A 71,317-nucleotide genomic window follows, 5' to 3' on the forward strand; every position below is an offset into this window, starting at 1 on the left:
GTGTGGGTTGGCTGTCCATTATTATATGGTCCACCAACAGTCACGATGCTATTTGGAAGGTAATTTTCAGATGAGATTAAATCAGTAGACCTGGAGTGGATAGTCCTTTGTGTATCTCAGCTAGTTGAAGGTTTGTTTTGTTTTGTTTTGAAGCTTTATTTGGATTTCAAAATGCAGACTTACAAAGAGAAGGAGAGACAGATCTTCGATCTGATGGTTCATCCCCCCATATGGCTGCAATGGCCAGAACTGCGATGATCTGAAGCCAAGAGCCAGGAGCTTCTTCTGGGTCTCCTACATGGATGCAGCGTCCCAAGGAGTTAGGCTTTCCCCTGTTGCTTTTCCAGGTTATACAGGGCGCTAGATGGGAAGTGGGGCACCTGGGTAAGATGGTGGCACACAGGCAGCCATTCAACCTACTGCATCACAGCAACAGCCTTAAGCACATTCTTTAAACTAAGTAACCGATTCTTTTCCTATCCACACACACACACTCACCCACCGTATGGGTGATGCTTCCCTGGAGAATCCTAACAGTCCTGTCCTGACCAGCTCACTTACTCCCTTTACATGTGTCTGAATTGCTCTCACTTGCACCCCCGCCCTCCGTCCTACTCCAAATCTGGTCACTTGTTGGTCTGCAGCAGAATACAATAATTGCTTCTAAAGATTGCTCCTCATTCCTGGGATTAGTGCAATGGCTCAACTGGCTAATTCTTGGTCTACAAACATCAACATCCCATGTGGGTGCTGGATCATGTCCCACCTGCTCCACTTCCCATTCAGCTCCCTTTTCTTGCCTGGGAAAACAGCGAAGGATGGCCCAAAGCCTTGTACCCCTGTGGGAGACTCAGGGGAAGCTCCTAGCTCCTGAATGACTCAGCTTCAGCAATTGCAACCATTTGGGAAGTGAACCATTGTTGGAAGATCTTTCTCTCTGTCTCTCCTTCTCTCTGTAAATCTTTCTCTGTAAGAAAACAACACAATTCTGCCTGCTACTCCGGGAAAGAATACATATCCCCCATTCTGCTCACCTTGCACTTGGCCATGTCTTTGGCCAAAAGAATGATGACAGATGTGGCACATCCCATGTCCCTGTGGAAACACTGAGCAGCATTGCATAGATTGCCATTCCCACTCTCCTTGGCCTGGGGCATGTCCTGGAGTGAAGGTGTCATCAAAATTGCAGCAGGTCCACAGTTGTCCCTCGACCACATGGGACGTGAGCTGACCACTGGTTGCCTTGTCTCGGCCACATGGGATGTGAGCTGACCACTGGGCTCTGCTGCTGTGTCCCCTGGGCTTCCAGCTCGAAGTTGAGAGGAAATCTATAGCTAGGCAGCATGGGGGTACTGGGGAACAGCACATGGCATATAAGACACTCAGGAAGGGGACAGGGTCATGCTTGTAAGATGGAACAGTTCTCAGTTACATGAAGAGACTGAAATACAAGACAGGCAGACGGGACAAGGGTCCAAGGCAAGAAGCAGGGTGAAGAATGAGGTGGCTCCTTTTCTTCTCTCCCAATCTATGTGCACCCACAATGGGTAGAACTCAAACGAACTCTCCCCATGGGCCTGGTGCTGTGACATAGCACATTAAGCCTCCAACCGTAGTGCTAACATCCCATATGGGTGCCAGTTTGAATACTGATTGCTCCACTTCCATTCTAGCGCTCCACTAATATAGCTGGGAGAGTAGCAGTGGATGTACCCACATGGTAGACCTGGCTTCGGTCTCATCCAACCCCAGCCCTTGTGCCCATTTGAGGATGAACCAATGGATGAAAGATCTGTCCATCCTTTCTCTCTCTGTCTGCCTTTAAAATAAAGAAATCTTAAATAATAATAATAAAGTGTACTCCCAGCAGCCTCACATTCAGGGAGGTGGAGTTTGAGTGGGGAAGAGAACAAATGTGCCTCTTAGCAACAGATTGGAATAGACCCTTGGGGCCCCAGGCACCATACTGGTGATAGCTCTCCTAGGCCATTGAAAATAACTTTTAAAACATTAGGACCCAGCATAGTAGCCTAGTGGCTAAAGTCCTCACATGTGCCAGGATCCCATATGGGCACTGGTTCATATCCTGGCTGTTCCATTTCCCATCCAGTTCTCTGCTTGTGGCCTGGGAAAGCAGTAGAGGATGGCCCAAAGCCTTGGACCCCTGCACCACATGGGAGAACCAGAAGAGGCTCCTGGCTTCAGATCAGCTCAGCTCTGGCCATTGCAGCCATTTGGGAGTGAACCAGTGGATGGAAGATCTTACTGTCTGTCTCTCCTTCTCTCTGTAAATCTGACTTTCCAATAAAAATTAAATCTTTAAAAAACAAAAACACTGAACCCTAAAATGAGCATCAGGTCCAATAAACTTGCGATCCTTGACCCTCAGGTGTTTCATTTTTTAAAAGGCCAGTTCCAGAAAAGTGTTTCTCTATGCTGGGGCTTTTTTGGAATCTGCTTGGCTGGGCCATCTGGCACAGGGAGAGGGGCATTGGTTGGGGACCCAAGTTGGTGGAGGTGACATATGTGACTGGTGTTGGAAGCACAGCTGCAGTTCCCTGTGCGCCCATGCAGGGGCAGGCGGCTCTGATGACTGTCGCTGTCCAATCAAGTGTAGGCGACAGGGCACAGAGGCCACTGCCTAGTTGAATTCTGAATTGGGATTCAAACCCCGGAGACCTTCTGCTCCTCCAGGCTTGCCTGGCTGAGTGCTTATGGGCACTGAGGGGCTGGGGCATAGCACATTAAGCTGCTGCCTGGGACACCAGCATCACACACTGGGACACCGGTTTGAGTTCTAGTTGCTCCACTTCCAAAGAAGCAGAAGATGACCCAAGAACTTGACCCCTGCCACCCAGACAGGAGAACCAACTGGGATTTCGAGGACTCTGGTTTTGGTCCTGGCTAGATGTGGCACTTGCAGCTATATGGGGAGTGAACAAGTAGATGGAAGACTTTTTTCTCTCTCTTAGTGTTTCTCACACACATTTTCACTTTAGCTTCCAAATAAAATTAATCCTTAAAGAAAAAAATAAATAAAGGACCCTAAACCCAGCACAGCACCCAACCAGAGGCGGGATATCAATGAGGTGAAACCCAGAGCCTCGCTCTGTGGTTAACAGTGACCTGAGCGTGGCATCACTGCATCCAGACTAAATGCGGAATGTGTAACTTCAATAGAGCACCCGCAGCATACAAAACACACTTTGGCAGAAATGTAAATCCTGTCCTCTTCTGAGGACCCAGGAAGTTTGTGCCTGCCAAGTGTCCTGCAACCATTTCTGGGCGGAGGTTGTGGATTCCTGCTATCCGTCTTTGCAGCGTGGTAGGGCTTGGAGCATCTCCATCCTTGCTCACAGAAGAGAGTGGTCTACACAAAGGAAACACGTTCGTATGGAGTGCCTCGCAGGGGCTGGAAAGGACACCCTTGGATTTCGGCCTGTTGAGAACTGGTCGGAGCCTCGGGAAAGTAGTCATTTTGCGGTCAGCTGGTAAAACCCAGCTCTGTGGCTGTGGGGACAGGTCCATCCACTGGTCGTTCCGGTTTTGGGGTCGGCTCTGCAGCTCTTGCTCCGTCTGTATCCCTCTGATTGTCCTGCCGGGAGTCTGGGAGAGGCAGGGAGTGAGGATCGTCCACCTCCTGTGGCACCAGCTCCGGGTGTTCCTGCACCAACAGGGTCCTAACACTGCAGCTGTCCTCGGGATGCTGCCTGCTGCCTTCCAAGTCTTCTGTGATGACACTGAGCTTGTCAAAAACTTCACTCTCGTCTGCCAGTGAGAAGGAGAAGATCAGACGTGTGCTATGATGTGGGTGGCCTAGAAACTGGGAAAGATCCAGAACAAACTGTTGATTATCAGTCTCCCCATTTCTTCTTCCAAATTTACAAGGGATTTTATACAGCACTCCCAGATGGAAAATGCAGTTTTCTTCTTAAACAGCGCCAATGGGGCCTGGTGCAATAGATTGATTGGCTAATCCCACCCCTCACAAGCATTGAGATCCCATAAGGACTCTGGGTTGTGTCCTGGCTGCTCCACTTCCCATCCAGCTCCCTGCTGGTGGCCTGGGAAAGCAGCAGAGGAGAGCCAAAGCCTTGGGACACTGCACCCGCATGGGAGATCCAGAAGGAGCTCCTGGTTCCTGGCTTTGGATCGGCTCAGCTTTGGGTGTTGTGGCCAATTGTGGAGTGAACCAGTGGGTGGAAATCTTTCTGTCTCTTGGTAAATCTGCCTCTCCAATAAAAATAAATAAATCTTAAAAAGAAAAAAGCAACAGTATGATAGTATAATAATCTTCCAAAAAAGCAAACCTGTATCTGCCAGGGTGGACACTGAGCCTGGGCCTGAGCTTGAATCGTGGTTCCACGCCTGATTCTAGCTGCCTGCTAATGCACACCCTTGGAGACTGCAGGTGACAGCTATAGTCACTGCGCTCTTGACACTCCAATAGGAGGCCTGGATTGATTTCTCAGCTCCCGGCCTCAGCCCTGGCCCAATCCTGGCCGATGCACTCATTTGGGGAGTGGACCAGTGGATCGGAGCTCTCTTTCTCACTCTCTCTGTTTACCAAATAAACAAAAATATGGTGGTTGGTGCCCGGGCATAGTAAGTTAAACTTCTACGCAGCACCCCATTTGGGTACAGTTCAAGTCCTGGCTGCTCCACTGCCAATCCAGCTCCCAGCTAATGTGTCTGGGAAAGCAGCAGAGGATGACTCAAGTCCTTGGACCCCTACATTCATATGAGAGACCTAGAGGAAGCTCCAGCATCCTGACCTCAGCCCTGGTCACTGCACCCACTTGGAAGTGAACCAGTTGATGGAAGATCTCTCTTTTTCCATAAATCTTCCTTTCAAATTAGAAAAAAAATATATATGTATATATGACGTATCTATAAAAAAATAAGTTTGGAAGAAAAACTGAATTATTTGCTGTGGCTTAAGGGTTCACATAGTTGAGGCTTGGTCCCACGTGTGACAGGACCTTTAAGAGGAGGAGCCCAGTGAGAGGTCAGGTTATTGGAGTCACTGCCCTTGGAAGGAATGTAGATCATTTTCCTGGAGAGTTTTCCTGGGGCTCTGGAGAGTTCTGGTGCGAGTCAGGAGGAAGAGAGGAGAAGCCTGGCCCCTCGCTGCCTGCTCTGGGTGCCTAAGTGGATGCCCTCTCCCAGGATGTGATGCAGCCCTCACCGGCACCTGCACTATGCATGTGGTCTTGTACCCTCCCCATCTGGGGGGTGTGCAAATCTCTTTTCCTTATAAGCCAGCCAGCCTTAGGTGTTTTGTGATAGTAATGGAAAACAGATTCATACACCACCCCACCCAACAATTCTGCTCCTGAGTATATAGGTAATTGGAAAGGGGGTGTTTATACCCGTCTCTGTAGCAGCATTACTAACAATAGCTGAAAGGTGGAAGGCACTCAAATGTCCAGTGACAGAGCATTGGACAGCAACATGTGGTTTCTAAATAGAAGAGGATGGTATTCAGGCTTTGAGAAAAGGATGTTCTGGTGCACGCTGCATTGTGCCTGGCCCTTGCAGCCTTTATATACTAAGCAAAAGGAGCCAGTCCCAGGAGCACATGTGCTGTGAATAAGACAGTAAGTCTCACATGTATCTCTCTATGATAAAAAGAGTTATGCTCATAAAGCTCCAACTCCTTTTCTAGGGGATCACAGTGAGGGCTATTTCTTTGCATGATCAGGATGCGTCGGTCTGGGTGTCATTCCCATTGTGAAGCAGGGCTATTGCCAGTCCTGGGAAATGCCTCGTAGAATAATGGGGATTTCCAACTGTCCCCAGGCTGCAGACTATGTGAAATGTACCAACACGTGCTAGAAGTGTGTGATTGCATAACCATCTTTTGAAAACTGTGAAAAAAAGAATGTAAGATATCTTAATAACAATAATACTAAATAGTGGTTACATATTGAAATGGTTTGTTATACAAAACAACAAAATACATACTTAATGCTAAGGCTTCTATGAGGCACTGGGGCCTCAGCATGCCTCCCTCACTTGCCACTGTACATCTCGCCCTTTGCAGCTAGGGTTACTGGAAGACGGGGCCAGGACCCCATCATCCTGTGTCTCCAGGGCTTGGGAAGGAATCTGGGAATCTGTGGAATCTGATCTTCTTCCTTGTAGATCCACCAGTGGATCCCCTTCTTTGAGATTGGATGGGGAGACATTCCTTAAAGCTTAGGCCTTTTTATGTCCTGCCCTCCGAATAAAACCCTTTGGGGACAATCTTTAATCAGTTTCGGTCTGTTTCCCTCTCATGTCATTTTCATGCTCATGTGACTCAGTGGAAGTGGAGAGCAGCTAACCTAGTTAGCAAGCTTTTCTTCCGGGTCTGGAGCAGGGCAAGTGAGACTCTGTCCAGCTTCCTGCTAGACACTGAAGGATGTTGGGAAGGAGGGTGTTTCTGTAACCTCAGAAGCTATGGATTCTGAGAACAGGCCCCCAGCTATCTCTGATATTGCTGGGAGAAGGGGGGAGGACGGGAGGGCCAAGGAACAGGCACAAAATCTTACAACAGATCTTGGTTGGATATGGATAGAAACCAACGGCTGAATCACCAATGTTGGCTAAACTTCCTAATTGTATTTCAACTCTGGAGTCTTTCTCTCCAGCCAGCCACCCTCAACCCTAAACACTCTGTGGGCTTGTGGGTAGTGGATGTCTGCCCCTGAGGAGCCCAGCAGCAGGATTTGGTGACAAAGAAGCTGAGATGCTCTGGAGCGGCGTGTCCTGAAGCCTTCTTCACTCTTGTTCCTCAGCTCTTCTACTGCGAGACTGGCTCCCACTTCCCAAGTGCGGCAGGGGTCTCTTGGCTTGGGTAGTGATGGCTCAACCTACCAGGCTCCTAGGTTACACTTATCTCAGCTTTGATTTGAATTCTTGTATGCCCCACCAGTCTCACTCTCTCACACACACACACACACACACACACACTTACACATACACACACAGAATTATTTAGCTTTCTCTTGGTTCTCAGTTAACAATGCACATTTTGCCCAGGGCAGAAAGCCCCATCCTTCTTTGTTCAGCAGTGATCCTGGTTACTCTAAGCTCACAGGGAAATCTTTATTCATTCTAGAAGATTCTCTACTGGGTGTGCTATGCTGCAGTCTCACTGGCACTCTTTCTAGAAGGTTCCAGCCCCTTCTGAAACATCTCTCTTGGGGTATGTACCTGCTTAGATCCTTTTGGAGAAGGTGGTGTTTGTTCTCCACCTTCCAGAAATACTGACAGCTAAACAGGCTCTCACTGGAGTCCCTTTCTGGGAAACACCCTTGACAGATGACAGGTGCCCTGCCCAAAGGGATGTGTATGCATACAAAGGCCAAATGTCAGCAACATTAATGCGCTCACCAAGCAGAGTGCAGGAAGTGGTGAAGTGCCTGCACAGGTGGGGAATCTGCGAAAATTCTGAGACCTGACCTTCTGGGTGAGTGAGGGTGGGGGTTGGTCCCATGGGGTAGGGCATGCTGGGACATCCCCACCAAGAAGGAGTTCTGATGTGTGCAGCAAGACGCCCTCATGCCAGCGTATCAGAACGGTTGCACTACAAGGCCATGGTGTGCTGAGAGAAGGGGTGGAACAGATAGAAATCTTTTTCCCAAATCAGCCCCGCCTCGTTTGTTCCACCATGGGTGATGTCATCCTCCTAATCACACTGCTTTCATTCTCACCATGAATGATCAACCTATTTTACACGGTTCTTACAGGAACTTGATGCACCAGGAGCCACCACCAGGATTGTCACAAAATGACCCACTTCAGCAGGAAGGAGCCAGAAAGAACCTGGTGCCCCATCCCCCTATGTACACACACAGTCAGGATGGATGGAGCAAGGGCATGCTCCTTAGGGCTACTTTTGTCCCTTGCCTAAGTTACAAAAGTCAGATCCAATCCCCTGAGGGACCTCCCAGCCCCTGCACTCATCCTCAAACCAGCTCCATCTTGGCTCAGCCATTTAGCTTGCAAAAAGTTAGCGTCAACCAGCTCAGCCCTGCCTAGCATCCTCCCACTCATGACCCTTGGCTGCCCAAGCCATGTAAGACCTGGCTAGCGTGGGGGTGGGACTCTCTTCCACGTGTTCACCCTTGTGGGTATGACAGGAGTGAACCACCTCTTGGGCTTATACCCTGAATACACCATGGAGTCATATCTTGCTCCTCTTTGTCCTGTTCCTCTGTCCTTACCCATGGCAACACAGGAGACCCAGCAGCTGCTTGATGTGTCTATAGGGGAAAGAGTTCTGTCAACCCCAAGAATAGAGTCCCAAGGTAGACAGTAGAGCTCTGGGTCAGGCCATGCCACCTGCAGCACACAGCCATGACCTCATCCTGTTTCACAGCTGACGGAGAGCAATGGGGACCTGGGAGTGGCCGTGGGACACTTAGGTGACCATGCTGCCCCAAAGTGACCATTTTGACCAGTGTGACTGAGAGGGCTCAGGGTTCAATTATAAAGGGGGTTGAGAGGCTTCACACATGATTCAGCTGATAGCAGGAACCAGACCTATGGCACTTGGAAGGATCTGCCTGGCAACCATGTGCTCAGCGCTGGACTGCCACCACCCTCCTTAAGCCTTGAGGCCAAAGGTTACTGTAAGATGCCTAGGTAACCATCCTCATTTTGTTATTAAAATCCCTGCCCTTGAGGGTGGTACAATAGCTCAACTGGCTAACCGTCTGATTGCAAGCACTGGCATCCCACATGGGTGCCAGTTTGTGTCTTGGCTACTCCACTTCTGAGCCAGCTCCCTACTTGTGGCTTGGGAAAACAGTAGAAGATGGTCCAATTCCTTGGGACCCTGCACTCATATGGCAGTCCTGGCAGAAGCTCCTAGCTCCTGGTTTTGGATTGGCTCAAGTCTGGCCATTGTGGACATTGGGGAGTGAATCAGCAAATGGAAGATCTTTCCTTCTCTGTCTCTCCTTCTCTGCAGAAATCTGCCTCTCCAATAAAAATAAATGAGTTTTTAAAAATTAAAAGCTAAGGGGAAACACACACACACACACACACACACACACACACATTCTCTCTCTCTCTCTCTCTCTCTGTGTCTCTTTTTCTCCCCTGACATGCCTATGGCCACTGAGGCACACATATCCTGGATGTTAAATTCCCTACTCACTCCTAGACTGTCTCTTGTTAGTAAATCTTTCTGCGCTATTTAGGTTGATGGCATCCAGGCCTGATGGGCCCTGAATTGGGGTCAGGGGACCCTTGTCAGGCCCCCATGCATTTCACCTCTGTGGTGCCATCATCTCTGCTTCTGCCCACACTGTAACCAGCCAGGGGCCAGGGGCCCTGGGGACCAGTCTTGGGATGTTGCTTGCAGTGAGCCAAAAGTGGCCTGCAGCTGCCCTCTGACACACCATGCAGACAGTTCTTTGGGCCATGCCTTGGAAATCCCCTGCTGTGAACATCAGGTGGCCCCCAGGCAGGCTAGCCTATGAATCATAGGTGGCAGTCAGCGGCTAACCTGGTGGCCAGGGGCCTAGTGGGAACAGGTTCCCCAACTAAGACATCTGGGAAAGAGGCCTGTGGTGGGGTCATGCACAGTAACTTTCACAGGTAGCATGTGCCATAGAGCACGTGGCACAAGGGGCTCATGCACACAGCAGCTATGGTGCCAGGTATGGGGACTCCATGTGGGCTCAAGCATAGGTAGGGGATCCCCCTCACCAAGGCCAATGTAGCTGATACTGCAGTTGTGCCTGCCACACATTCAAGCTGTCTGCAACAGGAGCAACGCTGAGTCCCTGGGTGCAATTGTTCCCAGGCAGGTGGAAGCCACAGCCTCTTGGCTCCCTGGAGGGGCCAGCAGTGTATCTGGACTGTAGTCACTGCTCGTTTCAGGAATGATCTGGGCCTGTGTGGGCCCCCCAGGGGCGGCCAGAGAGCTTGTGCCGCTGGTACACAGTACAATTTTAAATGACTCCTCAAAACTTCCAACTCCTGATAGCTAAGGCTGTGATTTGATTTGAGAACAGGGTCATTACAAATGTCTTTTGTTAAAGCTACAATGGCACCTTGGTGTAGTAGGTAAGCCTCTGACTGTGGTCGGCCATATGGACATTGGTTTGAATCCCAGCTGCTCCACTTCCCATCCATCTCCCTGCTTATGGCCTGGGAAAGCAGTGGAGGATAGCCTAAGTCCTTGGGACCCTACACCCACATGGGAGACCTGGATTAAGTTTCTGGCTCCTGTCTTTAGACTGACCCAGCTCCAGTCATTGCAGCTATCTGGAGAGTAAATCAGTGGATGGAAGATCGCTTTCTCTCTATATATAACTCTGTCTTTCAAGTAAAAAAGACATTAAATCTTAAAAACAAGAAATAAGAACAAAAAACTAGAATGAAGTCACAGAGGAGGAGCAGAGCAGAGTGGTGCCTTGGGGTCCTTATAAAACCAGGGGGAATGTGACAGACCACACATGGAAGGCCACGTGAAGAAGCGGGCAGGATGGGGATGGTGTGACTTCTATCAAATCCACCTGTGATCCTCAGCGATCAGCACAAGGTGGGGACCAGACCAGGAGCAAAGGTGTCCCCATCACCTTCAGGGGGAACAAGGCCTTGCGCACACCTACCTCCTTCAGGTGCTGTGGCAGGGCATTCCTCGGGGAGAAGATGTGTTTGGTCTTCTTGTAGATGCACCACAATGCAGCAAAGCAGGCCAGCAGGGCAAGGAAGACCACGAAGACCGAGGCGATGAGGATGACAGCCACCATCCAGGAGGGCATAGTGTCTGGCGGGAACAACAGGGTATGTCAGTCACATCCTTGCCACATCTGGGGCCCAGATCAACTGTGATCTCAAGACCTCCGATGGTGAATGCTGCACACGGTAAGCTCATCTTAGAGGGCTTCTCAGAGCCAGAGTGGCTGGGAGAGAACCCAGAGGTTGTCACTGAGTATCGTCCCTTTCCTGGCATTGCTGAAAATGGACAGAAAAAGGAATAAGAAGCAAAGAGGTTGGGACACAGCAGGTAGAGCTGCTGTCCTCAGTACTGACATTCTATAGGAGCATTTGTTAGAGTCTTGGCTGCTCCACTTCTGATCCAGCTCCCTGCTAATATGCCTGGGAAAGCAGCAGAGGATGGCCCAAGTGCTTGGGCCCTTGTACCCACATGGAGACCTGGATAGAATTCCAAGCTCAGCCATCTGAGGAATAAACCAGTGGGTGGAAGCTCTCTCTCTCTTCCCCTTTCTAGTTCTACTGTTCAAATAAAGAAATAAGTCTTACGAAAATAATAATAGCAAGCAAGAGTTGACACACTTTACTTACTTTAAGGGTAGTGATGAGCTTCCTTATTTTGGATAAAGCTCTTGCACCTTGAAGCAGCAAGTGGGACCCCCTTTGCTGACACCTCGTGACACCCAGGCACGCAGCAGAGCATTTGCTAGTGAGGACCACCACAGCTTCCAGCAGGAACGACCCTGCCCAACGCCATGATGAGGCAAGCCTTGGGTTTGGTCAAGGTTCCAGCCTGGCTTTTGGCTGGAGCTGTTCCAGGGATGACCCAGCCGGGAGAAACCCCATGTTGCCCCAAGGAGGTTCCCTTTCTGAGAACGTCTCTTGCTGACAGCTTCACTCCTGAATCATCCCTCCGCTTTTCCAGACATGCAGCTGGCCCTTCCACAAAGTAGTGGGAAATCAGAATGGTCTGTGGATTGTACTGGCCATGAACTCGCTGGAGCCCTAGTCTCCCATGAGACTGCCCACCACACAGCCATGTCTTCTTTCCCAGGACCACATGGCCAATCCTTTAGAACCATCGGGAAGTGCAGCTTCTTTGGGGATGGGGTAGAGGCCTGGCTTTGACAAACCTGTAAAGGCAAAGACACTGACCGGCCCTCCTGCCTGACTTGTATAATTTTCTCTCTGCCTTTAACATACTCAGCTGCTTCTGGGTAAATGGAATTCCAATCTTTCCCATACCACATCTGTGACTGAACAAAATCCATTCTTACTGCTTTAACTAGTATTCCATTTTTTAAAATCTCTGCTGGCATCTGGGATGTCACCTGGGTCACCTGTGCTCCCAGCTCCCTTCATCCAGCACCAGGCCCCTGCCCCGGCTCCCGTGGACACCTGACCTCCCTCCACCCAAGCTGTGCCAACAAGCACCACCCTCATGAGCACAGTCTGTGCACTGCATGTTGAGAGGGACCAAGACAACGAATCTTGATCATTGAGACCAACTTATTTTTTGTCTTAAATATTCATTTATTTAGTTGAAAGGCAGAGGTACAGAAGAGAGAGGCAGAGACAGAAACAGAGAGAGATATTCCATTGGCTGGTACACCCCCCCAAATGGCTGCAATGGCTGGGGCTGGGCCAGGCCAAAACCAGGAGCTCCCTCTGGGTCTCCCACATGGTGGCAGGGGTCCAAGCACGTGGCCCATCTTCTACTGTTACATTAGCAGGGAGCTGGATCAGAAGAGAAGCAACCAGGACTCATATGAGCATCCCTATGGGATGTTGGCATTACAGCTGGCAGCTACACCCACTGTGCCATAACACTGGCCCTGAGAGCAGGCCCTCTGAAGGATTCTTTGTGGTGAAATGCCAGCTGCCACTTGCCCAAGGCATATCGAGAACCCTGAAACCTGGATCCTGGAGCCACACCCACTGCCGTCACCTGCTGCCATCCTTCAGCACCTGTCTTGGTGTGTGATCCATAGTGGATGCTCCTTAAACATCCCTGGGCAGATGTGGCAGCTGCACAGAGGGAAGCAGGCAGGACTGGCTGTATCTTCTGCCTGCTTCCTTCTCTCCCTTGTCCGCGTGTGTTTTCTTTCTCTGTGACATCGACCTTAACTCTTTCTACAACAATCCTCCAGTGAGTTAAGAACGACACTTACTCCAGGTTCCCACAAATGTCTCCCTGTCCTAGGACCAAGGGATGGTTCTTTCTCCCCCATGCATTGAACAAGTCCTTTCTTGGTGCATGCGCTAAGTGAGCCGGCTGGTGCGGCCCCCAGGCTATGCCCTCGCTGACAATATGGGATCCCCCTAGTCCCTGACACCCCAGCTTCTGAGGAAGTTAGGAGCTACTACTCATTCATCCACCTGCCTTTCCTATTTCAGTGCTTCTGTGATTTAGCATGTGTCAGAATCACCCACAAAGCTCTGGGACCTCAGCATCACAGATAAGCTGGTGACTAGATTAGGGTGATCCAGATTTAGGAATGTCTTTCAAGGCTGAATGGGAAGAATTTAGACGAATCTGGTGAGTAACAGCTCTTCAACCTGTATGAGCTCACCTGACCCTACTGCCAGGCAACCACAGGGACATGGTGCCTCAGTTTACCTCTGACATTAATCTTTAGGTAGTCAGTTATAAAAATGTCACCTGGGCACTGACTGCTCTGTGTTGCTTTGTTCCCGTCCTTTGCAAGCTGAGTGCCCTAAGAAGTTACTTAACCTCTCTGAACCTTCTCTTCCTGTGGATACAAAGGGAGAAGCGCCTTAGAACGTTCTCATAGAAAACTTGTGAGATTTCAATGAAACTAATGTATTTTTTTTAGAAGCGCTAGAATTGGCATTAGACAAAAACAGGTTTTCAATGGACTGTGCTTTTCCCTTTTGCGAAAGTCTTGTACTCAGTTAACGGCTGGTCATCGACATTCACAAGCTAGTTGACATACTTTCTTTGGTGATGTAATCGCAGTTCTCATGCTGTTTTAGGTCACAGGCAAGCTGCTACATATTCCTCCTTCCATGGTCTAAGCTTGCTGAGCCAGCTGCTGTCATGTGATTAAAAAAAGTCGGCTTGCTGTCCACCACACCAAGGCCACTACTGTGCTCACTGACCTTGAAATTGCAATGCACCTGTGTTCACTACCCGCCCTGTCTCCTCTCCCCGTCTTCCCTCTATCTCTTTCAAGAAGCACCTGTTTATGGGGCCAGCTCTCTGGCATAGTGGGTTAAGACACTGCCTGTAATGCCGGCATTCCATGTAGGTGCTGGTTCGAGTCCCGGCTGCTCCATTTCTGAATCAGCTCCCTTCAGCAGTGAAGGATGGTCCCTGCACCCATGTGGCTACCCACATGAAGCTCCTGGTTCCTGGCTTCTGCCCCAGTCATTGCAGCAATGTGAGGAATAAACCAGCAGATGAAGATCTTAGTCTCTCTCTCTCTCTCTCCATAATTATTTCAAGTAAATAAATAAATCCTAAAACAAAATGAGCAGGGGCTGGTGCCATGGCATAGGAGGTTAAGCCTCTGCCTATAGTGCTAGTCTCCCATATGAGCATTGGCTCCCATCCTGGATACTTCACTTCCAATCCACCTCTATGCTTATGGCCTGGGAAAGCAACAGAGGCTGGCTTAAGTGCTTGGGTCCCTGCACCCATGTGGGAGACCCAGATGAAGCTCCTGGTTCTTGGTTTCAGCCTGGCCCAGCCCAGCCATTGCAGTCAAGTGGGGAGTGAACTGGTTGAGAGAAGACATCTCTCTGACTCTCCTTCTTTATCTGTAACTCTTTCAATTAATTATAGAAACAAATATTAAAAAGAAAACCAAAACAAAAACACCAACATGGAAGTCCTGGATACTGTGGGTTCCCTGCACGGGGGGAGGGCTGGAGGTTGGGGGTGCCTCTGAAACAAGAGGCAATGACTGAGGGAAAAGGTGAGGCTTCCAGATCCTTCTTTCCCATCCCGTATTTGCAGGGCTGGAGCTGTGCAGCCTGGGAAGGACAGAGGCGCAGGCAGGGGGCGGGGTACACCCCAATCCCTGATAAGGATGAGCTCCGCAAAGGTGGGAGAGCTCAGCTTACCTGAGCTCCCCTCCACCCCTTTGGTATGAGACTGAAAGAGCTGACTCAGAAGGGCATGGCCCTTCCCAGCATGAGGCTGAGTAACCAGGCCTGGGAGGCTGGGAGTAGGAGTGCAGAGCTCCCTTTTTAAAAGATCTTGCAAAACAGAGAGAGAGAGAGAATTTTCTAGAAGCTTTTATTTAGAAATTGATTCCCCAGCTGGGTGCAACAGCCAGGGCTGGGTCAGGCTGAAGCCAGGAGCCAGGGATTTCATCTGGGTTTTCCACATGGAAAGGAGGGGCCTGGCCCAGCTCGATAACGGAGTGGCCAAAGTCCTTGCCTCCCACACGCTGGGATCCCATGTGGGTGCCCATTCTAGTCCTGGTGGTCCTGGTTCCCATTTAGCTCCCAGCTTGTGGCCTGGGAAAGTAGTCGAGGATGGCCCAAAGGCTTGGGACTCTGCACCCGTGTGGGAGACCCGGAAGAGGTACCGGACTCCCGGCTTTGGATTGGCTCAACTCCAGCTGTTGTGGCCGCTTGGGGAGTGAACCAGTGGACAGAAAATCTTCCTCTCTGTCTCTCCTCCTCTCTGTATATCTGACTGCCCTATCAAAATAAATCTTAAAAAAAAAAAAGCAAGCAAGCAAGCAGGGGTCAAAAACTTAGGTCATTGTCCACTGTATTCCCAGGCACGTTGGTCGGCAGCTGAATCAGAAGCAGAACAGCAGGCACTCCAACATGGGAGTTGGTGGTGGTTTCAGCTGTGGTGCCACAGCATCATCCTCAGGTGCACATTTCTGAACTGGGTGGAGATGGAGTTGAATGCTCCGGTACCTACAAAGCCGTCCAGCCCTAATGCTTGCAGGCTGGGCACCCACAAAGTCAAGGGCAGTGCTCAGGGAAGGCAGCGTGACAGGCTGGGCACTGTCTGACTCACCGTCACTGCTTGTCTGCGCACACACTGGTTCGCTCCATTCTCCTGTCCTGTTGCGATCAGGGAGGAACCCTCGCACTTGAACGCAGTACGTGGTCCAGGGCTCCAGGCTCCTGAGGACCCAGAAGTCATACGGCGGGGTGACGTGGACCTTTGGATGGGGACGGAAGTAGGAGCATGCTCAGTGAAAGGAGCGTCTTCTCCCTCTGTCGGCCACTCCCACCAGTCCTGACCTCTGCCTGTGACTTGGAATAGGAGGCAGCTCCCCTCAGCTCTTAACGGGGCGCTGGGCTCCTGTCTAAAGGCTGTCATGCTGAGGGAAAGCGTCTTGTTTCCTAAATCCTCCATCTTAAATGACACACACACACCCCATCTGGCTCCTTTCTGAAAAGTGTAAATCCATCTCAGTGGGTTGAACAGTGTCTGATGAGAACCCCTGGGAAGAGGGTGCTGCGACCCTGCAGTACTTACGAATGTAAGCTTATTCGGAAGTGGGGTCTTTACGAGGCCTGTTGGGGTGGGTCCCTGATCCAGTATGACTGGTGTCCTTACATGCAGTCACACACATAGGGGCAGGCGACTGGGAGACCAAAGTGGGGGCCAAGGTGATGCTGCTATAAGAGGGGTTAGACTCGGCAATGAGCAGGTGCTGTGGGGAAGGCCTGGACCCCTCCTTGAACCTTGAACCTTGGTGCTGAACTGTTACCCCCAGGACTGCCTGCCGCCTGAGCCTCTTCAGCAGCAGTATCCTGCTACTGCCCCCAAGCTGGTAACATAGTTGGCATGCGCAAGAAGACGCCAGGGGCTGATGTCACCATTCCTCCTGGCTTAATCTGACTGCCCAATCTGGCTTAATCTGCACCCAAGATATCACTTAGTGACGCAATTCTGAATCTGAGAAACCGACGTGGTTCCTGGCAACAGAAAGGGAATTAAAAGGGAACAAAAGGGCACGGTGGTGAGGGTTGTCTGCATTCCTTCCCTGGAGAAGCTTACACTGCAGGCCAAGACTGGATGGCATCCACTCTACCCACGGGTGGTTTGGCTCCTCCTAAATAAATTAGAAACGAAACTACACACCCTTAGCTCTCACTTCCAGAAGCCCAACGCCTCTAATGGCTTGCAATGCAATTCAGTTTCTTTTTCACAGACAACACTCAGCGGCAAGCCAGTAAGGAGGCATCACATCTACAAAGAGACTTCGCAGAGCTCCCTGGGGGATGCTTGCATTCCAGAGGCAGTCACGTGACTTGCGAATGGTGACACTGCCGGCTTGGCCCATGTTAGCCTGTGAGGTGTGAAGCCAGAGGATCAAGGAGCAGCCGGGGGGCTGAGCTGTGGGCGAGCTCCAGACAGGAGACTACATTCACTACAAGGTTGCGTCCCCCCTTACGCAGGAGGGTGTGCGAGGCACTGTGTCCAGTGACTGAGGAAGGAATCCTTCACCGAGGGATCTGGTCTTGGCGTGGTTGCCCAGGACTTAGCAGAGACCCCTGCTTCAGATGAGCCTGGGGTACTTGACTGGCACTTCCTAGGGTGTTGTCAGCAAAACTGAGTGTTCCGCGAAGAAGGTAGATTTCCTGTCACTGTGGTCTGAGTCTATGCCTCCTGCTACCACTGTTGAAACTTAGCACCCACAAGACAGTATGAAGAGATGGGGCCCTTAGGCAGTCTGCAGAGGGAGAGCCTGCAGCACTGGGGACTAGCTCTCTGACAAAAGGGGCTTGAGAGCTGCTCCTTCTCTTTGCCTTTGGCCTTGTGCCACATCAGAGGCAACACAGCCTTGCCTGGGAAGCAGAGTTCGACAAACATTGAGGAACCTGGTTGGCACTTGACCTTGGCCTTCCCAGCCTTCTCAACCATGAGAAGTGAATTTCTGCTGTCTCTCAATTTCCTTGAATATGGTCTTTTTTTTTTTTTTTAAGCTTGGAATTTTTCTTGGAGTAACCATGCGTGTATCTATAAATTGAATTGTATCCATTCCTAAAATAAACATAGGTGATCCCTTTCTCCCAAACTCTTGAGAATGAAAAAAATATCGACAATGATTGGGCAGATAACATATCTGCAACTTGGTTCATCGAACATTTTATGGAAGTCAGTTCCAGGCCATGAATGGCATTTTGTTCAAAAGCACTTGAGGCTAGAACAGGACTAGGAAGACAATGCAAACAGCATTAGTCCAAGGGTGGGGCTGCCCTGGCTGTGCCCGAGTAGCCTGCCATAGCCATGGGTCTACTGGGCTGATGCCACCAGACAGTGGTAGTTAGTTAAGTCAGCAGACTCCAAGTTCCCCTGCCAACTGCTGACTCAGCTTCACTCTTCGCCACTTCCTGACACTTTCAAGGAGCCGACTTGACTGTGATCATCTCCCTCCATGCTCTTCCTCGGGAAGTCTCGGCCTGGAAAGCTGCTGCTTTCAGAGGACTAGCCCTGGGAGCTTCTTTAATGTTGCAAGGCCCTGCCTAGACGGCCTTCTGGTTTCCTCTCTCCTTCACCAAGGCTTCAGACAAGGGCAGAGTCTTCATCTGGAATGCCTGTGACCACCCACACTTACCTTCTTATTGGTGCCATTTTTCCAATATTGCACATGATAGGCCCATGAGTTGTAAATATTCTTCATGGTCCATGTTTCAAGTTCATTCTCAATTTGGGGGGCCAAGAAACGCAAATGTAAAGAATCAGCAATTACTTCCACTTGGATGCCAGGAGGTCCAATGATGGCTAGGCATAAGAAACAACAAAATGACGATCAAAAAAAATCACACTTCAAAAACTTGATCAGTATTAATTCTTCACAACTGTGCAGAGCCAGGAGTCTATCAGGTGCATTGCTCTCTGTTACATGGTTGCTATGACACATATTGATGTGCAAGGAGCACAGCTGGCTTTTATTGGAAAAAAGTGATAACTTTAAATTGTTGTTAATGAAGCTTAGCTCATCTATATTTATGGTAATTCTTTGATACATATGGAATCATTCCAATTCCACTACTTTATTTGTTTTAACAGATAACTTTCAACATTTTTAATATGCTTATGATTGGCCTCTTATCCTCTTTTCCTTTTCTGGTTTCTTCTGGCTTGAATTTTCTTCTCATTGCTGGGTTGGAAGCTACAGTTTAACAGCTACCCTTACATGTTTTTTTCCACATTTAAAAATATTTAATTTGTTTTATGATGCAGTCCCATAGGTTGCTCTTAAATGTTTAACATACATAATTAACTGGATTTTTGCCAACACACCTTTCACTTGGCAATCATGTGGCTGACCCCTTCATTTTATGTGGGCCTCTGTTGAAATGCCACCTCCTCTAAGAGATGAAATTTTATCCCCCGTTGCAAAAAGCAGTTCCTGTCTCTGCCCTGCTAGCTTGCTTTAGCTTTCTTGAGAGCCACAGTCTTCACTTGCCACACAACAGCTATCTGTGTATCACAGGTCTCCCATCGGAACACATACTCTCATTTACAGGTGCTGCTTTAACACTAAGAGAGCACCTGGCGCAGGAAGTGCTCGGCACTCTCTGAGGTGTGGAATCCTGCATTTCCCTCTGGCTTGCGACTTTTGGGGGGTCTGCCCCTGTACTATCTATTCTGTTGGTCTGAAAACCAGACATGAGAACTCTGTCAGATATGTTCCCAGAGTATGAGTGGGTACTATATGACATCTTGAAGCACCTTTTGTCACTGCAACACAGAACTTTCGATGTGACTAGTCAACATAGGCTGACAGTTGTTAGGAGTGAGGATACAGGATCCTGTGTGTGCTTTGTCCTGTCCCTTGTTATCTGCACAACTCACAACAAGCTGTGTACCTTCAAAGGGGGCTTCCTTAGAATGGGACTAAAACAGGATTTGGGATCAATCAGGACCTGGAACGCAGTTACAGGAGCGGAAATCGGGATAGTCATCCCTCACACCTGGGGGTGATTCTAAGATGTTCACTTCTGCAGAAAAACACAGTAGGATGTACACATCTCCCATGTACATTCTGCATACAAATTATCTATAACATCTCATACAGTTAGTACTGCATAAATAGCTGTTGCACTGTAAAAATAAACTATACACATTCAGATACCATTTTGTTTTCCAGGCCTTTCCAATCCAGCAGAAACCAGGGGTATGAAACCTGTGCTGTTTGTTGACTACTGTTAAGCTCTATTTCTTTATGTGCTCATTTTTTCTTTACTTTTATAACTGTGCTTTTATAAGTTTTAAAGTTATCTTTAGAAAAGAAAATTTTGATAATTTCTGTCTCCACAAGGAAAATTTCTGCCCAAGCTTGGGACAGAATTGAGAAAGGAAAGAAGGGGTCCCTAGCCTTATCCTAGTCACAAAAGAGGATGGAATTGTTGAGGACAAAGGGTCAGAGCAGGGGACTGGAACAGAAACCCTTCCCACCTAGAGACAACTCTTTGGAGGAGTTTCTCTACCCACTCCCGGGGGCTGCACCTGACTCCTGTTAATCAGGCTCTCAGAACCTCTGGTTCTCCTTACTTCCCAAGGAAGTAAGGTGGTTCAAAGAGCTTTGAAATAAACAGGCTCACCTACTGACCTCTGACCTTTCCAATCTGACCTGGGGACATTCTTTGTTTACCAACCAGTGTGAACCAACCATCAGCTGCAACCCACCTTCATCTTGGATTCACATCTGCCATGAGATCTTTGTTTCCACACCTGCCTATATTCTACTGCCTTTTATTTCCTATTCCACTAAGTCACAACTTCAAACTAACTTCCCTTCAGAAAATCCACAAGCTCAATCTCGTTCTTAAGAACAGCACTGGCTCAACTCCTTTACTCCCTGATGGCCCTGAAAAGTTAGCCATTTATTTATTATGTTCCTTCGATGGGCTTCTTCAAGGCTACAGGCCTCTGGACAATATATTCCCAAGCTCATTGCACAAGGCTGTTGTCCGTTTTGCAAGCGCTCAAAGTATTCTAGCTGGTGGACTAACCAACCAAGGGCAAGGGGAGGACATTACAACACAAAGAACCAAATGGCTTACTGTCATCCACAGGGCAGAAATGGAGGTACACCCAGTCTGATTTCTCATTCCCAAATTCAGCTCTGACTCTCAAAGTGTGGTCGCCGTACTTGGACAGACTTGAGAAATTGCATTCCGTCAATGTCGTCCTCTGGCACATGTCTTGGAACTTCCTGTAACTTCATGACCAGGAAGACAGAAGCACATGAGTTCTAACTACAGTGTCTCTCAGGCCTTCTGTTACTAAAGATTCACAGAGGATAGGAGTGGAAACTGAACTGTATTCTTGGTGGCCAGTTCTGATCAGCATGATGAAAGCTTTTTTTATAGTATTTTCCACACTGTGCTCCATGGGACCTTAGTGATGCCTGAGATAACATGAGACATGCTATGGCTCAGGTATTGTTTGCATGTGCCCCCAGAGGTTCCCTTGCTGGAAGCCTTGTCCCCCAGTGTGCTGTTTTTAAGATTTAGTTATTTTTATTGGAAAAGTAGTTTACAGAGAGAAGAAGGAAAGATCTTCGATCCGTTGGTTTACTTTCCAAATTGTGTACTAGCCAGAGCGGAGTCAACCCGAAGCCAGGACCTTTTTTGATCTCCAGGTGCGTACATGGTATCAAGGCTTCGGGCCATCCTCTGCTACTTCTCCAAGCCACAGACAGGGAGCTGGATGAGAAGTGGAGCAGCTGGGACATGAACTGACAACCCATACAGGATGCTGGTATTTGTAAGCGGAGGAATAGCCAGTTGAGCTATCACACTGGCCTTCTGGTGGAACCTTTTAAAAGAGGTGGGGGCTGGTTCATGGAAGTATCACTTTGGAAAGGATTAATGCCAGCCTCATGGAATGAGTTAGCTCTCAAGAGCATAAGTTGTTAGGAGTGAGGCCAGGCCTTCCATCAGTTCCCTTTCCGCTGCTTTGCTATGTTGGAATGCATCCCAGGAGCTGGTCTGAGCATAATGGTGCCATGCTGCTGGGACCCTCCAGCCACCAGAATCTTGGGCCAAATAATTGCTTGCTATAGTACTCAGCCTGGGATGTTACATCATAGCAACAGCCAGACAGTGACGGGCATTCTAAGAGTCCTTTCAGAAGGCAGATAGGGACAACGGGGATGAACCTGTTTCACAATTGATTCTTTTTGGTAAATCTGTCACACACATTCTACCCACACATCACTCTCCAAGGCTGCCCAACACCCCATTATTTGAATACCCAAGGGCCATTTCATTCAGGGAGCTTTCTCACACAGGGGAGCTTCTTTCCTCAAATGATTGTGTCAATGCATCCAAAGCTGTTGTGCCTTCTTTTGTTTTTATTTCACTTACAAATATTTTCCTCCCCATGGAATAGGAAACATGGCCTACTCACTATACTTACATCTCATTGAAGGAGGGAGCATGTGTCTATGCTAAAATGACCAACAGCCCCTCTGAAGCAAGGGCTGCCTTGTTCTGGTCCCCCCGCCCCATCCTACTGTAACTGCTGCACACATACAACAGAGCTCTACAGAACCACACAAGTATCATCAGATCGTTCGAGGTCAAATCTCTCAGGGACAGGCTTCGCGTTTGTCTAATTTTCCACAACACCTACCTTAGTGGGTCTGTCTTTTTGCAGTAGAAACCTCAGACCCATATGAGGCCTCTTGGTGAACATCCACCTCCTGCCTCTACACCTTTAGCAAATCACTGACACCTTGTATCAAAACAAGAATGGCTGGGGCTGGCGCTGAGGCATAGTAGGTGAAGTTGCCGCCTGCATACTAACATTTCATATGCATGCTGGGCCAAGTCTAGGCTGTTCCATCTTTTTCTTTTACAATTCATTCATGTTTTTATTTGAAATGCAGATTTACAGAGAGAAGGAGAAACAGAGAGAAGGGCATCTAACTGCTGATGCACTCCCCAAATGGTCACTACAGCCAGAGCTGAGCTGATCTGAAGCCAGGAGCCAGGAGCTTCTTCTGGGTCTACCATATGACTGCAGGGTCTAAGGACTTGAGCCATCCTCTGTTGCTTTCCTGGGTCATAACCAAGGAGCTGAATTGTAAGTGGGGCTGCTCCGCTTCAAATCCAGCTCCCTGCTAACACGCCTGGGAAAGCAGCAGAGGATGGCACTTGTGATGTCACTGTAGCCATTTAGAGAGTGAACCAGCACATAGGATATTTTCTCTCTCTCTCTCTCTCTCTCCCTCTGTAACCCTGCCTCTCAAGTAAATAAATATATTAAAGAAAAAAAGGAATAGCTGAATCCGAGCACCTGTGTGATGGTAGGAAAGAAGGCAGGCCCAGAACAATCCAGAAGAAGCTACTGGGAGAGAGCTCGAGGAGCAAGGTAATGTTCCACAACGAAGTCTCTGGTTTTCCAGACTGAGTGCAGAAAACAGAGCTGAAAGGCCAAAGGCAATCAGTGTTGCGAAATGCGTTTCAAGCGCGGAAAGAAGTGTGGAAGGATCTTTCTTCTATTCTTGAAACAGACAAAACCGGGCTCCAGACTGCAGATGCCATGGGCGGGCTCTGTCAGCGTTCCTGCACTTGATAACTGTGCTGTGTATGCACAATGGCCTTGTTCTTGTGAAACACTGCTGCAGTAAGGGGCAAAGGGCATGATGAGAGAGAGAGGAAATATAAAAAACTGGTGAATCTGCGTGTAGGTCACATGTTCTTTCACGTAACACTTCAAATTTTGAACTGTCGTGACCATTTGCAATTATTCAGAAACTGACAAGCTAAAAAGCCACACCGGGCCACAGTGATAGCCTAATGGCTAAATCCTTGCCCTCCATGCATCGGGATTCTCTATGAGTACCGTTCTATGTCCTGGCTGCTCCACTTCCCATTCAGTTCCCGGCTTGTGGCCTGGGAAAGCAACAAAGAATAGCCCAAAGCCTTGGGACCCTGCACCTGCATGTGAGACCCAGAAGAAGCCCCTGGCTGCCAGCTTCGGATAGGCTCAGCTTTGGCTGTGGTGGCCACTTGGGAAGTGAACCAGTGGATGGTAGATCTTTCTCTCTCTATCTCCTTCTCTCTGTCTCTCTGTATATCTGCCTTTTCAATTACAAAAAAAAAAAGGCAACCCCAACACACTTGAAATATGATATGTCGGCTTTCCACTTCTCCCTCTAGGTTCTGTCTGCAGGACACCAGCCAGCTGAGACCATGTGGGATCCATGGCATTTGGGCTCCAGCTGCCTCCTACCCTGCAGAAGGGCTGGTTGGTCCTCATTGTTGTGGCTGGGGATGGGGAGGGCAGGCTGCCGTGGGAGGGTGGCGGCAGGGACTGCCTGGAACGTGAGGAAGCCCTGCTGAGATGACTGTTCCAAGGACAGTCACCAGTCACCCTTCCTTGGGAACCGCTGCTGGAGAAGCTGCCTCCCTTTCACTTTTGGATGTGGCCACTGGGAAACCGAGCATTCCCGCCCCCCAGCGCAGCCACGTGCTGTTCTGATCCACCGGAGGGGTGGGCGACATGGTAGTAAGGGCTTCCTGAGGCTAAGTATACCTTAGAATACCCAGCTTAGTACACCTTAGTACACCAGGCTCCCCATGCACACAATGCGTACACTGTCAGCTTCTAGCACTGCCACTCTAAGAGAGATGAGAGCAACATCATCTTAACATACACACACACAAACACGCACAACTAGACAACTTCAGAAATCACAAGGAGAAAACAGAACTGAAAGGTAAGTTTGGGACAGCACTTGAAAGCCTTTGGGTCATGTGCACCCTTTTTGGAGAGCCCGGGGATTCCCACCCTGCTCCCGATTCCAGCTTTGTGCTAACATACACCCCAGGAGGCAGCTGACCGTGATGCGAGTGGTTGGGCCGCTGCCACCCAAACGCGTAAAGATCTAGACTGACCTCAGGCTGCTTGGTTTTAGCCTGGCCCCTTTCCAAGTTGGGGCTTTGGTCTGGCCCAGCCCTGGCTGTATTGGACATGTGGAGACTCACCTATCAGATGGAAATTTTGTTTTTTGTCTTTCAAATAAATTAAATAATTGTTTAAAAAGCAAAAAACTTAGGGTCAGTATGATGGGTCAACTGGCTAATTCTCACCCTGCAAGTGCCGGGATCCCACATAGGTGCCAGTTCATGTCCTGGCTGCTCCATTTTTCACCCAGCTCTCTGCTTGTGGCCTGGGAAAGCAGCAGAGAGTAGCCCAAAGTTTTGGGACCCTGCAACCACATAGAACACCTGAAGAAGCTCCTGGGTTCCAATCAACTCAGCTCTGTCAATTTTGGCCATTTAGGGAGTGAACCAGTGATGGAAGATCTTTCTCTTTTGTCTCTCCATATCTCTGTAAATCTGCCTTTCTGATAATAAATAAATAAATAGATAGATAGCTAAAAACTCAGTTTTAAAAAGATCAGTCAAAGTTTAACATTGTTTTGAAACCCAGGCTTTTTTTTTCCATTGCACATTTTTTAATGAACTTTTCAAAGACATAGATTCTGACTTTTTTGGCACCAAAATAAACTTGTCTTTCAGTTCCATTTTCCACACACTTTTCAAAGTTTCCCAGGACATCAACTATGACAAAAGATCTCTGGCTGCCTCTGTGGCTGACCACACACACACACACACACACACACACACACACGAGCATGTTTATCCACCATCAGCCCTGGGAAAGTCAGACCATCAGTCATTCCAGCAAGCCAATGTCAGGAGGAGAAGCTGATCCCAAGAACTCCCTGGACAGAAACAACAAGACCAGGAAGAAGGCCAGGAAGAAGGCTCCCCAGGGGGTCATGGTCGCACAGACTACAGTCAGCCTCCTCCCACCACCCCCCACCTCAGGCATCCCACCTGTGTGATGCGCCCCAGGGCTTACCTCCCACCAACATGGGTCCAGACCCACCTTTGGTACTCAGCTGTGAAGGTCAGATTTCCTTTGGGAAAAGCAGGTGATTCCCATTGTAGAATGTTCTTGAAATTAACTGAATTGATTCTGACATTTTCAGGAGGTGGCACCATGCCAAGTGCTATAAACATAAGCAACACAATGGACAACGTTTTCCAATGAGAGGCTGCCCATAAAAATGACCATATCTAACACTGGGTTCTCTGAAGTGGCGCTGGGTCTTCCAGCACCATGCGGGGAAGGAGAGAGATTAGCTATGCCCACCTTATTTGAAGAACCAAGTAAAAAAACTCCTGGGAGGGCAGATGTGAAGCACGGAAGGATGACACGGACCTGGATTTGGGTATTAAGCGGTAAGGGGCAGATGGGGTAGGATTATTATTATCATTCTATTTTATTTACTTTTATTGGAAAGTCAGATATACAGAGAGGAGGAAAGAGAGGAAGATCTTCTGTCCACTGATTCACTCCCCAGGCAGTTGTAATGGCTGGAACTGCGCCAAACCGAAGCCAGGAACCGAGAGCCTCTTCTGGGTTTCCCACAAGAATGCAGGGTCCCAAGGCTTTTGGCCATCCTCGACTGCTTTCCCAGGCCACAAACAGGGAGCTGGATGGGCAGTGAGGTCACTGGGATTAGAAAGGGTGCCATATGGGATCCTGGCATGTGAAAGGCGAGGAGGACTTTAGCCACTATGATGGGCTCTATTATTTTTTAAAAAGATTTATTTATTTAATTGAAAGAGTTACAGAGAAGGAAGGAGAGACACAGAAAGACCTTCCACCAGCTGTTTCACTCCCCAAATGGCTACAATGTCCAGGACATGGCCAGCCTGAAGCAAGGAGCCAGGAGCTTCTTCCAGGTCTCCCACATGGGTGCAGGGGCCCTAAGCATCTGGGCCATCCTCCACTGCTTTCCCAGGAACATTGGCAGGGAGCTAGAAAGGATGTGGAGCTGCCTGTGCTCGAACCAGTGTCCATATGGGATGCTGGTGTTGTAGACAGTGGCCTAACTTGATATGTCACAATACCAGCCCCAAAGTCAGATAGCTTTTTGGATACGTTTCCTGAGAGATGGCTTCTAGACTGCTCAGTAACATCTGTTGTGCAGAGGTTACAGCCCATGTGCACATCTGGCTTCAGCACCTGATACTTTGACTGGGCTGGGATCAACAAACCAAGAGTTGCCTTTGAGTGGCACCAGATTGGAGAGGCGGGAGTGATTCAAATTGAGAAATCAGCACACAATGAATGCAACTTGGAGGGCTCACAGTGGTGTGCTAGGGACAGAAACTGGGCTTTAAAAATTGTCCTAGAAATGTCTAAGACATGTAACAGGAAAGGCATGCAGTCAGCTACCACTTGTTACCCAATTGTTGCTAACAGATACCAACCCAGGAATCCTGGGCCTCCATGGAGTGGTGAATTCATGCCAGGATCCTGCAGGAACCCCCAAAGCAGAACGTGGAGGGGAACAGGTAAGAAGGCAGGCAGACTTGGCTACACAGAGATGTAGAAGTGGTGGTCTATAGCTCTCCAAGCAGCAGAAAATCCAACAGTGCGGAGTCCTCAGGGCCGGGGGGAGGGGGGGCGTCGGGAGAGGGACAGGAGGGACATGGTGTGGTTACAGCTCCGGCCCGAAGAATTAGACTTGGAGGTTGTGGTGCGCAGAACTGAGTGAGATTCCAGGGTGCTAAGGATAGGCATGGAGCATGCGGCAGTGGCTGGGGAAGACTTGTGTCCCGGTGGGGTGGTTTGTGGAGTCTGTGGAACGCGCTGGGAGGGTGTCAGGTGCCACCATAACGCACGGTGAACTTCAGGGGGTTCTGATAACAGCCACCGTAGGATGCCGTGGGCCTTTCAGGAGATGGCCTTTGAGGACCGACCGCGCTGCGGGGCAGAGGGGATGAAGGCGCCTAAGGGCTCCCAGTGTGCAGGTGCAGACCGCGCCCCTGCGGGGGAACAGGCGGGGCTTGCACCGCGCGGCGACGCCGACAGTGCCGCCATGCTCGGGCACTCCAGTGGTACGATGCGGGGTCGCCCTGCGTGTGCAGCCAAGCTCAGCTGGTCGGATGGCGCGCAGGCGTCGGAAGACGGGTCTGGGCCCCGCGTCCCTCCCCACCCCCGACCACTCACCTGACACCAGGAAGCAACTGCTCAACCAGCTCCCTAGGCTCGGCGCCATGGCCGCGCCACGGCGGCCCTGACAGCGCCCGGCTCAAGTCCCCAGCCGCCGCGCCCTATTCCGGGAACCGGGTGGGGCGGGGCGGTCAGGCTCCGCCCCCAGTCTGGTCCACCTGCACCACCCCCAAAGGTCAGTGGCACGGGCATGGCAGGAGGAGCCAGGGAAGAAAGGTATAGGCGAGTAAATTCACGGGAAAATGGATATAAAAGTTAAGTTTGTTGTAAAAATTTCAAAATCCACACACAGAGGCATTTGCAAAAACTTCATGCTAAATACATATTTTTTAAAAGCTATGCATTGAATTCAACACTATGTTGTATCAAAATAAACTTGTGTTTTAATTTCATTTTCCGGGAATTTTTAATTTTGAAAGAGGGAGAGTGTTTATTCCTACTTGCTGGTTAATTTCCCAAGTGCCCAGAAAGTGCCTGGGCTTAGCCAGGAACCTGGAACCAATCCTGCCATGCACACGGGCAGGTGGCTGAGACCCAGCCACAGGCTTGCCCTAGAGGACCTTCAGTAGGGAGTCAGGACCTGGAGCAGAGCTGGGCTTCGAAGCCAGTGACTCTGACTTGGGATACCATGCCAAAGCCTCGGCCCTGGAACTTCTGACACTACTCAGACACACACTTGAACTGCCCGTGGGGGTAGGGCAGTTATAGCCAGAGGCTGGAGCTTGGGGCGGTGCTGGTGTCTCATTGTTCCTTTATTTCCTCCAGAGGACCAACAGGCTCTCAGCAAGGCCCTCTCCTTGGCAGGGCGGGGCGGGGGAGGAGAGGGGCTGAAAAGCACTGTTAGCAATCCACCCACAAGTGTGTTCTTGACCCACCTCTCGGAGGGGCCACATTGTGCCAGGGGGCATTTATTTTGCAATAAGCAGTTTTCCTTCACAAGGAAATGCTGAGAAGGCTTTCATTTCCTCTTCCTAAATGTGGGCAGTGATGAGGTTGGAAAGTCAGCGGCATATTGGGAAAATGGAGGGCACTGTCTGCCTTCAGTACCAGGAGCCCTGGGGTGATGTGTGGGGAGGGGGCAGCCCAGGTGCCCACAGAATCCCAGAGCTGCTCCCCCGTCCTCGGGCCCCATCAGAAACAACCACAGCAAGTTTGTATTAAAAGTGTTTTTGTATTACCCGTCCCCAGCTTCCAGCCACCATACAGAACTCCACAGAGGTGTTCACACAAAGGCGAGCTCTGGAGCTCATTCCCGAGGTTATGCCACTTTGGAAGTGCAGACTTTCGGAAGGCACCACAAGGATTATGTGTTTCTGGGCTCTTTCCTATGGAATGTTGTGGATTCTTACTCCCAGCCCTCCTCTGCAGAGTGATCTGAGAGCAAAGTTACAAAATGACCTGGGCGTAGAGCTAGGTCTTCTGGAACTTGAGCCTGTCATCTTTGGACAGGTCCAAGAAACCCACTCTCGGAGTGCAGGCAGCAAGAACCGAGGTGCCCACGCCTTCCCACCGGATGTTTGCTTTTTTTTTTTTTTTTTTCAATTCCTATTTCCTATTATTTCCCTTCAATTCAGAGCGTGATGACCTAGTCAACTCCCCTCATTTCCTGAATGAGGCAGTGGAGGTCAGGGGAAACAGAGCAAAATGCCCAGACCCACGCCAGCAAAAACGGCGGCAGTCCGAGCTCTGATCGCAGCTCAGGCCTCTTGTTGTTTGCTCCATGACATTCTAGAACCTCACTTTTTTTTTTTCCCTGAGTCACAAGAAACGCAAGCACACGGCTAACACCCGGCATTGGCATACAGCACTTTGCAGTCTGAAACAGCCTCTCTAGCAGTTATCTGCCATGTTTGTTCTGAAATCTTGGAAGCCCTTTTGTTCTTTTCTTTTCTTTTCTTCTTTTTTTTTTTAACTAAAAGATGACCCTGATATTTTGCTCCTCTGGCCTATGCGATGTGTCCTCGGTCTGTTAGTGCACCCGGCTGATTCTCGGGCGTGTACTATCTGTGATCTGTCCTTCCCTCCTCCCCACCTCAGAGAGCTGGAGGAGGTGCTGGCAGTAGAGTTTTCACAGTACAGGAGGTAGATATCCGAGAGATGCCCACCTGCAGGGAGATGTCCGCCTTTCTTGTCCGTTGCCCCTGCCCCTCTCCCACTGCAGGCCTGCCTGGCTACCCTTTCCAGATAATGCTGGTCTCTGGTCTCTACTTGTTACACCACATTGGTTCTGGATCTCCCCGGGCCCAATGTACTTATCTCAGACTTACCACAAGGCCACAAGATCGCCCTGGAAAGTCACAGGGAACCTTGCTCCTGGGCACAACCGCTTAATGGAATGGATACAGCAGGCCCGTTTCAAAGAGTGTATCACTTTGAACTTGGCAATAATGCACCGAGTGACACGGTGCTTCCCATCCTGGGTATCTTGCACAGGTGATGTCACCAGGAGGAACAGGAGAGACTACTGTCCTACTCCTCTCAGAGACTACTTGTGAACCTCAGAGCAGCACAGCAGGGTCCGAGAAGACAGACCCGTGTGGGTCCTTGGTGGGTTTACATTTTTGGCTCATCTCCTTATATAACCACCCCCCGCAGCAACATCGGAGTCGGACTCAGAGTCTGAAGTGCCACTCTCCTGGGAAGGAGTGTCCTCAGGCCACTGGCACTCGGAGCAGGTGCTGGGGTTGGGCAGCATTATGGCCTCCGCGCTGGACATCAGCAGGCTTGGCTCCGGGTTACTGTGGTCCTCCAGGTCACTGATGTCCTCTGGGAGGGGTGACAACCTCCCAGGGGCTTCCTCTGGGTCCTCGTCCAGGAGTCTCATGAACACAGATTTCAAATCAACATTGAAGACAGTTCTATCCCCGGAGCCCACAGGGGAGCAGCTGTCCCCATCAGGGAAGGGGTCTGTGGTCCGGCCCTCTGGCCTCTCACTGGTGCACTCTGGGGGCGAGGGGCAACAGTCCCACCTGGGGCTCGTGGGTGGCTCAGCATGGGTCTCTGGCGAGTTAAGCTCCTCCACGTCCAACTCCCTAGTGCCCAGGTCGGGGGACTGAGACCCCTCCGAGGCGGCCGGAGAGGCGGAGTCCTGAGTGACAGACCTGCCTAACAGGCCGTGCATGGTGTAACCACCAGCGTTGCCTCTGGGGGCTGTTTCATTATCACTGTCGCTGTCATCATCATAGTTGTAATCCCACACTTTCTTCTTCCTGTTGACGCAAATGACCTCTACCGTGTCCATGGCTTCCGATGGAGGCAGATCAGGGAATATCCAGGCAAAAACGTTGTGAAAGTTCTTAAAAAAAAAAAAAAAGCAGAGTCTGCATCAGTTGTGTTTAGGCCTTTTACGTCACGACGCTTAGAGCGCTTGTACAAAGGGGCAGAGAGATGGTGACGGTGAGGACTTCACCACCAAGCACAGCAGCTGATGGTGACATGGTGGTTGCCACTGGCTGAGCACTGCTCTTAGAGCTCCTCACACATGCCTGTCCCCTGAAGGGAGCTGGGGACTGACTCTCAGAGCCCCTGGCAGGTTCCTGATCTAAGATGTTCCAGGTACTTGCACATACTCCTGTATTTGACATGGTCCCCGATTATGTATGGTGCGTAACATAATGTAAGCAATTATGGGAACGACTGTGATGCTGAGACCTGCTTAGCACTGCCACCCTCACTGCCCTCCCGTCCTGCACAGGCACTCCCCACCACACACCTGTCTGCCCTTAGCTCTAGCCAGACTGCTGCGGGGGCGGGTGGGTGGGAATTTTTCCCCTGGGTTGCTTAAGGGTCTTCTTACTGACTCATAGGAGTTGTTTATATAACCGGCACACTAAATAATGTCTACTGCTTATGCTCTGTGTATTCTCACTATCTGTGGTTTATGCCGTTCGTTGAAAACTCATTTGTTTCTGCTCTTTGTGTCTGAGACAAACTCCCTTACCTCCTATACAGATGTTGCTCAGCTTATGCTGGGGAGACATCCCCAGTGAAGCCAATCAGTTGAAGATACCCTAACTCAGTGATGCACTTCATCGACGGAACAGTTGGGCTGAATCACTTAACGAAGGCCATATTACACTAAGGTATTGAATTCAAGAAGTTCTAAGTATACTCTCTACTGAACATGTATTGCTTTTGCACCATGGTAAAGTTAAATATATATATATATATTTACACCATAAGTGAGGAACCATCTGCCTTGCTTCCTAAAACCCAAGCCCTTCCTCATCCTGGTCTTCAGTTCACCTGTAACTGAGCTTTGTGGGGAGTTTCCCTCCCCAGTGGGCAGCCTTGACCGGCTAGCTTATTTTCTCTCACCAGCCCGTGTGAGCTGTGTTTTCATAGGCGCAGGTTTGCTTCTGGGATTCCCCGTTTGACAAGGTCTTTGCTAATACTTTCCAGTGGGCTCTGATAAATGTCTTCACAAGTCTCTGCATCTCCTGTTAGATTTATTCTTTGAGTGCTTTAAAAGGCACTATGTTTTTAACTGTGCAATTCTATTCTGATGAAGTTCAAAGTCAGGCAAAATTAATCCACGCTGTTGGTTACCAGGATGATGTTTATCCTTGGTAAGGGGTGATAACAAGGTAGCAGTGGGGAGCCTTCTGGGGTGCTGCTCACGCTCTCTCTGTCTCTCTTTAAGAGGATTTGTTTGTTTACCTGAAAGGCAGAGTTGGAGAGAGACAGAGATCTTCCATTGCCTGGTTCATTCCCAAAGTGGCAACAACAGCCAGGGACAGGTTGAGGTCAGGAGCCCGCAGCTCCATGCGTGTTTCCCACATGGGTGACACAGTTCCAAGCACTTGGGCCACCTTGCACTGCTTTCCCAGGCATTTTAACAGGGACGTGGATCGGAAGTGGAGCAGCCAGGACATAAATGGGTCCCCACATGGCATGCCTGCATGGTAGCCAGGGTCTTAATGTGCTACACCACCATGCTGGCACCATGTTCTCTGAGCAGGAGTCACAGTAGTATGGTGAGTTTGTGGAAATTTACCAGGAACACACCTGTCATATGTATGCTTCATGTTCTGGATAATGCAAAGCAGTCTCACATTTAACTTAGCAAACAAATGCTATTAATCTTTTGTGTATAAACTTATGAATCTCCAGGGTTTCTAAGTGTCATGAGGATTTTTTATTTAGACAAGTGTATCATTTGTAAGTTGTCATTGTCTCTATCTTACTCCTTATACTTGAAGCTCCATAAAGGTGGGCTTTTTGTTCAGTTTTGTTCGTTTCCTTTTTTTTCTAAAGATTTATTTATTTTTATTGGACAGTCAGATATACAGAGAGGAGGAGAGAGAGAGAAAGATCTTCCATCTGCTGATTCACTCCCCAAGTGACCACAATGGCCAGAGCTGAGCTGATCCAAAGTCAGGATCCTGGAGTCTCTTCTGGGCCTCCCACGTGGGTGCAGAGTCCTAAGGCTTTGGGCCGTCCTTGACTGCTTTCCCAGGACACAGGCAGGGAGCTGGATGGGAAGTGGAGCTGCCGGGACATGAACCGGCGCCCATGTGGGATCCCAGTGCTTACCAGATGAGGACTTTAGCTGCTAGGCTACTGTGCTGGACCCTGTTTCATTCGTTTCTATATCCTCAGTGCCAAGAACATTCTGATACATGTAGATACTCATTACATTTTTAAAAGAAAGAAAAACGCTATTTAAAAGTTTTAACCTCTGTGTAACGAACATACTAGATCGTAGAGTTCTGACTTCAACATAGAGTAAAATTTTAATGGAGAGACATGAGGTCACAACCTGTAAAATGGAGGCAGTTTTATCAGTTGTGAAGGGAAGTTGGTTACACCGTTAGTAAAGTTTGGAGAATAAGGTGAGTGAGTTCAACGTAGAAGAAAATCTTTCCGAGTGAAAGAGGACAGTGTTTCTATGAAAAATAAAGCATTGTGATAGGGGAAATGATGGACAGAAACACTTAAGTAAAAAAAAAAAACTGAAGCTTTGGAAGTGAAAAAGATTATGATGTGGACTCGGCTGAGTGGAGGCCATGAGCAGAACCAAAGCCAGCCCAACAGCTGGATCCACCAGCAGTGGAAGTACCACCGTGAGGGTCCCTTCTGGGAACTGCTACATACTTAATAACAAACAAAATAGTGAAACTCATGATCTAGGACTGGCACCTGGGTGGCACACTAAACCTCTGCCTGCGGCACCAGCATTCCATGTGGACACCAGTTCGAGTCCTGGTGGCTCGCTCCACTTCCCTAAGCTAGCAGTCTTAGGAAAGCAGCAGAAGATGCCTGCACCTGTACGGGAGACCCGGAAGAAGCTCCTGGTTGCTGGCTGTGGAGGAGCCCAGGTCCAGTTATTATGGCCACTGGGGAGGGAAACAGATCTTCCCGTCTCCGCCACTCTCTGTAACTCCGCCTTTCAAATAAAAAATAAATAAATCTTCAATCAATAATGAATGTCAGAGGAGCTTTAGAGAAATATATCGCTAGTGGCATTTTAAATCAGTTTTCAGATTTTCAAGTCCATTTTGTAAACATGTCTCACTGAAGTCATCTAAAACTAAAAGGTGATCTATTTTAAAAATTCCAATGCACCATTCATAATGGACAAAGAAAAGGGGAGAAAAACTACTGGGAAAATCAGTCAATCCAGAAGCCCTCCAGCTGGGACGTGGTACGTGAATAATCCTGGAGTCCTGTGGAATCATTGCCAACCGTCGTTAGATCAAATACAAGAAGCAATCACAAAATGCACAGATAACTGTGAAATACAGGCAGTACCCAGGGGAATAACGCACCTGGATGTTTTTAGAAAATTATATTTCCTGTGAAAATTTGCAAGTATGAAAGCAAATGCCTTCAGTTAAAGACAAATAATAAACATAGAAAAACGTCAAGCTACATACCAGGGCTTTGGGTAGGTTGCTTTTTAAGCATATACAACCAGCGCGTTTCAGGGTCACTGTGATGCTCATAATGGCCATTGCTATCAAAGACACAACAATGATTCCTCCTATTTTGGCAGAGTCTGTTGATTCTGATGAAGAAAAATCAAATGCTTTGTTTCAAAGCAATGCAAGAAATAATCACAGGGGCACACGATATCTGGTGTTAGAAGTGTACGTGAATCCAACAGTTTATCCAAGTCTTCTATTGCTTGAATACCAAAGAACGCATAGTCATCCAAGGGTGTCCTTTTTTAGAAAATGAACTCGATTTAACTTTTTAAAAGTAAAATTGCTTTCAGCCTCTGCCCCAGCACTGCCTTACCCAGTATAGGAGCCCCTCCCTGAGGATTTTTGGTTATATGATCGGTTGACATGACACTAGCCACATCGCAAATCCCCATAGTAGTATGTACTGCACAGACGAAGGCAGGCAGGAAAGAATGCATGGGAGAAAAGCAACCCAGGTATTCCGCCTCAGGCCACCACAAAAATCAGAGCTCTCAGGGGCTCCCTTTGACCTTTGAAGAGGTTCCTTCAGCCTTTCCTTACAATTCCTTTTGGGAAATTGCAATTTGCTGAGCAAAACCAGCCTCTTAGCCTCTTCCGAAGTATGATGGGACTGAGAGGAAGCCGACTATTCCGTGACTAGCTCCCTTAACGTTCCACAAGGATCTCCCTTCATGTTAACTTTGTACCTGAAGACTTGAGCAAAATACATGAAGAGAAATGAGGGGAAAAAAATGGGTTGTGGGCCCAGCACGGTAGCCTAGCCTTGCACATGCCAGGATCCCATATGGGTGCCCGTTCTAATCCCAGGAGCCTTGCTTCTCATCAAGCTCCCTGTCTGTGGCCTGGGAAGGCAGGAAAGGACAGCCCAAAGCCTTGGGGCCCTGTATCCGCATGGGAGACCCGGGGGAGACTCCTGGCTTCGGATTGGCATAGCTTCGGCTGTTGCGGCCACTTGGGGAGTGAAGCAGCAGAGGGAAGATATTCCTCTCTGTCTCTCCTCCTCTCTGTATATCTGACTTTCCAATAAAAATAAAATAAATCTTTTTTTAAAAAAAATGGGTGTGCACTCTTGGCCCCGCAGAAGATTAGGGAATCAACGGAGAGTTCCTAAGGGCCCTTGCACTGGTAGGCGGCATGAGATTCAAGAGTCCACGACCCTCTCCATCACGGGTGGAGACTGGAATCGGGCCCAGCTACTGAGGCACACCTTCACAGTATGAAATCCTTACATGCATAGAGTTGACTTTCCTCAACAGGACACTGTAAACCACAGTGACTTCCCAGGTGCAGCAATGGCAAACAGCTCAGGCTTTGAGTCACGTACCCCTGCAGTTCCTCTGCACTAAACAGAGGACTTCATTCAAACTACTCCAAAGACACCTTGCAAACCACATGATGTGTCCTAGTTAACGGGTTAGCACAGCTCTTCTCTAGCTGGGGTATTCTCATAAGGTTGATTTTTTTTTTATGAGAGCTTATACTTTTTTGTTCTTAGCTTGATGATAATCTTAAAAACATATTAGTCTGTCTTAGATTCCTGAAAAATCACGCAGACAAGCTATTTGAAAATATTCCCCTTTGAGAGAGTGGTCCTGTCAATGCTGTGACTCAGGAGAAGTTGTAAATACCCTATTTGTAAAAAAGGAGTCAGATCATCCCACATCGGAAAGGAGTGATCAGACCCAAGTGTTCAAAATTTAGCCTTTGGGTCAGTGTAGTGCCACAGGAGGTGCAGATGGCGCTGCGGTGCTGGCGTCCCACACGCACATTGGCTTGAGTCCTACTTACTCTGCCTCCCGTCCATCCCTGCTAATGAACTTAGGAAAGCATTCGAACATGGCAAGTACGTGGCTCCCTGCCAGTCACATGGCAGACTCTGGTGGAGCCCCTGGATCTTGGCTTTGGTCTGGGCCACTCTGGCCATTACAGCCATCTGGGGAATGAAAAGATTTGTCTGTCTCTTTCTATTACTCTTCCTGTCAAATAAATAAGTAAAGCTTTTTAAAAATTGGCCTTTTATGAAAGTTTCTTTGCATTCATTGTTAAAATTTGAAAAATCAATAAAAAGCTAAAACCCAAAGAGATCTCACAAGCCCAGCAGTGAGCTGAGTCACAAGGGTAGGGCATGTCTGGTTCCTCTGATCTTGAATGGAAAAGACAAAGAACTTTGTCAAGAGCTTGATGAAGCTTGATCAGTCTCTCAGAGCAGCTCTCTTGCTTGCCCTGCTGGACCCACACCACCACCTGGCACCTGGATGGTTGGCATCAGCCTGTAGAGTGAGTCAAAAACAAAGTGGAGTAAACATGGCTCATTGCTAACTGAAATACTTCTCACTTTTGTAACTTCTGCTTTGCTTGCTTGGCTATGAAACTGTGTGAGACTGACTGAGCTCGCGGGGCCGAGCCTCTACGTGACCTTCAGTACAGATGGCTCTCAGTTCCCGGGAATCAAGATCCAAGTCTGGTTAAATCACAGGTGGCTCCAATCCTGAGTCTGGTTACCTCAGCTGCTGGGCTGGAGAAGAGACGGGCACAGACTGTCCAGTTGGGATAGGCAGGGAATGCATAGCATTTTCTCCCTTGCTATTCCATACAAGCCGTTGTAAATTGCACCTATAAAAACTCTGTGAATGTGCTGTCTGGGACCTCACTCTAGTAAGGGGTGTTGGTCCAGGCTGATCAGTTGTCTTTTTTTTTTTAAAGATTTATTTATTTGTACTGCAAAGTCAGATATACAGAGAGGAGGAGAGACAGAGAGGAAGATCTTCCATCCGATGATTCACGCCCCAAGTGACCACAATGGCTACTGCTGCACTGATCCAAAGCCAGGAGCCAGGAACTTCCTCCAGGTCTCCCATGCGGATGTGGGGTCCCAAGGCATTGGGTTGTCCTCGACTGCTTTCCCAGGCCACAAGCAGGGAGCTGGATGGGAAGCAGGGCTGCTGGGATTAGACCCAACGCCCATATGGGATCTTTGTGCGTTCAAGGCGAGGACTTTAGTTGCTAGGCCACCGCACTGTGCCCTGATTGGTTGGCTTGTCTCTTATTATAATAAAACTTTGCTGTGACTGTCACTGGTGTGTGCAACATTCTGTGGTTGGGTGGATGCAACAAGCTCCCTGGGCTCCTGGCTTCTGGCAATAGCATTCAGGTGCTCCCTATCCATCCCACATTTTTTGATCATGAGGGGGCAACCGAGGGGGGTCTTTGTTTCCTACAATGGGTTCCTATATGTCATAGAACCCCCCAAGCCTGGGTCAGCTCACCCAATGCACAGCAAGCCAATCACTGACACCGGGGTGGCTGAACAAAGCAGGTGTTTATTTTGCAAAGCACAGAGCCAGCTACTGTTCGCTTGCACAGGGGAGAGGGGTGGATTAAGGTGGGTAGTCTTGCAGAGTAAAGCTGGGGGCGAGGAGGGGTGTGATCGGCTCTCGTGCACGTCTCTGGTTGGTCCACTGTGTCCGTGGCCTTCCTTGGATAGGTCAGTGATGGGAGGCTGGCGGGTTCTTTTGAAAATGCTGTGATGGTAGACCGGGCTCCGGCTGTCTGGGGCCTATGGGTAGATTGGTGGTTATTTTATTTGATCAGGCTGTGGGGTGCATGTGAACTGTCTCAAACTAGACTCTACAGTTAGGCTGTTGGAGGTAACAATTACACCCTGTTTGTGATCTGGAGTCTCATGGGGCCTGCCTGACCCTTAATTTAGGGAGTTAGTCTTTACAAGGTATTGATTTCCAGTCATGAGTGAAGACAGAGGAACTGAAAGCTTTGGAAGATAGACTGGGACCTGATAGTCTGTATCTATAATTGGGCTTTGCTTTCAGATAACTTTTCTGACCCCAAGGTTACCATCTTTGCCTTGCTCAGCTCACTTCTGCTATACCCTGCCAGACACGATCCGGCTTGACAGCCTGCATTGCTGGACCCTCGGGATGCAATCCTCTCCCCTCCTATGTTTGCGTCACTTCCTCCGTCTCCTTCCGGATTAATTTCTTATGAGTGGTATGAAATGACAAATATATTTTGCATAGTAAGGGGTTTCTCTGATCTAAACATTTCAGTATTGGCATGGAAATACACCATGCCCTTTCCTGTCCCAGCATCTAGAGGCTCTGTATTTTATGGCAGTCTTTATGGCATCTCCATCTCTCTCACACTGCCCTGCTATTCTCTTTTCCACAGACCCACCTGCTCATCCTGGGTCCCCTGGCTAACCCAGGGTCATCCTCCCATCTCAAAGATGTTTAATGTAATCACAACTACAAAATCCTTTTGTCATGGAAAGTAGCATGGTCCCCTATCAGGGATTAGGGTGTGGATATCTTTGGGGGGAAGGGGCCATGACACACCTTTCTTGGGTCTTTCCTCCAATCCTGCCTTCATGCTGTAGGAGTCCTGCTCACATCCCCCTAGGCAGTCTGGGTACCCCCAAGTGCCACTTCCCCTGTTGGTTGACATGTTTCAGAGGTGCTCCTCTAAGGAATTGCTCTGGGCCAGAGTGGGACTGCCATACTGAACTGGGGGGGTGTCCATCATAGATCCCTATTAGGAAGCAACCAACTGACTGACTTGGGAGTACAACTCACATTCCAGAAAACCCTAGAGGTCATGCCTGAAGGAGGCCTGAAAGGGACCGCATGCTTGCTTAGTTCATTTCTACCACCCCATCCTCGTTTTTCTTTCTCCTGAACTGTCCTCTCCCGTACTGATAGCTCACCCTTGAGCAAGAATTCCCAGCCCAGACTCTGCTTCTAGGGAACATGAACCAAGAGATGCTGCCTATTTAATAAGTGAGCCCCATCCCCCGCTCATCTCACCCCTTTTCTGCTTTAATTTCTTTCCGTAACAGCTACTATCACTCAGCACAGGATCTAGTTTATCTGTGACCTTGCTATTCTGTCTCCTACTGGAACGTGAGCACAAGGTTGGGATTCTTACCCGTTTTGTTCACTAATTTATCCACAACATCAAGAAGAGAATCTGACCTACTGATTGTCTCCAAGAGACCTTCGTCAAATGAATAGAATTTTCCTTCAATGCCCCATTAGGAGCAATTAATTGAAGCTTTGTGAGGGGAGGGTATTTCCCCAGGTTTTGGGGCTACAATCCTCTGTCAGTCTGTTTACTGCTCCATCCAGGAACCCTCCCCCAAACGCCTTTCCCTGAGAATGGCTGAGTAAGTGTAGAATCAGATGATACATGGAAGACGGGATGCCTCAGTACGTGGACTGAACCGCTCGCTGAGCCTCAGATAAGAATCAGACATTAAGCATTTGGCTAGCTGGGGCCACCTCCCCATTAACGGTCTTGGACAAGGTTGAGGAATGGAGGCTGACTTAAGAGGCATGATGATGTACCCATCCACAGGAAGAAGACAGGACCTGACAGCATGCAGTGGCATGAATATTTCTCAGCGGATGGATTAGACAGTTGGAGGAGATAGTGAGTGAGTCACTACACGGAATGCCTGCCTCCAAAAACCCCAGGCCTCCTTGGATGTGACAGGAAACCTCATCTGTCTGTCATATCACTCATGTGAGGTTTCAGTGTCCGGATGAGGCTTGTTTGCAAACAAACCACACAACATATGGACATATGGTAAAGCCAGAGTCCAGGCTTTCTCCCCAGCTCATAGCACAGAGCTTCAGAAACCCATAACACCTGCGACCAGTGACAGCCACATCATCTGCTCCTCCTAACAGGCCCCCTTATAGTCACAGTTATGGTTTGACTGTGAACAGTAAAAGTTAATGGCCACATGACAGTATTGTGTCATTTGTGTGGTGGGGGCTGTGCGCTTAAGAATAGATTAACGTAGCAGTATTTTTCTTATACAAGTGAGATTTCGCTTTCTCATGCATTCTTGCCACATGATACCTACTGCCATGTATGGCACAGCAAGAAGGCTCTCACTTGGCTCCTTGATCTTGAACTTGCCAATCTGCAGAATTGTGGAAAATAAATCTCCATTCTTCTTTACCCTGTTTCAGGCTTTCTATTGGGACTGGGAAATTTAGCAGGGCTTCTCCAAGGGAGGTTTTTTGTTTTTCAATCTCTTTCTAGTGAGAGTTGGAGACCTTGTTAGTTTCTAGAAAATAATACCCAAGGAAGGTTCCTAGGCTGGATTGTTCCCTGTGTATTTCTCAGTGTGGGGGAAGGGTAAGGATCACCCTGTTCACTGTTCCGACGTTCTTACAAGAGATCTTGCAAGAGAAAAGCTTTACAACTTAATCCCTGACTGTCCCTCATCCATTTTGGCATGTTCCCCTCTCACTCGTGACCCAGAATAGTGGTCTCCTTTGCCTGGGAATCACTCCCAGCCTCGCTGCTTCCACTGTAGCACTCTTGGCTGCCTCTGCATCCAGCTGCTCTGAGAAACTCAGCTTGGTCTAGCATTTGGCTTCAACAATGGTCAATCTTAGGAAACAATGGCATTCAATCTAATCCTGGGTTCCTGAAATAAAGTTCTTTCCATTTCAGAAAGATTTCTGACTTTATACAGGTAAGTGTCTGACTAGCCCCGCAGCATGACAATAGGAGAATGACTCTATCAGAAAGCTGAGGCTGGCCAACAGAAAACACGTCTGTGTTGTGCCTTTATTGGTCTTTTAGTAGCTCTAAGAATCTTAGACTCTTCTGTAGGCTTTCTCTTAGAATAAAAGCATATATTTCCAAAACTATTTTTAAAAATGGACATACCTGGTTCCTGGTCAGGTGGAAGGAAGGTGCATTTTGGAGGAGGTTTAACTACATTTGTCAAAAGTATAGGCTCAAAATAAACAGACACACAGTAGTTGCTTTTTGGAATCAACTTCTCAATGACATAGCTGATATTTCCACTGATGTTTTTTGGTATCCTGGGTTTATGCTGTCAAAATAAATAGAATTAAAAGATATTACTTTGTTGCAACATTTTTTTTTTTTTAAATCCATACAATCAGCTTAAAAAAAAAACACATTTATTTATGGTAAAGGCAGAACTACAGAGAGAGAAAAAGAGAGAGAAGGGTCTTCTACTGGCTCACTCCTCAGCTGGCGCAAGAACCAGAGCTGGCCCAGAAGTTGAGCAGCCAGTTAAGATCCCCGTGTTTCACAGCGGAGTGTCTCCAGCTCCTGACTCCAGCTTGCCGCTAATGCACACTGGTGCATGCAGCACTAGTGGCTCCTGGAATAGGGTTCCTTGACCCACATAGGAAGTCTGGACTGAGCTTCAGGCCCTGGCTTCAACCCTCTCCCCACTGCACCGGGGGGGCATTCGGTGAGTGAGCCAACAGATGGGCGTGCACATGCTCTCACTCTCAAATGAAAAGGTGAAATACAGGTTGTGGAATTAAAATAGAAAAACTGATTTTGGTAACAAAATAAGTAAGAAATCCCAGCACAAAAGCTGGCAAATGGCTTAACAGGTTAATCCTCCCTTTGCTGGAGTAGCTGGTTTGTACCCCGGCTGTTCTATTTCCTGATCCAACTCTCTGCTTTTGGCCTGGGAAAGCAGAGAAGGTTGTCCCAAGTCTTTGGGCCCCTGGGCCCATATGGGACACTTGGTAAAAGCTCCTGGCTCCCAGCTTCAGATCAGCCCAACTTTGGCTGTTGCAGCCATTCGGGGATAAACCAGCAGATGGAAGATATCTCTCTCTCTCTCTCTCTTTATAACTTTGACTTTTTAAGTAAAACAAACACATCTTTTAAAAAAAACTTGAAATTCCTGCATAGTTTTTATAATATGCTTTCTCTGTGGACTTTTTTTCCTTTGACATTGCCCTTAACGTGGTTGATTTTCAGAACTATCTGCAAAGCAGGCATCTCCCTGCTCGACAGATCAGGAAACTGCACAGCTCAGGCAGCTACTCTCCTGTCTCTGGAAACACCCTGCCTCTTCTTTTCCTTCAAATTGGTTCTGTTCCATAATTTACAAGAAGGTATGAAGCCTTTCATGAAGAGAAACTCTCATATCATGTTTTATAGTTTCCAAAATGCATGCTTACTAGCAGCTGAATAAATCTGGATTTCTGGAAATTCAGTCTTTTGTGATAGTGTGTTTCTGTTGGCAAGGGAGAGAAATGATGAAACAGGGTAACATGCAAGGTCATGCATGCAAATAATAAAGTAGCAAATGGGGATCAAGGTACCCAGTACCACAGTGGGATTTAGCCACTGAGCTATCATGCCACACCTTATACCCAGTATCACAGTGGGATTTAGCCACTGAGCCACCACACCAGGCTCTATACCAGTACCACAGTAGGGCTCTCACATCTCTTACGGAAGCCTGTGTGGCAGAAGGAAGAGCATACAGGTACCTTGCTGGGTGCAGCCATGGCACCATTTCAGTAAGTCTACAAGCAAGGCCAACCTTCACCTGCTCCACCATCCACTCTTACTTGCACTAGCATACTGCAACAATACCTTCTGGAAGACTCTATCCGCATACAAACATGCTACAATTTCCTCTACCTTCAAAAGTTTCTCCTCTTACCCTACCTTCCCTTGTAGCTACCAATATGCATTGTTTTCTAGAAAACTCTTTGATAGCCTCTCCTTTATCTTCCATTATAGCTGCCCTTCTTTCTCGAATTCACCCAATCCAGGCCTTGCCCTCTTCACTCCACCAAAACTGTCTTATTAAGGGCACGATGCCTACCGTGTTGCCTAGACCAAAATTTTCAGTTCATAGTCCTAACCTGTCTCATTTATAACATTTGGTTCAATGGCTCCCACTTTCCTTCCAGAACTTTCCTCTCTCAGCTACCAGGACCTCACTCTCATCTAGTTCTCTTCCCACCACATAGGTTGGGTCCTTCTTAGTCCATTTTGCTGTTTTTTCCTCACTTGGTAGACTTCCACATTCTAGAACATTCTGGAGTTCCATCCTTGGACATCTCTTCTCTGTGTGCCTCCACTTAACAGATGAGGAAATCCAACACACATCACAAAGCCAATGACCCCAAGTACATTTTCCTCACTGGGAGGACTTCCCCAGATTCTAGGCTCAGTACCTCTGATTCCTGCCAACAAACATCTCCTCCAAGGTGCCTTCTGGGTACTTCGATTAAGCACACCCAAAACTGAGTGCTGATAACCAACTCATAGCTCCTTTGTCCATAATCAAAGTGTCAGAGACCTGACTTTGCTCTTGTTCTGCTATACTGAGGCAGAAAGGCAGTAAAAGACTAATGGGGAAGTTGAAAAAAGTAAATCCCCAAATTCTCTGTTTAATCTATTTGACTGAAATCCCTTATCCTAGAGCTTGAGGCAAAAGACAGAATAAGACTACCTGGAGATGAGGGGAAAAAAAATGCAGGCTTGGAAATCCTTCACTTAGAAGCTGCATATGGATATAATGGCCAGATGACCTACACAGCAGGTGACTTCAAAATTACACTAAGGGTCCTCACCCAAGACCAACTGCTAGAAAACCACAGTGCCAGTTGCCTTCAGGGTCCCCAGTCCTGGAAGCATCAATCTGAGCTTCGATTCTTGGCCTCCTTCTGCTCCTTCATGCGATAAGCCTTTGCTGCTGCGGTCTGTGTGGACTTTACTGAGTGCATTGTATCAGGTTTAAGGAAACTGGTCCACATCTTCCTACTCTCCATTCCTGCAACATCACGCATCCAGTATGCAAGCATTGCTCACTGTACTCACAAGGTCTGCAGGACTGATCACTTCTCAGTGCCCCCACAGCCACCAAGCAGTCCAAGCAACCACCATCTGCTCTGTGGACTACACCCCGCTTGGTTTAACTTAAGGATGAGTATTCTCTCGTGAATAAGATCCTTATTAATGATGATTTTCCACATCTAGCATTGTCCACATCCTAATCAGCCCAGGATGAATTCTCCTGGCTTTGGCCCGGTGCAGTGGTGGCCTCTGTGAACCAGCAAATGGAAGATCTCTCTCTCCCTCCCCAATCCTGTCTTTCAAATAATAATAACAAGAAGAAATAGTTACCTCAGATATGCAACGGTTCATGGGTTAAAAATAAATGAGAAATGGTGAAAATATATGTAATGTCTTTTGATATGCACCCTGAGCCGCATTAACTCACATTTTTCTCTGATTTCATGGCGTGTCGACTATAATTCATATGGGTATTAAATACAAAGTGATAACGTAATTTGTTACTGCCAGTGAAGTGACCATCATCCTAACTGGGTCCTAGCTGGTTTCCACACTTCCAGCTCTGCCCACCCCCGTGGTCTGTTCTTAATACGCATGTGGGATGATCTGTTAAACCCACAGTGCCCTAACGGGTCTGGTCCCTTGGCTTCTGACCTCACTTTCTCCAACCCTTCCTTCTTGGTCACACTCTCCTCTCCCTGCCATTTCTCAGGACTTAGGATCCTCGGCCTGCCTGTGCTCTATGTCCAAAAGGACTCTACCCAGAGTTTTTGTGGCCTAGTCTTACTCATTTCGGACTGAAATGAGCTCCCCAAAGCTAAGCCGCTGTGAGAGCAGGACCTCCCGCTGGATGTGGTTCATCCATTTTCATTGCTTATTTCCATCATCTGGGTGGTTCGAGACATCTGTCTGATGATACTGGGGTCATCTCAAGGTTACTGACCTTTAGTTGGGCCCCTAAGGGGAAATCAGGAAGGGACAGAGCTGCTGGGAAGAGCCAGTTCTCTTGCTGTGTGCGAGAACAGCAGGGGCAGGCAGACACTTTTTGTGCAGCACGTGCAGCCCAGCTAAACTACTCTTCAAGGGATTCTCACCTTGGTTTTCTGAAATCTGACTGCTGTCCTGGTCTACACCATTCATTTCTCTCTTCTGGGTGTCCCCTAACATTGTACATGTGACTTACTCTTTTAAAGACTGGGGCTGTTGGGCCGGCTCTACACATTGCTACAGTGAACAAACTACAAAGAGGAATTTTCTAAAGTCAGACCACCCTGAGGTGCCTGAGCAGTTCAACTACAGATTGCTTTATTTAAGGTGGCACACGTGTCCACAGCTAAGGCCAAACTGACCTGACTTATCCCTAGAGATCACTTACCGTCTTAACAATCCCTCCAGTCTCCTCACTGATGATGAGCTCTAAGTAATGTTCTAAATTGTTCCTCAGTAACTTGGGGAGGTTAGATGGAAATTTTACTGTCACATTAATGTGGTCTATGAGGTCAGTAATTTCAAACTCTGGTGGCTCAATATATACTGTGGAGAAAACAGAAAGAAAATAAACCCAGTATCAGCCAAAGACTGCAGAACGGTGTCTCCCACTGGCACGATACAACCTAAGTCTGGCCAATGATTCTAAAAGTTGCATGTGCTATTTTAATTTCATAGGTGAAAATCTTAAGAGCAAAAGTGAGGTGGTTTGGTTAACAGAGCCATGGAACCCTGAGGAAAGAGTCAGGTTGGAAGTCAGTAACTTTCAATTGTTTGTGTTTAAAACACGAAAGTAAAACAGACTTCAAATTAGAATAGCAATAAATAATCATGGCAGGAAACAAGGACAGGCAGTTTTCTTTCTATATGGCTAATCATCTTCTGTCTACGTGACGTGTAGATAACTATACCTACCCACGGGTGCTTTAAAAAGTGCACTGGAAAAGGAACTAAGAGCAGTGCAAAACAAGCTTGAAATCCCTGCACACAAATCTAAATGAGTGCATGCATATGTACACACACAAACATATATAGTGCAATTATTAAACATACATATACTATGAAATCATTCTAACCTACAGTTTTGCACAATCTATAATTTTAGAAACATATTACTATATACCTGGGAACATAAAGGCTGGGAAATTGTGGACCACAAGTTGGATGCTTGCACAGTCTTCAATTTCAGAATGATTTTCATTTTGTTTTAAATTGTTTAACAAAACTGAACAAGGAAATATGATAGACTTTTGTGGGCATGTGGCCCACAAAAATTTTTATCTTCTGGCTCTTTCAGAAAGTCCGATGGGACGCCTTGATTTTCACAGCTAAATCTATCTCATTAAGTGGCCACACCATGATTTAACCGATTCAATTATCTGAACATTCAGATTGTCGCTAATGTCTCTGAATAGAATCAATGTATCTCAAATCTTAAAACTAAAAAATGTATTAAAAAGGAACATATCGTTGAGTCTTCTTGGAGCTAAATTGTTCTACTTTTCCTTAATAATTTCTTTAGGACAAATGACTAGAGAGCAGTTCTGGGTGTGGGCAGGTCTGTGGTACAGTTTCAATACACACCGCCTAATCCCTTCCCAGGGTTGTGCCAGACAACGCACACTGCCCCCTGCCCCATCTGGCTCTCCATGGATTTTTTAATAGTTATTGGTTGAATCATGAAAAATATCTCATTATTATTTCAATGAGCACCCTTTAATAAATCAGGATGATCTATAAATTAATATTTACTTTTCTAGGTGTATTTACACACAGATCTATAGCAAACACAAATTTTAGCCGTCTCATATATTTTTCTGAGATTAGCACAAAAAGTAATGGAGCTGAAGTTGTCTTAGGGAGCTGACTCCAAGCATAGGGAAAGAAAGATGGGGCAGCTCCAGGGGCCTGTCACTGTGGTGCAGTGTTTAAGGCACTGCTTGAGATGCTGGCGTCCATCCATATGGGAGGGCTGATGGAGCCATGGAGCCTGCGTTCTGATCCAGCTCCTTGTTCTGTTTTTGGTTTTTAATTTATTTGCTTTCATTTGGAAAGCAGATTTACAGAGAGAAGGAGAGACACAGAGAAAGATCTTCCATTCTCTGGTTCACTCCCCAAATGTCTGCAATAGACAGAGTTGAACCAATTCAAAGACAGGAGTTAGGAGTTTCTTCCAGGTCTCCTGTGGGGGTGTCAGGTCTCAAGGCTTTGGGTTATCTTCCACTATTTTCCCAGGCCATAAGCAAGGAGCTAGAATGGAGGTAGAGCAGCTGGGGCATGAACCAGTGCCCATATGGGATGCTGGTGCCCCTGGAATCCACATGGGAGACCATGACAGAGTTTCTGGCTTTGGCCTGGTTTAGCCCCAGCTGTTGCAGCCATTTGAGAAGTTCATCAACAGATGGCAAATTTCTCTCTTCCTCTCTCTATATTGTTGGCTTTAAAATAAATGAATCTTTAAAACAAAACAGAAAGAAGATGCAGCTGTACTCTTGGGCCTCATGTGGTGCTCTCTTGTGCAAGAGCTATTGGGTTACCTTGTGGGCTGCTGGAGCTACCACATCCTGTCAGACTGTGAAAGGAACAGAAAAACAGCAACTATGGCTGCCCAAAGGGTCACCTTGTTTAGGCACTGGGAGACAATCTGCAAAGCCCAGATTATGGTTTCATAATCTTTTCAGAAAAGAAAACTTAAAGCTCAGAGCTGCCAAGGAACTAATGCAGTTGCAAAGCAAGGGATGGCATAGCCGGGGCTGAGCCCACGCCAGGAGCCTAAAACACTTTTCCAGCCCTCCTCATCTCATGGCAGAGTACAAACGATGCTCTGGATGATGAGGAAGTTGGCAAACAGAGGTCCACTCACAGTCCAGAGGCGTGAGAGTGTCCGAACAGTTCACCAACGATACGGCCCCTTGGAATCCTTCCACTAGGATGAAGTAGTTCTCATGAAAGTCTTGCCATGCCTCTGTTAGGTCACAAAATGTGCTTGTGATGTTTGTACAGCTTTCAATAGTTTTCATAGCTTCTGGTTTACTTTGAAAAGAGATGGAAAAAGGACAACTTTAGTACTTAGCTCATGAGAAACTATTTTCAGTGTTCCTTATTTCCTTATTCCTTTAGAACTCTGCCCAAATATCTCATATCACTTACATCAAGCCACCTTCCCTAAGCACCTTATGTAAGCTGTAACCCCTTACCGCCCACAACCCTGCACCTCAAGCCCTCTTATCCTGATCCTTTTACTTCTTCTTCTTCTTTTTTTTTTTTTTTTTAATTTTCATCGTGTTCACCTTCTCCTGCTACAGAGCATCTTCATTTGTTTAATGTCTCTGCCTGGTTTCAGAATGTCTGCTCCCGGAAGGCAGGGACTTGAGTCCATGGTTGGATCCCTAAAGGACAACTCTTAATTCTTTCTCTGGAATTCCGTCCCTCCTGGAGTAAAGCTGCACAGTCCTGTGCCTCAGGCAGCCCTGTTATTTTCATCTATCAAGCTTCAAAAAGGTAAGTGGGTGAGATTTGTGCCTGCACAAGGCAGAAGGAAACTTCCAGATACCCATCAGCCAGATAAACAACCCACAAAAAGATTCTCCAAGGGCCTGCTGGCTCAAAACAATGCCTCAGGAATGTGACTACTGTATACAGGCAGAAGGAAACTGAAAAAGGCTCCACACATCATATCACTGACCCTTGCAGCAACCCCTAAGCAGAAGCCACGCTGTATGCTAAGTGGTAATCCGATTAGTGACTAAACTAGACTTTGCACCCAGTGTCTACTGGTGTCCCACAGATGGCCCTAAGTAAAGAAAAGTGAACATAAATCACTGATATTGTCAACAGATCTTTGGACTTTTAGGAAACATTGAGACTGAGTAAATTAGAGAAAGCATTGCGGGGACCATACACAATAACTGTTTTGCTTATGGAATTCTGACACCCGGAAACTAGCTTTGATTATAAATGCAAGAATTGTCACAAACAGCTTTAGATTATTAAAGGGAAACATTTAATGAGAAACGGATGGTGCCTTTAGCCTTTTTAATTCTGTGAATAAAAATCTAACAGAGAGTAGACACTGATAACAAAAAGAGAGCATATTTAGCTAAAGGAAAAAGAAGTCAACTAACCTCATGATCGTGTACTGCAAACTGTAGTAAGCTGGTACAATGGAATCGTTTTTGAATTCCCATGATAAAACTGGCCGTAGATTCTGTAATGTCATTTTAAACACACAGGGTTTCCCTGAAAAATTGAAAGGGGTAGGGAGTGGCAGAGAAAAGCATTGGTGTTTGGAGCCCAGGGTGTCTTTGGCCACTGTTCAACCTTTCCCTCGGGATAGCCATGGAGTCTTGAAGCACACTAAATCTGCTGGACACAGGAAATGAGCCAATCAACATAGCTTCTTAATGAGCAACACATTTTTGGGGCAAGCAAGTTCAAGGGACAAGAACTCAGCACTGAGGAAGCAGAATTTGTCCAGAAGGGTTGTTCTGGTTATTGGCGACTTGAGGGATGTCGTAAGACCCATACAATTCAGATCCTCCTGGGCCACATGGAGTGTATCCCTCACTATCTCCACGCCAGCCCCTCAACCCAGCTCCTCGCTCCTTCCATCAAGTCCTCTTTAAGTTGAACTACAATCTGCTCTTCCACTGGATTCTCCACTGCACTTCCTTCCTGTTGCAGAGAAGCCGAAGCTGGGAGCGTAGGTGTGGCCTTTTGTAGACTGGCCCTTTGTAGACCATAGGCTCCCAATGTCTCAGTAGGTAGAATTCATGGGTCCATTTTACAGACCAGGAAACTGAATTGTTACACAGTGTTATGCAGCCCGGAGCATGGTGGCAGCTGAGAATCGAAGGCTACCCCTTGTCAAGCTCTGCCTTATACGGTAAAAAGTTGTAAAGAGCTTCTGGATTTCCTGTTATTAGCGCTCAGGCCTTTGTGGTTGTCAACTGTGTTTATCACAAGATCTGACACTTGTTGAATGTTTAGTGGAGATCTAAAACTAATTTATATAAGTAGGTAAGAAATTTAGTTCATGTATTATTTAGTCAAAAGACCAAGAAGTGGTCATAGTTTTTAAAAAAATGTGTTTTTCTTATTTGGAACGAACAAGTGGAAGAATGCAAATGAAATGGAAATCATTTCTAGATAATTTTTTTTTGTTTGGCATAACTGGGGTCTCCCCATTCTTCCATTAGTGAGAATATTAAGAGTTTGAATATTCTTTCAAGGGTTTTTCAAATGACCTCTAGTGTTAATTTCTAGAAATACCATTGAGAAAAAAAACCGTGAAAATTAGTCATAAGGCTTCCAATAAAATAGACAAAAGATATGGGATAAGAAATCAGATGGTCACCTCAACAGTTTATTCAAAATTAAATCAAAACGCCAAAATCTCTTACCGTCCCAAGCACGTGAAATCCCAAACATCAGGCTGATGTACACTAGGAAGAAGAAAAACATGTCAGAAAAGCAACCAAGTTTTCTCTGGGCTCAACTTAGAATCATCGCTCTAAGTTTCAGAGTCTTCTACACACATGTATTCATACTGGATTCAAACTTTCTTGTGCTTGATAAAAAAACAACAAAAAACCAGGGGTGGGTGTTTGACCTGTTGTTTAAGATGTTACATCTCATATTAGAGTATGTGAGTTTGAGTATCAGCTCTGGCTTCTGACTGCAGGTTCAGCAGACATGTACGGGGGAGGGGGGCACAGGTAGTAGCTTTAGTTGTTGGGTCTCTGCTGCCCTTATGAGTTCTTGGCTCTTGGTTTCAGGCCAGTCCAGCCTCAGCTGTTGTGGGCATGTAGGGAGTAAACCAGCAGATGGGAGCTGTCTGCCTAGCAACATGTGGTCTAAGAATTATACCCTGAGTTTATGCAAAAGCAGATCTATGCAAGATCTGACACTAACAACGAGGATTGGGCTGGTTAACAGTATACCCTGAGAAGCGGTTATCTACCTAGAAAATTCTCCAAACGTGATTGAGCATGTTGCTAATTAATAAACTTCCTGATGGAAACTGGTGAGTCTCATCATGGGGTCCTTTTGTCTGGATGTGACAGTGACTTTAGGGATTTGGGCTAAACAGCATTTTAGTAGGAGGACAGCAAGGATGCTAACCATTGTCAAGTGCAGGCATGGCCTGTACCCAGAGAACCATCCCTCTCATAAGATCCTCTACTGCTAAACCATGGAAAAGATGACATAGGGACATGGACAAAGGATCAGTGGCAAGGCAGTGAGAGGGATTGATCAGCAGCACTCGAGGAAAAAAATTACAACCTGCAGGGTTCAGATATGAGCTTTCAGCCTGATGGATGTGGTAGGAGATAAGGAGCTTGATCTTTTTTTTTTCTTTTTTAATTGTTTTTTTAAGATTTATTTTATTTTTATTGGCAATGCAGACTTTATAGACAAGGAGAGACAAAGATCTTCTATCTGCTGGTTTGCTCTGGCCACAGTGGCCAGAGCTGAGCTGATCAGAAGCCCAGATGCCAGCAGCTTTTTGTGGGTCTCCCATGTGCATCTGTTTTCCCAGGTTGTAAGCAGGGAGCTGAAAAGGAAATAGAATATCCAGCTGGGACAGGAAGCAGCACCCAAAGGGGATGCTGGCACTTGCAAGCAGTGGATTAGCCAGTTGAGCTATTACGCCGGCTCCAAGGAGCTTGACTTTCTTCCCTGCTCCTCCCCAAATAGGGTTACAAACTCTACCCTGGACAACTAAAAGAAATCATCTTCAAATTACACACAATGTATTCCTCATCTTTACTGAGTTCTATGTCACTCTTCTCTAAGAGGAGAATACTTGACACAGCTGCTGCAGGTGACTGGACACCAGACAGGCCCCTGGTGCTGAAGACATCATAGGCTTGTTCCTGCAAGAGTTAGGATACAAAGTAACACTTACCCAACAGACGAAAATGAAGGGACTGGACGGTTACAACACTCAGGTTCAAAAGCATCTTCCTTGGTTATTTTTTAAACTCTTTGCTTAGTTCTCACCTGAAGGGAAATCAGAGCAAGTGAGCAAAATTCTAGTGTCCCAATTGTAAAGGGAAGCATGGAAGCAAAGATCAGAGCACTAGGCCAGCAATATGGTCAGATTCCTGACTCCAGGCTTCTACCCTCCATGGGACTGGACCCCATACAGTTGTTCACCCTTCCTCAGTTTCTCACACCGACCTTCCTCCTGGACAGTGGGGATATTCTTTGAAAGACAGGATTTATTTATTTATTTATTTATTTGAGAGGCAGAGTTAAGAGTAGGAGAGAGAGTTGAAGAGGGATCTTCTTTTTTTTAAAGATTTATTTATTTTTATTACAAAGTCAGATATACAGAGAGGAGGAGAGACAGAGAGGAAGATCTTCCGTCCAATGATTCACTCCCCAAGTGAGCCGCAACGGCAGGTGCGCGCCGATCCGAAGCCAGGAACCAGGAACCTCTTCCAGGTCTCCCACACGGGTGCAGGGTCCCAAGGCTTTGGGCCGTCCTCGACTGCTTTCCCAGGCCACAAGCAGGGAGCTGGATGGGAAGTGGAGATGCCGGGATTAGAACCGGTGCCCATCTGGGGCTTTCAAGGTGAGGACTTTAGCCGCTAGGCCACGCCGCCAGGCCCGAAGAGGGATCTTCCATCGGCTGCTTCACTCCCCAAATGGCCCTGACAGCTGGGGCTGGGCCAGACTGAAGCCAGGAGTCTGGAACGCTATCCTAATCTCCCATGTGGCTAGCAGAGCCTTAGAACTGCAGGCCATCCTCCACTGCTTTCCCAGGTACCTTAGCAGGAAGTTAGATCAGATGTAGAGTAAGCTGGGACAGGAACAGGTTTCCGTATGAGACACCAGCGCTGTAGATGGTGGCTTAACCCACTGGGTCACATTGTCAGCCTTCAGGGAACAGTCCTAAACTTAACCTTCAAACAAAATAAGCAGCCACTTCCTTCAAAAAATTAAGCATACAAAGAACTATTGAGGAATCTTGTTCTTTTAAAAGATGATTTTTCCCCCAAATCCTTCCAGAATGCCTTTAAACATAAGCAAAAAGTATATCTCCTAACCCCTCCTCCTCTTTAGACAACAGACATGAGAATGCACATATAGTCCCTGCTCCACTGTGATTTTGCCATTTCAAATATATATATTTGAGGGGTGGGGACAATGCCATAGCTCACCAGGCTCATCCTTTACCTTCAAATGCTGGCATCTGCATCCCATATGGACACTGGTTTCTATCCCAGCTGCACCACTTCTCATCAGCTCCCTGCTCATGGGAAAAGCCATGGAGCATGGCCCAAAGCCTTGGAACCCTGTACCCATGTGGGAGACCGGGAAGAAGCTTCTGGCTCTTGGCTTTGGATTAGCACAGCTCCAGTCGTTGAGGACACTGGGGAGTGAATCAGTTGGATGGAAGATATTCCTCTCTCTCTCTCCTCCTCTCTGTATATCTGACTTTCCAATAGAAATTATAATAAATAAATATTAGGGAAAAAAAGAAGAAAGGAACTATGTGTATTTTCTTTCCTACTGCCTGTTCATGCGTTAGCCCTTTTTCTTACTGGTTTGCAGATTTTTTTTCAAACGTATGAAGGAAATCGGCTCTTTCACATCTTTTCTGCTTGCTCATCTACTTCTTGGCCTTTGATTCACCTGTGCTGCTTAATTTTAAACCTCCCAGAAACTGGTGAGTTTCAGATGTAAAGGTATTTTATTTTATAGCATCTGAATTATGAATGGTAGTTAGAATTCTGTTCCATTCTTAAGGTAAGAAAGGAGCTCTTCAAGAAAGGTAAAGAGCCCCAGCAGGTCTTGTTCACTCTCTCCTTGAGATCTTGTGTGCCTCAAACACTAGGGGTTCTAAGGCCCCAGATCCAAAGGAAAAATCGTATCATGATGTAGCAGATTGAGTCCAAGCCAAAAAAACTTCATTTAATGGGTCCTCTTGACTGTTTTGCCCAAGAAGCTCCATGTCATCATTTGTATCCCAGCTACACATCCTAGCTGCACACTGATGAGACTTTTAGGCGCCTTGGCCCACAGCTTGTCCCATTATTCCATGCCTATTCAGAAACACCTGCTAGGAGACGTCTGTGATGTATCTGATGCCAATCCTCATCTTCACAGTGGAGGAGATGCATGGTTGCAAACACTCCTTTAGATGCTGGGCACATCTCAATTGCTGATGCTATAGCTGATGCAACTCCCTGTTATATATCTTCTGTTAGGTATCAATTCTCTGTTACATATCTGGCAATGAAGATCCAGTCCCCAAAGATGAACTTCTAACACACACAGAGGTTCTGCTTTCCTGCCCTGAGCAGGAAGTCCACTTCCCCTTGTTTTGTTCCTGGTGACCCAAACTCTACTTTGAACCTTATGTCTTATGCTTGTTTACAAAAATCTAGTTTTGAGTTTTGTTCTCTAGTCTGGTTTGCCTTTTTTTTTTTTTAATTTTAAAACTTTTTTAAAAATTGATTTGAAAGGGTTGAGGGACATACACAGAAGGATCTGCCACGTGCTGTTCTACTCTCCAAATGCTGGCAACAGCTGGGACACCTGTGTGGGCGGCAGAGACCCAACGACTTGCGGCTCCCATGTGTATATTTGCAGGAAGCTGAAATGGTGGAGTGGGGGTGTGCCTCAAACCCCAGGACTCTTGCTGGCATTCCGAAGTGCGGTCTAAACATCTTCAGCCAATGTCTGTGCCTCCTGCCTGAAGTTATTTTAATAGAGACCTTTAAAATTCTCCCTGACTTCAAATAGAGCAGTCTCTAAAGCCTGCCTAGTCTCATCTCTGCAGCGAGGGCCAGCTTCTGCCCCCCAGGGTCCTGTAGGGCTGACCTTATGGGTGTCACTCATGACCTTAGGGCTGTCACTAAAGGAATCCCCCACAGGGACAGGCACCTGCATTCCAAAATACTCACCCTCCGCATTTCTTCCAACTACAATGCCCATGAGAAAGCAACTCCAGTCTCTGCCCACTTACCCATTTCTCCAAACTCCCCTACTCCTCCAAATACCGCAAGATCCTCAAACTAGGAAAGACCAGACCGTTGAAACACTGGGTTTCTGCAACATACACCTCCTGTCTGTATGCTGGCAACTGGTCACCTTCTTTGGATTTATTTTCTCTTTGTTCCAACAAACACTGTTGGCTGAACGGTCTCCTGTGACTGCCAGGATGTTCGTAGTAATTCTCTCTTTGCATTTGTAGTCTGTGCGTGGGGGGGGCTGGTGGGTCAGGGAAAAACACACCTCGAGATGGAAGCTTCAGCTCACACAGACATGGCTTCTGTTCCCTGCAAGATGTGCTCTCAACAGCTGATTCCCAGGCTCTGCCACCCTTTGCATGGGTGCCAGCTGGGTGACGCTGGCAGAGTCCCAGTGTTCCTCTTAAGCCCTCCGTGCATGAGTGCCAGGGAGATCAAGGTCAGGTATGCCAGTCCAGATCAGGTAGTGCCTACCTCACCCAGGCTGGTTGGAGCCTGGGTCTGGAGAGGATGAGCCTGTACTTCCCCCTTAAGCAAGGAACCTAGCATGCTCTATTAAAGGTTTAAAGACCTTTGGGTGGGGCCACTATACTGTGGGTTGGGATGGCAGGTCCTTGGGAAGAGGAGATGCTAAGCTCAACTTCACCGGAACCTGCCACATGCTGGATTGAGGAGCAAATGCCAAGAGGGGTTCTCCAGGCCTAAGTGTCTGTACGCCTGCATTTGCCCGGGGAAGAGAAGCCCCGGAAGCCGTTGGGGATTCCTCATGGGCCCTTCACCATCCTCACAGCCCAGGGATTACTCTTGTGCATGGCTCTGTGCCTGGGGAAGACCCTTGCTTCCTCTTACAACATTCTTGAATCTGGCTTAAGTTGGCTTCTTCTGGTTGGTTTGAAAGAACCTTTCAACACTTGTTATAAAATACTAGTCGCGGAGCCCAGTGTAATGGCTCAGTGGCTAAATCTGCCTTGCATGTGCTGGGATCCCTAATGGGTGCCAGTTCATGTCCTGACTGCTCTACTCCAAATTCCCTGCTTGTGACCCGGGAAAGCAGTCGAGGATGGCCCAAAGCCTTGGGACCCTGCACCCGCATAGAAGAGCTTTGAAGAGTGAACCAGTGAATTGGAAGATCTCTGCCCCTGTCCCTCATCCCTCTCCTTCTCTCCCTTTCAAATAAATAACAACAAAGCACATGCATATGACTACATATTTTTTGGAGCAAAATTTAAATTAAAAAAGTACAAAGAAAACAGTAACAACTGTCCTTATTTCTACTGTTGGGAAAGTGTTGCAGAGCAAAGAGAGACCAGGAATGGACTTACAGCCAAATTGAATTTGATATGAGAGAAATAAGTCCGAAGAGGTGACCAGCTACCAACGTGCAGACGGAAGCAGCACATGGGGGAGGCCCAGTTTCTCCACAGGCTGCGCCTTTTCTAGTTTAGAGTCTCAGAATGTTCTGAGCAGTGGGCAGGGGCTACAAAAGCTTTTTGTGGGTACATTCAAGGTTGATAGGTTTTGTCTCCTGGGAATGTGGAAGGAAATGCAGGAGTTAGGTGGGATCTTGCCAAATGGCTGCAGAATCTTATCAGATAGCCGCCGGATGTGAAAGTGTAGGACGAAAGTCGCAGAGGACTGCATTGGGAATGATGACAGGCAGCCAGACCTGGATTTCAGCTCCATCATCTACCGTTTAGTGGAAAACATTGTTTACATGGGTGTTTTCCTGGTTTATTTTTCAAGTTTTTTTTTTTTTTTTTTTTTTTTTGCTTTTTATAAGCATTCTTCTGCATGTTTTTTAAAATGAAAATAATCTACGTAAGTGTCTCATCATTAACTTTAGGTAAACCTAATCTCACTGACTTTTCCATACATAAACAAACACACTACAGTGTTTCTAAATGTATTTTTATTTGGGAGAAAAGGTAAAAGGAAGCCAAAGGAATTGTTGAAATAAAAAATGTAATTCTGTCCATAAGTAAAAACATCCTCTAAACGTCCTAAAGTCTGGACGTTGGAGTATTGCATATTCATAGCACTTTGGAATTTTAAAGAATATTTATGGCACCACGGTTTGAAAGGTAATAACAGCATTTTCACATTTCCTTTCCCCTTCCTCTCCTATGGGTGTACATTTGACATGTATTTTGGTCTAGATTTACAATAATCACATCCCATCCTATTTAACAGCTCTATAGTTTGTATTTGCTCTGCAGTCAAATAGGATATTCATTAAGTCTTTTTGATAGGTCCTCTATTCCAGAGTTCTCAACCTTGTTCTTTCCTCTCTTGTGGCACCCACCTGTTCTGTTTCCAAAAGGGCCCTTGGGTGCTGACTTAGCTCCATTCTTCAAGCCTGATACTCTCAGACCTACGGACTCTCAAGTTGCATGACATGTTGAGTGGGCAGGGAAGCCCCTTGGGAAAAGTCTGTGGCCCCAAGAACTTTGCCCTCAGAACAACCATCTGCTGGCATTCAGCACCTCTCTGGGCAAGTCAGGCCAGTTTGGTTGTTGCGGATTCCTAAGGACTCCTTTTTTCTTTGAATTTCGACTCATTTGAGATGAGGTGGTGGCAAGCATACCTACAGCAAATTTTCTTGGATCATGACATGGTCTTTGGCCTATAGGCCATTTTATTTTTCATTTCAATAAGATTTTTTTTTGTTCTATTTTAAATTGTGTTTTCTGTCCCTTGTGTCGGTTTCTCTACATTAGGAACTGCAATGACCCTAGGCTTCTGCGTTCTCTGTCTTCCTAGTCAGACTTTTTAGCAATGGACTTAGCTGTTCTCTTTTTATCTGCATTCGTCAGGCTTACATCCCGTCTTTTCCTCTATTAAAGTGTTTTTATTTTTTGGTCACATTTAGTCCATTCTGTCCTCCAAATTATCTCTTTCGCAATTGTATTTTTATGGTCTTTATCAATTATTCTCTTTGGTCTACAGTCTTTTTATCACCATTAAAATTTTGTGTCAACCTTAAGCTTACTGCATTGAATGCAATTTTTAATCAAGTTGTTGGAGGTCTAAAGCAATCACAAGGAACTTCTGTTCCAAGACACACACACACACACACACACACACACACACACAGAGCAAGACAGCTTGCTCGGGGTGTTGTCCTTTTCCCTTTCTTTTTTTAATTTTTATTAATTATTTTGCATTATGTGACAGTTTCCTAGGCCCCTTCCCTTTCTTTTCCCCCAGGGAAGGAGAGGACGCTGGGCTTGGTTACGTTAGTTTGTTGTTTCAGAAACAAAGACTGAAACAGAAAGCAGGTTAGTTCCCCGCTAGTCAAATAAATGGGTGGACAGAGTCCCCACACTCCGGTACTTTCCAATTGATTCGCTTCCGGTAGAAACTCGGGCACCCCACACGCCCCAGTACCTGAAGAATGATCCTTCCCGTCCCTCGCCCGACTGGCTCGGATGGGGGGGCTCTCTGGGGTCCCCCGAAGTGTCCCCTCATTCCTCCCCTCAACCCCAGTTCCCCACCGACGGATCTCGAGGGCGCAGGACTCCAACCTCGGCTGGAGCAGCGACTGCTCCCAGGGCGGGAGAGCAGGTGGGGGCAACGCATACTCAACTCTGGGGAGCAGGGGCAGGAGATCTCCGAACCTGAGGCCTGACCCAGTGAGTCCGTTTTGAAGAGGGCTGGATTTTGAGGACTGTGACCTCCTAGCCTCCTAACGATGCCCAGGCGGCAGTGACAAGAGCCCGGTGTCCCTCCCAAGCATTCTGGGCTTCCTCGTCGGGGAAGAGGACACCCTTCATTCGGGGGCGGAAAAGGGATACACAAGCCTGGACTCCCAGCCAAGGAGGCCCCCAGCAGGGCGATGACTGAACGGGAGCCGCCCGTGGCATCCCAGAGCAGCTGGAAGGCTGCGGGGTCTCCGAGGGTCCCCCATGCGGGGCGCAGGGGCGCGCGGGCTAAGGTCCTAGGATTCGGGCCCGGGCGCAGGGCGCACCAGAGGACTTGGAGGGGATTCCGGGAACAGACTGCAAGGGGCCTGCACCCCACCGTGCCGTTTTACCTTGGCTTTGAGCACCACGACTCCCTTCAGAGATGCAGGCCTCAGGCCATCCATCCAGAGTCGGGGCCTTGGGTTCGCAGCCCGGCGCCCCCGTGAGCTTCCCGCTGCCGGGATGCGTGCTCCTGGCGGCCCCTTCGGCAGCGGAACAGGCAGGCGTCAGAGGGCTACCGTCAGACGGCGGCCGCTGACTGGGCTCCGGAGGGCGCTCCGCGCGTCTCCAGGGAACTCCGGGCAGAAAGCGATTGCAGTGTCGGTAGCAGGCCGAGGGCTGGGGCTGGGCCTGACAGAGGGAGCGCGGGCGCGGCGCGGGGCGGGGCCTACGGGGGCGGGGCCTGTCAGAGGGGCGGGGCGGGAGTCTTGCAGAGGGAGCGCGGGCGTGGGGCGGGGCCAGAGGCTGCCCCGAGGCAGACGCAGCAAGGGGCGTGGCCACGCCGGGTGGGGGCGGGGTGGGGGCGGGGATGCTGAATGACACCGCTGGGCTGGGTCGGCTCTTTTTTTTTTTCTACTGATTTATTCATTAATTACATTGTATTACATGACACAATTTCATAGGTACTGGGATTCTCCCCCCTTAACCCCAAACCCTCCCCACATGGTGAATTCCTTCACCTTGATGCGTAACCACAGCTCAAGTTCCGTTGGGATACCCTAATTACAAGCTCACACCCACACCATACAGAGTCCAGCATCCCACTGTCCAGTCAAGTTCAACGGCCTCTTAGGGAGGCCCTCTCAGGTTTGAAGGCAGAGCCAGCAGAGCGTCACCTCGATCAATTAGAAGCTCCAACATATCATCAGCAACAATCCAGGTACGATGAGGCTGGTGCAGAGTCCTCTGATTGACATAGTCCATCTTAGAGTTTCCCCTTGTCCAGTTTTTTGCTGCCAACATATAGCTGAGGTAGTTGATTGATCTACTCCATCTTCTATCTTTTCTTGGTTAACGTTTTGATTCCTCCATTTTGTTCAGGGGAATCCTCAAAGAAACTTTGAGGTGTTCCCAGTCCAGGCTCCTACATGTACTACTAGTAAGCACAGCACCCGCCACAGTCCATCACTCCGATCAGCTGGTGGTTGTAACCCCTGGGTTGGTTCTATTCTGAGCCCCGACCTCCATTGGAACCAATGAGTATTGCAGCTCTTCCTGGCTCTGCCCATCACACACTCGTCCCTCACCTAAACCAGTGGGAGGTGTGCTGGTTGGGTGCTGCATTCCCTACTGGCACAGGCCATTCCATCTTGGCATTTTGTGTTTTGTACTGTTTTTATAGCAACCAAACCTGGCCAGGCCCCCACACAGTTCCAGCGCTCGGACTTGCCAGTGGATGACGTGAACTGACTCAGCCTGGTCTGCCCCCAACCCGAGCCAAATGTATGCCAGTGGGTCACTTTCCAAAGCCTCTTCTGGGTTGTTTACCTCCATGCTTCCTGCGTTTATCTCTAGGGTCAGTGTCCTGTCAGAGGAACTGTTCAGATTCCTCCATCCGACCCCTTCCTGGTGTCAGACTTCACACATACCAGCAGGTCCTTCGGCCAGCACTGCTCTTCAACCCATTCTGGTTCCTGCTGTTGAGAGTTTCAGCCCAGCCACGGCTCGTCCATACCCACATATAGCTCATATATGGCTCAGTTGGGGTTGAAACCTAGCCGAGCCCGTCCCACATCTACCCTGGTCCTCCAGAGCACCAAACTGTGTTGCGGTCTAACCTGGCATGGTGCGTCAAGTCTGAATCCATATTTGTGCCAAGGGATTACAACTGTGACCCGACCAGAACTCAGCCCCCTTCCAGTTCCTGCGCCCCTTAGAGGTAAGCTCCACCCAGCCAAGGCCTCCCCCAAGCTCCCCAACCAGGCCTGTTCCCAGCCAGTGTTAAGTATGCCAGAGGTTGCTCTGGGTCAGCCCAGCACGGCCCTTCTAAACCATCCAGTGGGGTCAGAGTTTCCACGGGGATTGGTCCACACATACCTGACACATTCTAGCCCCGAGTATGGTTCTCGAATGCCAGACAATGTCATAGTCTTGCCTTCTGTGACCCTTCTGCTGATCCCTCATCCTATCAGGTAATGGAGTATCCTGCTGGACAAGCCCGGAATTTTGCCTTTTGAATGAACTGGTGTTGGCAATCTGCACTATAAAGTGACTACAGGTTCTTCAGAGGAAGATTTACTGCCATTGAGAATCTTAAGGACTAATACACATTCCAGGGGACCTGTGGGTTCAGCATGGAGCGACTCATGTAGCATATCAAAGAACCCAAATTCCAGAGCTTCCTGGCCAGGCGGCCAGCAGGCGCAGCCTGGAGCCAAATGGCGCACTGGCTGCTCACGAGCCACTCACCCCATGTACGTACGTACGTGGTGGTAAGCCTGGCTGTGCTAGGCTGGAATTGTGGTGGGGAACCCGAGCCCTCCGGGAAGCAAGGCTGCCCAGGGGTTGAGACGCTCAGGCCTCCGCCCGGATCCTCCTAGCTCCTCCCCCACTTCAGCCACATGGCGCACTGAGGAGTTCCAGATGGGTCGGCTCTTAAACTCCGCCTCAGGGTTGGAAGATGTTGGGGATGACGAGGAAGGAAACTGTGATGTGATGGGCTCTTCACTGACTTCCCTACTTGTCAGTCACCTGAGCTTGTTCTGAGTGTAATTTTCCCACCCAGAAAACGGGAGAAGACTACTGACATCCTAGTGGGAAGACTGGAAAGCGGACTCTGCTCCCGTACCGGGGACCTGCACCCCAAAACTTTTCCCTTCAGACGCTGCCCCCAGATACCAGGCAGGTAGAGAGGACACCCTTCGTTCGTCTGTCTACCTGTGATACACCCTGCCAACGTCCGAAAGAGAATGCGAGTTCATTTTCAGTAACATGTGCACACCGTGAACATTAAACTATCATGAACAAAGTAATAAACTTTTTCTGAACGAGAGTGTTATCCACCCAGAGAAAAGCTGTACAAACTAAGAACCAACAACTCTTTTGATGTCTTGGTGAGTCGAATCCTAAAGTCAACAATAGGCAAATGCAAGAATTACAGTGGGCTGGGGCCAGGCAGCCTCCAAGACAGCAAGAAAAGGTGAACAGTAGCCGGCGAGTTTCGGGAGGCTGCAACTGGACTAGTTGAAGAGATAAAAACTCCTGGAGCATGGAGCAGCATGGTGGCAATGCGAACTAAGGCACTGCCAACCATGCCAGAGTCCAAATAATCATTGCTTCCTGTCCCGGCAGCTCCATTTCCTATCCAGCTCCCTGCTACTGAACCTGGGAAAGCAGCAGGAAATGGCCCCAGCACTTGAAACCCTGCACCCTGTGGGAGGTCCAGACGGAGTTCTGTGTTCCTGGCTTCCATCTGACCCAGCCCCAGTTATGGAACCCATTTGGGGAGTGAACCAGCAGATGGACGTACTCTCCTTCTCTATAACTCTGACTTTTAAAAAAGGAAAGATTTTTTTAAAAAATTAAACAACAACTGAGGCTTAGTGTAACACCCCTGCTCTCTTGAGCTTCACTCTGAGAGGTCCTGTCCTAGTGATGACCAGGAAAGGATCTCCCTTTGCTTGGTCCAGGGGAGAGAGAAAAGACTGTCTTGAGATATGCCCTGCGTGTTCTGTAACTCAAGCCTGTCTTCATGGTGAAATTGAAACTGACCCACATGTGGGTGAAAACCAGGCCCACACGCAGGACACGGTGGTCACGTAGCAGGAAAACAGGTTCCACAGGAACATCAAAGTCGTATAAAGACAAGAATAACTAGGATAGGAAAGGAGGTAAGGAAATGCCAGCTGGAACAGCTTAGGAATCTCCCAGGATTGTAAATACCCAAAGCTAACTGTTGTGTATTTGTGACTGTATCTCCACTCACTTGCCCTCACCATTGCTAAAGATAGCTCACACAACTGCTCTATAAATTTTGAGAAAGGCCTCAGTGTCATGGCTTTGTGGCTAAAGTCCTCACCTTGAATGCGCCAGGACCCCAGATGGGCGCCGGTTCTAATCCCAGTGGCCCTATTCCCCATCCAGCTCTCTGCTTGTGGCCTGGGAAAGCAGTTGAGGATGGCCCAAAGCCTTGGGACCCTGCACCTGAGTGGGAGACCTGGAGGAAGTTCGTGCCTCCTGGCTTTGGATCAGTGCAGTACCAGCCATTGCAGTCACTTGGGGAGTGAGTCATCAGACGGAAGATCTTCCTCTCTTTCTTTCCTCCTCTCTGAATATCTGACTTTGCATTAAAAGTAAAAGTGAATCTTGAAAACAAAACAAAACAAAAAAAACAAAAAGCAAAACAAAAACCCTTCAGGGAGTAGTCTTTGGGGCCTAGCCATTGTGGAGTGATCTGACCTGGTGCCTTATAGAGTAAACAAAGGTTTTGCTTTTTTCCTTTCCACAAGTGGCATTTCTAGCATCTCTAGAAATTGGTACTCAATTTCTATAACAAAAGGGGATTACTTCACTAGCCTCCGATCTCACCAAAGGGCGGTCAGACAGTTTAGCCCAGTCCAACCCTCCTGGCTACGTGTATATGTGGAAACACAGACAAACTTCTCTGAAGATTATAGTTCATTGATTCTGGCTCATTTTTTTTTCTTCCTGATTTTTATCTGAAAGGCAGAATTTCAGAAAAGAGAGGAGACAGAGGCAAATCTTCCATTTGCTAGTTCACTCCCCAAATGAGTGCAGCAACTATAGCTGGGTGGATGTAAAGCCAGAAGCCAAGAGGCCAGACACTTCTGGGTCTCCCATGTGAATGCAAGTGCTTGCGCCATCTTACACTGCTTTCCCAAACCATAAGCAGACTGCTGGATCAGAACCGGTGCAGCCAGAACATGAACTGGCATCCTTAGGGAGTGCCAGTGCTGTAGCAGAGGTTTAGCTTACTGTGTCATAACATGAGCCCCATTTGAGACTTAATTTTTTAAAAGCCAACCCTGAGCTTTAGTCACAGGATTGTAGAAGATCTCCCCCCACCCCCTACCAAACCGACACACACACAGCCATAATACCTTAGAACCACATCATCAGAACATCTGTAGGATAATAGTAGGTTATAATTGCATTTAAGAAGGCATTTCTAAAGAAACTTACTGGGTGAGATTATATGAGCCAACACCATAGCTGTAGCCAACATGACTTATCCCAACACCCTCCACTGAAGGACCATGCATCTTGGTGCCTGATACCTGATACGTCTAGCTTTCCATAGAAAGTCACAAGGCAGAGGTCAGCATCACGGTGCAGTGGGTGGAGCCGCTGTTGGCAATGCTGACATCCCAATGGGAACATCAGTTCAAATCTGAACCACTCACTTCTTGTCCAGCTCCCAGCCAACGCCCCTGCAAAAGCAGCAGAAGATGGCCCAAGTCCTGAGCTTTAGTCGCAGGATGGTGGAATACCACCCACATGGGAAAACTCAGGAAAACTTCCAGGCTCCTGGCTTTATTCTGGTCCGTCATGGCTGTTGTGACCATTCGTGGAGTGAAGCAGATAGCAGGTCTCTTTTTCTCTGTCCTCCTCTTTCTCTGTAAGTCTGCCTTTCATATATATATATATATATATATATATATATATATATATATATATATATGAATATATATATTAAAGTATATTGTAGTATTCTTTAATATATATATATATATAAAGGGCAAGGAATAAAATCTGAAGAGAAAAGTCAAGCTTAAGAATAAGACTCAGGTGTGATAGAGAATTTGGAAAGCTCAGACTACAGGTTTAGAATCAGCATGGAGGTGAGGGTTTGGTGCTGGAGTCCAGCTCCAGCCGAGTTCGGAACTCGCGAAGGGTGCGTGGATGAGGCGCAAAGAGGAAAGAAACAGACGGACCACCAGGATTCCTTGATCGTAGTGGACAGTGTGAGAAAGCTGTCTGCTTTATTTATACAGAAGCAGTCAAACTCTGGCTCAGGCTTTTTACATCATGGTCAAATGGGCGTTTCTAAGGATAATTCTGCAGTTTGTTTTACCTAAGGCAGGAATTCTTCAGTTTGTTTTACCTAAGGCAGGATGTTATCCATTCTGGCGCCATGGTTAGGAAGTTCTCAATAGATGGCGCCTATTAATCAGTAACAGATTCCTACTACAATCCTCATTCTACAACTTAGTCTTGAATCAGTTAAGGGAGGAAAGACATCACAGAAGGAAGGCCCTAAAGATCAAAGAAGGAGGGAAAGGATAGATGCCCTCTACACCTGGAGACAGAACACCCTTGATTAGCATATGGTCAATGAGGACAGCAATAAAAGGCCCTTTTGCTAAAACGGTATCAGCAACACTAACTTCTAGGCTCGCATTGATACTATACATTAACTCCGCAATTTTGCTAAAATGGTATCAGCAAGCTAACTTCCAAGCTCGCATTGATACTACACATTAACTCCGCAGAGGCAGACAATGCCTAAAGAAATTACAGGAATCTCAGCGGGATTGTCCGGTGTCCATGCAAAAGAAAGTGGAGCTGCATTCAGGTGGTTGAAGATATCCACCGGGCCCTGCCGTACAGCGGGAAGTTCCTTGCGGCCCTGCCCACAATGAAACAATGTCTTCACACCCTTGTGTCCCCCACATCCACTGCACGGACCCCAACAGTTTGGTATAGTGCTTAAGGCACCACTTGGGGTGCGCCTTATATTGAGGTGCTTGATTTGTATCCCAGCTGCTCCACTTAAATCCAGCGCCTTGCTAATGCTCACCCTGTAAGGCAGCAGGTGATGGCTCAAGCACTTGCTCCCAGCTCTATTTGGGAGGCCCAGAGGGAGTTCCAGGCTCTTGCTTTCCACCTGGCCCAGTCCCTGCTGTTGTAGACATTTGGGAAATGGAACCAGCAAGTGGGAGATCTGTCTATGCATCTCTTTCAAATAAAAGTAAAATAAATCAATGCAGAAAATGACATCCATGTAGTTTGTACATAAAGGGTTCTATAGTTTCCTAGGTATGTGATATTTATCTCAGTTCCTGACACAGACTGTCTGGGTCTTCTGAGTGACTGGGGTGATTGCTGCTTCGGTTTGAATGGTGACTCTTGGGGAGCAGTTGCATACTGTCAAGATGACCAAATCTTCTACAATGAAGCCTACAACCTTCCTCAAACTGGAAATTGAGTTAATGATCAATCAAGTCGGCCTGACCAGGCCTCCCTGAGAACTCCCGAACAATGGGATTTGGAGAACTCCTGGACTTGTGATTAAAGCCAGGTGCTGAAAGGATGGTGCACCTGGGGAGGGCATGAATTCTCCTGCTCCTCCTCCTGCATCTTGTCCATCTGGCTGCTCCAGGTGCATTCCTGAGTCCTGGGAAGAACTTCAGGCATTTTGTAAACGTTCTTTATCAAGTTGAGGCTAGTAATTGCCTTCAAACAAAGGTAATCAAGGCAAAGTATAAAGTGATTGTAGGCTGTGGATAAGTGGATATGGCACAGCAGTGGTCTGAAGAATGGGAAAGAAGGGTTGGGAACACTGTTATAATGGACCTGTACTACCCAGGGAGTCATACAGTGTGAACTCGAATTCCTTGCAATATAATATTGCATACTCTAGGGAAATCACTAAATGTATGACTTAAAAAAAAAAGAAATATAATAGCACGATAGCCTAGTGACTAAAGCTCTCGCCTTGAATGTGCAAGGATCCCATATGGGCGCCGGTTCTAATCCCAGCAGCCCCACTTCCCATCCAGCTCCCTGCTTGCGGCCTGGGAAAGCAGTCAAGGATGGCCCAAAGCCATCTCCCTTGTGGGAGACCCGGAAGAGGCTCCTGGCTCCTGGTTTTGGATAGGTGCAGCACTGGCCATTGCAGTCACTTGGGGATTGAATCATCGGACGGAAGATCTTCCTCTCTGTCTCTCCTCCTCTCTGTACATCTGACTTTCCAATTTAAAAAAAAAAGCAGAAAAAGAAATAGAATTTGTATAATAAATGTGGAGAAAAAATGGAATCACACAACAATGCTCAGTTAAAACCAGAGTAGAGGGAGGAATGGCAGAGCAGTTAAGATGCTCCTCGGACACCTGCACTCACATTGGAGTGCTTGGTTTGTGTTCTGGCTCCTGCATTTCTGATTCAACTTCCTGTCTTTGTATGTTAGGCAGCAGACGATAGCTGAAGCATTTGGGTTCCTGCCAGGCACATGGGAAATCTGGATGGAGTTGCTGGCTCCTGGCTTTAGCCTGGGCCAACCCTGGCTATTGTAGCCATTTGGGGAATAAACTATGAGACCATCCAGGCCTGCTGAGGTCTTGGCCACACCTTCAGATGGGCAGCACCAGCATTGCCCACCCATTTTCTAATTAAGAGACTGCCAATGGGGAATATTTTACCTGTAGGTCCCCACCCAACAAGGAGGGGTCAAGGAAGGCTTAAAATCCTAGGACACTTCCAAAGACCCCTTTGGTGTCTCTCTCTCCCTCCTCTTTCGAGAGGCACCCCACCTCCCGGCTCTTCGGAGGTGCTTTTCCCTTCCTCTCCCTTCCCTGCTCACCCGGTCCCTTCACAAATAAACTTATCTGTTTGCAACAGATTCCCGGCTTTTTATTTCTATACTAAGCTGAGGAAAGAACCCACCGGGCATTTCTGGTAACAAACTATAAACCAGTAAATTTTAAAAAACGGAGTAGCTAGGAAAATAATTGAAGATAAACAACAACCAAACAAAAAATGAACAAGAAATACAAGGAACTGTATGAAAATGTAGCAGATACCAACCCACCTGTATCTATGGCAGCACGAGGTAAAAATCTAAATATTATTAAAAATCAGAGATTTAGAATGAATGAAACATGCAAAATCCAAGTATATGTTGTCTATAAGAGACCCATTTGACGTAAATATAGCAACAAATAGATTAAATTTCAAAGGATGGAGAGCTATATGGTATGCTGACATTAACCCGAAGATTTCATGAGAGAGAGAGATTATACAACTTTGAAGACAGAAAGTAGGATGGTCCCTAATAGAAAGCTTCTGTTTTTTGCAGGAAGGATGTGGTAACATTGTTTGCTGAAAAAGAGCAGTCTAGATGTGCAATACTCTTGTTTATTGAAGATTTCAGATAGAAAGGGACTCTGTGAAGTCGTTTCTCAGGGCTGGAGAAAGTCCTCACGTGAGCTGGGTCTTCCTCTTCACGCTCAAGCCCCACAATGTCTTGCTTTCCTGGGGTCAGTGGAAAGAGTGCCAGGTTAGGCGTCTGGAGCACCAGAGGTGATCCAAGTTCACTTCTGAGGCCAAACGCTCCCCTCAAGTCTCCTCCTGGCAGGTCCTGGCTGAGATTCCAAACTCACATGAGTGAAGTGTGTGTGTGTGTGTGGCGGGGGGCAGTTCTTCTGGTGTCTCTGAGAAACCCAAAACCATAGTTTGGTCACATTTGGCCTCTCTGTTTAGGCAGCTGCCCTCTTTAGCTTGGTAGACAGGAGGAAGTGGGGATGGGAGGGGCACGACAGTGGTTGTTTCAGCTTGGTTTCTAGACGTTTCTAGTAACAACTGTGCAGTCGTGCAAGCTGTGGTCTTCTGTATATGGCAGACACAGAAAAACAGCTGACTATTATAACCAACTTCAACTCAAGGACCAAAACATGTGCAAAACACGACCCTCTTTCCTCCTCTGGTTCTCAGAATTACTCATTTTGTTCCTCTTTTACTCTCTTTTAAAGCCAGCATCACCACCAGGACTTGGTTCCATCCATCCGCACGTACCAACCATTTTATGGGGTATACACAAAGGCCATGGGGTTGCCACAGACCTCTGGTGTCTGAACCATCCCCTGAGTTTGCTTGAGAAATGACCTCAATCAGTGCTGGAAGGAAGAGAAAAACATAGTGAGGCCCCACTTCTCTCTGTAACAAAAGAAATTATTTATTTGAGACTTACAGAGACCAAGGCATGACAGAATGCAGAGAGAGGCAGGAGTAAAGGAATAAGGCTTCCACCTGCTTATTGCCTCCTCAGATGGTCAGGGTTAGGCCAGCTCCAAGTCGGGATCTGGGGGAACTCAATCAAGGTCTCACCTGTGGGTGGCAGGAACTAGTCACTTGAGCTATCCCAGCTACCTCTCAGGGTCTGCATTGGTAGGAAGCTGGAGTTAGGAGCTAGAGCTGGGAATTGAACTCAGGGACTTGGGTGTAGGACCCTGGGATTCCTAACTGGTATCTTAAGTGCTAGACTAATACCTGACACAGCTTCTTTCCCCACTATCTGTTACCATCACCACACCGAGGACCACACTAGAAACCAAGCTTCCAGTGCATACACCTTTTAGTCCTCCAATTTCATACCAAACTCATTTAGTGTCTTCTCATAACTACAAGAATCTTAAAGATGAATGCTGTAGGGATCCTAACAAAGTTGCAAAGTTGGAGGACTCTTCTGACCCACTCTTTGAGTACCCAAAAGAGTTGTGATGTTGGTGGGCAGAGAACCCAGATTTGGCATTCCAGTAATCTCTCAGCTTGGAAGAGCAGAACCAAAACCTTTTTCTGGACCCCTTCCTGTCTACCCTTTGGCAGGTATGGCCAGGAAAAGTGAGGAATGCATTTGGTTGCAAGTGATATGTATTGAGTCAAAACGCACATTGGACGATTTTGTTTCTGATTGACTGTCAGATCAGATATTGGTAAAGGACTTTCCATTGCATCTGAAATCTGGGCAGGGGAAGAGGTGACTATACCAGCGTCGTCCCAAGAGCAAAGATCCTGTACAAATGTACATTCACTAAGAATACTGGGTGCATATGGAAGTGTGCTGGGGTTGAGGGTGAGGTGGCAGCAAAATAAGAGGAATTTTTTGCCTGAAGGGTTGCAGTATGTGATAAGAGCCAAAGGTAGGTGCACAGAGACCAGGTGATTTTGACATTGAAGAAATTGGAGGAGAATGACACTAGAAAAGTGTGGTCAGATACCCCACAGAAAACCCCAAACGGTGTCACAGCTGCCTGGGAAAGTCTTAGGGGGAAGTGGTTGGTAGAGTCAGGAGGGTAGATGATGAATAGCTGGACACAGAGAGTGTTTAAGTGCAGGATTAGTGCAATGGGGAGGATGGAGGGGTGAGAATGGGAACTAGCTGTCAGAACATTTTGCGGGGTGAATGTGGGAGGCACCTGGAGATGCACTGGAAACAAAGGTGTTTCCGTCTCTGCTTTCATCACCTGGGAGCAGCCTGCATGCAATTTTTTAAAGTGTGGTTGCAGCCAAGATGGAGAAAAAGGAGACACCAAGCTTGGAATGGATGGTTGTGTTATCTGAGAGTTCTTCATGCTTTTTGACTAGGCTTTCCCAAGAGCAAATATCTCACAATACATTTTGGAAGCTTCCAGAAAGACAAGTTTGAGCTGAGGAGAACTTGGCACCTCCTTGATGTTACCTGGAAGATGACTGGCTCTCCCTGCCCTATGTATATGTGGAACACAATTTGTGATTGCATAATATTCTCTTTTCCTTGATAAGTCTTATTTTCTTTTCTGAATCACTCATTTCAAGATTTATTTATTTATCTGAAAGGCAGAGAGAGAGAGAGAGAAACTCTCCTCAAATGGCAGCAATGGCAAGAGCTGGGCCCATCCAAAGTCAAGGGCCGAGAGTTTCTTCTGGATCTCCCATATGGGTATAAGTTCCAAACACTTGGACCATCCTCCACTGGCACATTAGCAGGCAGCTGAATTGGAAGTGGAGCAGCCAGGACTCCAACTGGTGTACTGTGAAGTGTGGTACTACAGACAGTGGCTTTACATGCTATGCCCCAGTGTTGGTCACTCTGTATTATTTGTAATTGGGCCTCATAAGTATTGTGGAGTAGGAATAATTCAGGTTATCATCCATTACTTTCTCCATCCTCATCTCACATTTTTTTTTGGCTTTGTCTTAGTTACTGGTCCTGTATTTTAAATAATCTACCAATTTCTGCACACCCACTTGCCCTCCCTTAAGCCAAGCTCTGCAGTCATACACATCTAACCTTCCAGCATCCAATCCTCTCCCTCCCCAAACCTGTGCAGCCATTATCCCAAATTCAGCTAATTGTGTCCTTGTTTTCTTTCTCACATGTTTAGCTGTTTTTACATT

At 47.7% G+C, this 71,317-nt stretch overlaps 1 protein-coding gene across 3 annotated transcripts; it reads right to left on the minus strand.

Moving 5' to 3' along the window:
* Nucleotides 1–3,000: 3,000 nt before the first annotated feature.
* On the minus strand, nt 3,001–59,498 carry IFNAR2 (interferon alpha and beta receptor subunit 2). Of its 3 annotated transcripts, XM_058661699.1 has the most exons (13): nt 59,275–59,498; nt 52,166–52,260; nt 50,658–50,699; nt 49,380–49,494; nt 48,119–48,288; nt 45,644–45,801; nt 41,350–41,518; nt 25,580–25,703; nt 20,734–20,891; nt 18,279–18,445; nt 15,725–15,872; nt 10,614–10,771; nt 3,001–3,823 (listed from the first exon to the last, which is right to left on the minus strand). In XM_058661699.1, the coding sequence occupies exons 2-13, from the start codon at nt 52,218–52,220 to the stop codon at nt 3,485–3,487; spliced, it is 1,803 nt and encodes a 600-aa protein (XP_058517682.1). In that variant the 5' UTR covers nt 52,221–52,260; nt 59,275–59,498; the 3' UTR covers nt 3,001–3,484. The 3 variants fall into 3 exon arrangements, with proteins under 3 accessions (XP_058517682.1, XP_004588675.2, XP_004588676.2); XM_004588619.3 differs by lacking the exons at nt 3,001–3,823; nt 10,614–10,771; nt 15,725–15,872; ... (2 more) ...; nt 25,580–25,703; nt 59,275–59,498 and adding exons at nt 30,116–31,013; nt 34,597–34,727 and having other exon boundaries at nt 52,166–52,493; XM_004588618.2 differs by lacking the exons at nt 41,350–41,518; nt 45,644–45,801; nt 48,119–48,288; ... (2 more) ...; nt 52,166–52,260; nt 59,275–59,498 and adding an exon at nt 27,716–28,478.
* Between the last annotated feature and the right edge of the window lie 11,819 nt (nt 59,499–71,317).

The sequence above is a fragment of the Ochotona princeps genome, chromosome 3 (genome assembly GCF_030435755.1).
Source record: "Ochotona princeps isolate mOchPri1 chromosome 3, mOchPri1.hap1, whole genome shotgun sequence".
NCBI classification, from domain to species: domain Eukaryota; kingdom Metazoa; phylum Chordata; class Mammalia; order Lagomorpha; family Ochotonidae; genus Ochotona; species Ochotona princeps.

Bases quoted from the DNA above. Each gene is read 5' to 3' on its own strand.
- IFNAR2 (XM_058661699.1), bottom strand. From the start codon at position 52,220: ATGCTTTTGAACCTGAGTGTTGTAACCGTCCAGTCCCTTCATTTTCGT. The intron at 45,802-48,118 runs GTGAGTGGACCT...TTTTCTCCACAG, and splicing joins CACTCTCACGCCTCTGGACT to TATATATTGAGCCACCAGAG. The intron at 25,704-41,349 runs GTATGTCCATTT...TTATGTTTATAG, and splicing joins TCCACCTGACCAGGAACCAG to CACTTGGCATGGTGCCACCT.